The following is a 72,089-nucleotide window of genomic DNA, read 5'->3' on the forward strand; positions in this document are numbered from 1 at the left end:
AATTAGGTGGCTTAAAAGGCTGTGTAGGTGGCTGGCTGCGATGTCTCCTTTGCAGGAGCTGGAGGGATCCAGCTGCACAAGTAGTTTGACTGTTCAGAGGCTGGGGATTTTATTCCTCAGCTCAACTGCAGTTTTTGTATGTGTTCAAAACAAAGCAATTATGTGAGGTTGTATTGCTTGAAAACAATGAAAACACTATAGTCAGCCATGCCACTAGCAGTCCTTCCTTGCCACACCAGTGTGCAGCTCCAGTTTTGCCATCTGATTCATGTATGTAAATATGAGCTAAATGCCTGTCTGCATGCACATGCAGCCAAGACCTACCCAAAAGTCTGAGATTCAGGAATTTCATGGAAATTCCTAGAAAATTTGGCCTTCTCATATGGATGTGTTTTTCCACATCAAGTTATGATAAGCAAAATTTTGTTTTCCTGCTGGCCTGTTCACCTAATAAAGGCTATTTATGTTCTTGGGCAGATCTATATATAATTCATTAGAATATAAAACCCCCCCGCTATTTGTATAAGTGTGTGAAAGTATGAAACTGTGACTGGAAATGCAGTGATGTATGGGTTGTTGATGCCCCAGAGCCAAAGAATATGAACAGAATTAGAACACCTCCTGGAGAAATGGGCCTGCTACTGAGAAAGTTTCGAGTTCATAGACATGGCAAATTTGTACATCCACATTCTCATGGACGAGTGTTCAGGCATTCAGAGAAGGATACAGGTTAGTTAAGACATTTAACTCTGATGGTTGAGCTCCTACTAGTTGTGATGTACAGTTAATTCTTCTTACGTGATAAGAAAAATAAATAAATAGGGAGAGTGTAAGAGAAGCCTTTCAAGCCTTGGAGGTAGGCTGAAGGAATAAAAAAAAAGCCTACCAACTGCAGTTTCTGAATCCTGCTAAGGTTAAAGAAGATCCCAGTGAAGCAAATGAAGATTGTCACAGAAAAACAGGAGATCTGCAAAAGCAGCTGGTAATACATAGATCTGAAACAATCATCAGGAGAACGGGCTTAGCTTGATGCTGTCAAGATGAATAGACCCCTGAGGCAATTAACTTTGTGAGTTCAGAGGTGAGAATGAATCAGGTTTTATAGGAAGAGGTAGTGTCTTTTGCTCGATCAACACATGATATTGCAAACTGGGGATGGAGCCATGAAAGCAAGAGGGAAAAGTAGGAATGAGAGCACAGGAAAGGGGGATGTAATGTCCACTGCAAGAGTGGGGTAACCAGGGCTGGGAAATAACAGCAAGCAGCAAACATGATCTTTACTGAGAACCACTGGGAGCTGAGGGCTGAGGATGCAGTGAGCTGGCAGTGAACCAACAGCTGAGGAAATGGTGGAAGAAGGAAGGGTTGAATTCGTGGAAAATTAGTTTTCTTTCTCTGGGAAAGAGGTTGTTTTGTTTTTGACAGTCTCATTTGAACAGAAAGAGGAATTTGCCATCTGTGGAGACACCACTTCCAGAAAATCTTAACCTTTTCCTGACTGACTGTTGAGCAGCAGCTGCCTCATACACTAACTGTGTGGTAGCCCCAAACAGTCTCATTTTTCACTGCCATCAGTTTGAAACCTCAGGGTTCTTTATAACTTTGTAGTACAGACTTCTTTGGTTCTTCTAACATGACCTTTAATGGCACTATACCACTAAAAGTACAAACCTCCTTTCTTGGCTATAACTCACCTCCATAAATGTTATATGCTGTCACCCAGGAACATAATGCACAGTTGTCACAGCTTTTAATGCAGTGAGGACTGATTGCTATGATCACTGGGAAGCTAATCTTATTACCTCTCCTCTGCACTTTCAAGTAAGAAAGTTACCTTATTTATGTTCTTTCTGTTTGTCAATATTTGGGGTACTCAAATAGCCTAAGTGATGAAGGATGTGAAGTAACTGGAGAGAGAGAGAAATAGGTAAGTGTTATTTGTGCCATAGTATCAGGTGTGCGATACAGCAAACTAATAGTTAAATCTGAATTACAGTAAATCAAGTTAGGGCTGCACAGGAAAATAAAAGCCAGCAAGAAGGGCTAATTCTAAAAATAAAGCAGAAGTTGTTTGTTAGGGTGATCCGGAAAGAAACACAGCAGTAAAATTTGTAGATGTCTTTGTGTAAAACGCTACAGGAATGTGTAACAAACATGAAGAATTCACTGCTTTATTGTGAGGAAAGGAAAATCCTGGCTCAGGAAAAATGAAGTTGTATCAGTGAAGAAAGGCCATATTCCTCAAAGATACTGGGCCTTGGAAGAATAGCTGAAGAGAACTGATACAAAGTTTTGAAATGGAAATTTCCCTTTGGAAAATGATGCTCCACTGGGTGCAAAATGTATTTCACAAAGCGGAGTGTTGAAGACAACTGTCTTTTTGAATGGTCAAATTTCAAAGAAATTAAAAATTGAAATGTGAGATCCCATTTCTCTTTTGTTTTATTTTGATCCTCCTGCATCACTTTTCCTGAATTTTCAGTGTTGGTATTCTTGTTCCAATTCAATTTTATTTTCTTTTTCGTTTATGTGCATGCATGTATGTGCATGCGTGTTTAATCTTTTAACACTATTAATTATTTTTAATAATTGAAATATTTTAGATTTTTCCTGTAGAATTTATCATGTGTATTTTTCATCTCAAACTGGTTGAAAGCAGACTCTGGCGTGCTGGAAATTCCCCTGGTCTAAATGAACTCCATTTCCTGAGGAGCTGTGCTGCCAGCTGACAATTTGGTTGGGGAGCACCTCTCCAACCTTTACATTTCCGGTTTCTTTTTCTGTAGATAATAGTTATTTTCTTGTCCCTGAATTTTCTTTAATTCCCTATTGCTACTTCCCCTTGAAAGTGATGTGAAAATCCTCATAACCTCTTAACTATTCCTCCCTCAACTGAAATATAGTAAGGGTCTATAAACTCACAGCATCATACAAGGTTGGACCTCTGGAGATCATCCAGTGCACCAGCCCACACCACTCAGAGCATGTCAGCTGGAGCAGGTTGCTCAGGCTGTGTTTATGTATCTCCAAGGATGGAGACTCCACAGCCTCTCTGGGCAACCTGTGCTAGTGCATGGTCCCGCTCATAGTGGAAAATTTTTCCTTATATCCAACTGGAATTTCCCGTATTCCGGCATGTGTCTCTCGTCCTGCTCCTGTGCATCTCCAAAGGGAGCCTGGCGCTGTCCTCTCTGCACCCTCCCGTGACACAGCTGCAGCAAACACTCACCAAATGGTTTAGGTGCATCTGTTTTTACTGGACATCTCAACCCGTTAGCAGCACCCAGACTGTATGTTACTGCCTTGCAGCCTGCACAGTAACTAGGGTTCAGGGATGTGCTGACAGGTGTGGAGTGGCAGTTTAGAAATGCAATATTATGATTGCAAACACTTGTCAGATCATGTTGTCAGTTCTGCTGTTATCTCTTACAAGATAATAAAAGATAAACTTTTCTCCACGATTCAAATCCATTGGTTTTTACCTAGTATGAAGGAAGGATTTCAAGTGGTGCTATGTGTTTTGCAAACGCAGTATGTCTGTCCCTACCCAGATAGTACAGTGGTTTACTATCTGAAGTCATTGGGCTTTTGCAAGAACCTAAACATCAGGCAAAAGATATTTTAAACCAGTCAATAGTTATTACTGGGACTCTTCATATTTTTAAACCAGGGGTGTTGGTAGTTCAAGAACAGTGCACTTGACCTGAAAGAAAATGTATGCACTGTAAGGATTCTCACCATGTATTCCTGCCCTGGTGAAAAGGAGCATGCATTATCACAGCTGGCTAATCTTCTGATTTGTCAGTTTATGAAATACTTGGATTAGAAAAGGAGCACGTCAATTTTGTGCTGAGTGGCAAAAGGCCTTGCTAGACTCTCTGAGGCTCATATGGAGCCCTGAAGAAGAGAGATGGTGTGATGGCAACACAGATAGGTGTGGGCTGAACAACAGGCAGGGTGGCTGGCAGGAAGCGCTGTCCCCAGAGCGCTGATTCAGCAGCCAGGAGCTAATTGTGCAAGAGGAATGGCACTTTTAAGGTGTTTACATTCTCTTATCAGACCAGTCAGTGTAAATAATGCCTTTGTCAGCAGTATAGCTGTGACCAAAAAGCTTTGCAAATGCAGTGTGGGGATTGGCTGGACCTCCTGTAGCAAGGTGAATCAGGCTGTTTGAGTCCTTGGAAGTCCTTTGGAAAGGGACAGGAGAGTTATGATTCTGCCGTGGTCAGAAAGTTGCTTCATCCTATTTCAACTAATTTCAACCAGCATGTTTCCCTTAGCTTCAGAGAACCTATGCTGATTTAGGTCTTGTTCAAAGTACCTGGATGCTCTGTGATAAGAAGTGCTGTAGCTATGCGATATACCCTTGTACATAGGCTATACAAGTTATAACCAGTTTCATAAATTGAAAAGCTTTCTTTACTGTGTGACCATTAAAATTATATATATATATATGTATATTTGCCTGATAGACTTAAGATTCTGTCTCTGCCCAATAACAGCCACAGGTTTTGTCTTTAGCTTCTAGGAGCAAACGAAGAAATATCAGTTGGAAAAAAGAGGTGGAGAGGAGATTTGTGATTTGCAGTGTTTTAACTTATGAGGTGAGGAGTTTTCATTCTTCCTGATTCTCACAAAGCAATTTGGAGAAGAAAGCAAAAAGACTACATTTTTTTTCAACCAGAGATGAGTTATCAAACAGAAGGCATCTAAATCTCTGCTTACGGCCTCAAAAATACTTAGAATTATATGCCCCAGTAAGGCAATTAGATTCCCCAAATCAGTCATTAGACTTGAGAAACAAGCTTGAATATCAAGTCCCAGAATCAGTGGCAGGTTACCGAAGTTACAGACAGATTTACATTTACTTTTTTGTCATCTTTTTGCACCTTTCCAAAATGTAATTGAATTAGCGGCTGAAGATACTAAATTGCTTACAGCAGTAAAATTACTCCACTGTATAAATCCATGATACACCTCCACTCTGAATACAGTGTGCTGTTCTCAAAAAGGGTATAGTAACATTACACAAGGTACAGAGAAGGTCAACAAATATCATTGAAGGTATGGAATAGCTTTCGCATCAGGCATACTTAAATAGACCAAAATCCCTGAGCCCAAGGAGAGATAAGCAAAGGAGGATAAACTATCAATCGATAAATGGAGAGGAAGGGAGAAGCTGTGTGTGGGATGAACTGCTCACTGTTTCTTGTGGTACAAGAATTATGGGGCATCAAATGAAAGCATCAGCTGGGAAGTTTAAACAAATAAAAGGAGATGATACTTCACGCAACATGTTGTTAAAATAGAGTTCATTGACATCGAGTATTGTGGATACTAGGGACTTCTATGGTTTCAAAAAGTAATTAAATTTAAGTAGGAAGTTAAGTATCAAGCACATTGAAAGCTCTGGGAGGATGCAGTAAGCCAAAGCAATATTCAGTAGAGAACATTTTAACATTATTTTCAATAGCATGTTTATTCTGTTTTCTCTTTTTTGATATCATCAACTGTATCACCTCGTGTTTTTAAATTTAGTTGCTCAGAGCAGGGACTATCTTGCATGTTTGTTCAACACTTCTGAATTTGTATTCTGTAAAGTGACAAGTATTTTTGTGGCCCTTTCCAAACAATAAGCAATACTGATTGGTGTCCCCGCTAGTGCCTGACTGGTCTGTTCCTGGCTGCTTTTCAGGAGGAAAATATCTTAAGTAATAGAGTCAACAGCAAATCTTAAGGAACAGTCGTGTCATTACTACACTTGTCATCTTTGCGTCTTGGTGCACAGGGAGCCGATTTAAAGAGATGTTACTGTGGCTTGTACAGATGAACAATTATGCTGAATGCAAATAAGTTTCTTTGCAAATTTTGCTCTAATAAAAGCAAGAGGGTGGAGCTCCAAACCTTGTCACGCAAATGTAACTTTCAACAGAACAGTATCAGTTTTACACAAATTAAACTTCCACCTGTGCCACAGAGTCATTCTCAAGGCTAGGTGCAGATTATTGCTGATGAGGTGCCTGTGGCGGTTTGAGTAGAAGACACAGAGCATCTCTTGGATGACACTGACACAAGTAAGTAGCCTGAGAAGCTGCACAAGCCCTCTGCTGTGGCAGCTGCCTGCCTGCCACAGCCATTTTCAGGACCCATCCTTTAAAATACTGTCAATGAGTGGCAGATGAGCTGCACCTCCTCAGAAAAGCTTCTCGAAACAATCACAAAGAAATAAAACGCCTATAACCATACTTGCACACTGGCATGCAGGCGAGCCTGGGGAAACAAGCTATGCAAAAGAAAATGCTCTGAATGAACACCAACAGCTTGATCTCATTTTTGGTAGTTGCACAGAGGGTCTTGTGGCTGTACTGTTGAAGATGATTCAAGCATTTTTTTCACCCCCAAATTAGGTGGTTCTTTGATCAAAAATGGTAGGGAAATACTGTTTCAGTGTTAAGGACCTTCAGCTCCCGTAATCGCTGAGAGCAAGCTGCAGTGTAGGGGTCTGGTTGCCTGTTCTGCAGCAGACAAGGTCTCCACTGCTGTGTTTAGAGGGTCCCTGCCACGGCAGCCAAAATAATGGAGTTTAGGAATTAAAACCTGCTTATGCTAGCGTTACCTGAATGTACTGATGCTGTGCCTAGTTCCTGGAGGGGCCTGTTCATGCTTAAAACACCAACAGAAATCCCCACCCCAAGCAGATAACTCCCCCATATTTTATTTTTAAGTGGTAGCAAATAACTTGTAATTGTCAGTAAATAGAAACATCACCAAGAGATGGTACATTGCTTCCTTGAAGGTAAATAATTTACTGAAATCCTGGCTTTAGGCAGATGACTTTATAAACGGCTGTTGTTGTTTCTTCAGCACAGTATATGCAGATCAGCTGTGGTTCGTAATCTGTGATGGCGTTATTGTTTGCATTACCCACATAAATCTTCCAGCATCTATGTATTTCATAAGGGAACAAACATTTCTGTCTATTACATGAACATGACTATTGTAATAAACTCATGTTATGACAGACTGTAATTACTGCAAGCAGTCTCCCCAAAGCCTACAGCCAGGGTGTTGCGCTTAGACAAAGTATTTCCAGCAGCCTAGAGAGGATTAGCAGATCAGGCTGCACAATAACGCGTATTTTCTGTTGGTCCTGCCTTGCCATGGGGACTGGAGACCAAGAGCACAATACCCCAGGGTTAAATTTGCTGCCTTTTGCCCACTGCCTGTGGAGAGGGTCAGGGAGGAGTTATTTTGCCCGGGGCTGGTGGGGCTGTGGCAGAGGGAGGGGAGGGATGTGCAACGCCCTTGGGTGGCTGCGGCACACACACCCAGCTGGTGTGGGCAGAAACAAGCTCCTGCCAACCAACAAGGACATGAAGCAGTAACTGTTGAAGTTAAACATTTTTAAAATCACTCCCCAGAGCACTACTGAAGTTGGCAGAGTGACTCGCTGAACTGCCGGTGTTAAAGCTCAGCACACAGCGGTGTCTTGCAAAGATCTGCAAAGATCTGTGCTTGTGCTTAAATATTGTAGCAAGTTGAACAGGGAAACTGCTATGATCTCAGGTAAAAGTCTTAGAGGGGCTACTGTGGCATGCAAATACTGAGCAGAAGGGGTAGTTGCATAAATAATGCTCAGCCATGAAGTTTTATGGTAGCTAGATTTCAATTTGATAACAATTTCTCTCCCCACTTCCAAGTTAGAAATTGGGCTAACAGTACTCCTCCTGCCACCCATTAGACTTCTGAACAGCATTTGTCCCAGTGACATTGACTGAAAAAGTACCTGACAGGAAAGCAGTACAATGCATTAAGTGAATTAAAAATTGCTTAATTGATAGCTCTTGAAGCAGGCTTTGTTATTGCAAAGAAGCATTTGCAACAATGGCTTCTTTTGCCTTCAATTTCCGTGAACATCTGACTGTTTCCTGGCCCTGTAGTTTTCTCTCTGGAAACTTCTCGGGCTGTAAATCCATGACTGTTAACGCTGGATCCGTGTATGACTGGATATCCCAGAAGTACATGTTTGATTCAGATCAGGTGTGGCACATGATCGCATTTCTGTGTAATTATCCAAAGCACATTTCTGTTGCCTCTGTGTGATGGCCTGGCTGGTGAAAATCTAGAAGGGATCAGGCAGGCATGGTAATGGGTCAGGCATAAAGCCTGCAGATGCTAGTCAAAATGAATCTATCAGGGTTTTTTTGTACAATCTGAATTGTCAGAGTGAGTTTATACTAGATCGGTGCTTTGCACATGGAGTTCTGGTATTTTTGATCCCAATCAATATGCTTCAAATCCAGATTTACATAGCTTTCACCATACCAGCATTAGCAGCCGTAAGTGCAGAGGCTCTATTTCTCAGCTCCCTGATTGCAGGATGAGGGCAGATACATAGCCTGGTCCTGCCACAGCAGTGTTGTACAAGAACAAACCACCCACCAGCCCAGCCCTGTGTTGCCAGCAGCAACACAATTGCCAGATGCTGTGACTGAAGTATCACAAAGAATGTAGAAAGAAGAAATTTTCCTCTTTGCTCGTTTTTATTAAGTGGGACTACATCTTCGAAATACTGTTTTGTCAGCTCTTTCCTCCTTAACACTCCCAGCACAACAAAGAAGGAAAATAAAACAACATCCCCCCCAAGGCTGTTGATTCTCCTTCAGAGGGAAAGTGACCCTATGTCCTATGTCTGTTTAATGTAAATGATATTCCACTGGTGTTCAGCCAAGAGACACACAAAAGACATGCCACTGACACAGGAATGGGAGTGGGCCAAACAGGAAAGAGGCAGAAGAGGGAAGGAGTGATGGATGGAAGTTAACCTGTCCCTAGTGAAAGCTGGGGACTGGGTTTTGTGCAATGATTTGAGCAGAGGCTGGTTTTGCCCCCTGGATTTCATTTCAAGTTCAGCCTCTCTGCGGTGAAGTGGTACCTGTGACCCCAAATTGGTTCTTGAGGGTGGCTGGAGAGGTTGAAAGAGGACCCAGAATCCCAAGGTGTTCAGAAGCTGGTGCAGGTGCTGAATGGCCTCACGCAGAGGGGCTGGGAGCATGCAGCCGCCTGCACTCATCCACACCCGCCACAGGTGAGGCATCGCTGTGGCAGGGAGCTGGATGGAGTCCAATCCACCCTTTTTTTTCTAATAGTGATATGTCCCACTTCATTATTCTAAAGTGCCACTTATTTCATTGCTATGTGCAATACCAGCTCCTTCATGCCTCTCGTGCTCCAAGGTACTTTTTAAGATCTATCACCAAACTGTGATAAAAAATTCAGTCCCAGCAGAAGAGGAAACTTTATCAAAACAGTGAGGGGTGCTGTTTTTGAACTAAGCAAATAAAACATCTCTAATATTTCTAGGGAGCTAGAGTAAAGGAGCTATCTAAGCCAAGGTGACAGTGATGTTGCACAGATATGAATCCTTAAGCAATAATTCATAGGAAATGTCTGAAGCATAATGAATATTATTAAATATGTAACAAAATGAAGACTATCACAAGTTATTTTTTTCTGGGAGGCATTAGATGGACAGTTCAGCCTTTACAAATGTATTTTCTTTCTTTTGAGGTTGTTGTGGTTGTGCTGACTATGGATTACTGAGAAGCTTTACTGTTGGTGTACATGTATGAAAGACACTTCAAATATTGACATATATTTATGTGCCAAGATGTTCATTATGCAGTTTCATTATGAAATTCAAGTATTAATTATACAATTAATTTTGCAATTAGACAATGACATTTATTCAATATATGGATATATATGCACGCACACACACACACACACACACACATATATATATGTAAGACATTTTTTATATTGCCAAAACGAATATTCTGGACAAAAAGGAAAAATTTCTTTTATGAGGACCTAAGTCAGACCTAGCCATAAACAGTGATGTTAAAGAATGTTCTAGCTGTTTAACGATGGCTTTTTGAGGTCAGAAGAGACATAAAAAACATAACTGAGATTCTCTTGCTGCTGAAATATAATTAAATCCACAACTGCTACTGGCGTCACATCTTCTAAACAAAGTGAAAGACAGATCTGTGTTCTGTCATAGCACACCAAAGTGGAACTGTGAAGAGAACTGAATTTCTTCTGTTTCAAAGGAAAAGCTGAGTCATGTTTGTGTTCACTCAGGAAGGGTACTAGCTGGGAAAGAGCTGAGGCAAATGCAAGCCAGAGAGGTTCCCTACAGCTGAAAGACTTCTCACAGGCAGAGGGGAGATGTGGGTGTTGGGAAGTGACCTTGAGCTGGTGGGAATATAGATGAGCTTTTAGATATTTGCTTTGCTGGCCATCAGCATGTCACCTCCTAGCAGAAACTGTCCCTCATGTGAGGATGCTGCAAGAAACTGGCACTTCAGGTGCATAACAATTTCAGATGTTGAAGTCTCTTGTGGGTAAAACAGCTGCAAAGGAGGCAAAGGAGCACCAGATGCATTGGTGGATCGTCAGGGTGAGTGGCTGCTGGTATCAGCCGTATGCTCCTCTGCAGGCAGGCGTGCGTGAGCTCTGCCTCACCCCAAGCCGAGCAGAGCCAAGGGAGACGCTCTTAGGGCAACACAGGCATGAAGGTGGTAGTGATGCCTGACGGGAAGGAGGCTGGGGATCACCAGCACCTCAGGCTCACTGTTCTGCTGCATGGCTCCTCACCGGCTCCCCAGGCAGGCATCTACATTTCCCTGCAAATGCATGTGGGCACGCTAAGCCATGCTGCCAGCAGCATGCCCTCGGCTTTACTGCAGTGCATAAAGTGCATAGAGGTTTTATGCTTCATCCAGAAATACCTCTTTGTTAGTGCTCTTCCTCTCTCTCTCTAGTCTCTGTGGGGAAAGATTCCCCAGCAGTCATACTGGAGAAAATTTGTAGCAATACGTTAAAGTAAAATTTCTGCCTCTCTGAGGGGCTGGCTATTTCAGTATGTTTAAGGGAACCAAAACATTCCCCTGCACAGCCCTCTAATTTAGGAAGTTACAAAGATTTCACCTATAGATACAACAAAGACTTTTATGTTTCCTTGGGACTATTGTAGTATGTCTATCATACAAAAAGAAAGAAAGGTTTGGATCTGAATGAAGAATCTTGATGGAAATGACAGGGACTGGAGCTGAAAGTTCAGTCATTACAATTTTTTAACTGGATTAAAATTCTGATGCTTTTGTATTGCTGTGAAACCTGATTGGCAAATTGATAAAGCAAGTCATTGAGAAATACGAAGTTTCATAATGGGAACAAACACTCCATGTCAAAGAAGAATGAGTTAGAAAAAAGGCTGTTCACAGCACAATAAGACTTTGATTTATTTTGGTGTGATTTATTACCTGGATATATTTAATGTGTGATATTAAACTCACCTCTCCGCTACACTGTAAACACGGACACAAAACCCTCTTTATTTTGCTTCCTGTAAGCTGTCAATTATATCTGGATTGCCCACATTCATAAAAATTCTTGAATCTGCACTTCAGCTACGTGATCTGCCAGGCCTTTTCCCAGACAGGAGCAGAGACCTTTAACGTGCAGGGAAAGGAAAACAGCACGGATGTGGCAGGTGTTGCTGGGAAGACAAGATGAATGCCCAATTGCATTTTCCCACAACATCCTCATCTGTGTGCATCACGCATTAACAAAAAACTCAGTGAATTCATTCAAATGACTCTTAATAGCACCCTGGTTGACAAAGAAAGTAATGCAATGTTTGCAAATATTCAAATGTTTCTTTTTCCATTCCTTTCAGACTTGCAGTCTACACAAATAGGAAACATCTTATGTTTCACAGTAGGAGAACAGATTGTGGAAGTCGACAGTTAGCCGTGTCACTAATTATCCATACTATACATCTGAGTTTTAAGTTTCTTAGCCCAATTCAGCATTTCAGTTTCTTAGCTAAATTCAATACTTGATGTGGTCTTCTTGGTGTAGAAGGCAAACTAAGGAGAATTTAATTTTCTCCCAGGGCATATGACTGTTACCACCCTCCTTCCTGCCTTCCAGACCTTTACTGCCTTAAGGAAGGGCTTAAAGAAGTGCGTGTAGCCTTTTTCTCTTACACATCCAGCTTTCTGTTGCTCTTTTCTTCCAATCTTCCTCCTCTCTCCAGCTCTCTGATTAATAGGAGGCTAATAGCTCTGGGGGTTTCATTGCGGTCTTTGTTATGTTTGATGTGTTTGTTGCAACCATATTTTCTGGAGATAACTGATTAAGGCAAAATCCCATCTTTATTTTTCTAATACATATCAACCCTAGGGACTCAGAAAATGAGATGGCGAACAGAAAGAACAAAAATGCCATTTTGCTTTGAAATCTTGTGATACTTTGGGGCCTGACTCATGACTGTGATGTGCTGGGATTTGGCAATGGTGTGACCATTTCTTCCTCCCTATTCTCTGTATTGTGCTCCTCAGGAGTATTTCTAGGAAAGAGCTTCCACCTTTCCACGTTTTCTTTGTCAGATCGGCTTTCCCACCTCTTCTGAAATACTCTGCTTTTGGTGGTTGAGGTGGGCCATGCTGTGTGAGAGAGCACTCATTACTGCGTTCATCCTCACAGCACTGCTGGTAGGGGGATGACCACAGCCACTGCAAGTGGAATGGAGGCAGGGGGCCTGTGAGTACTCTGCCCCTTGCAACATGGTCTCCCACACAGTCTAGAGCAAGGGTTCTTTGGTAGCAAAACATCTCACATTCACAGTCATACTCTCACTTGTAGTTGTCCTGAGCTCAGATAGGCCACAAATCCCATCTGCAACTGTGGCAAGAGACATTTCTGTCTCACTCCAGGTGTTCTTGTCCATGTGATGAAGGTCACAGGAATATGTCTGCAAGGACAAATGGGCTAGAGGCTTCATAGAGTCCCAAGGCCTGGTTGCACTGCACAGAAATAAGTGTGCCCTTGAGTGTACTTCAATGCGTTGGGTGCACATAGAGTTTAGCCCCATGAGTACCAACTGGGCTGCCCCAGAACCTGTCCTGAAGGTGCTTCTGCAAACAAGTAAGATGGAGAGGAGGTGAGTCTGGCCTGGAGCGTCGTCTTTGTGACACTGCTGCACCACAGTGGAGATGCACTCCAGAGATTAAGGTCTAGATTAACATTTAGGTTGGTATCTGGCTAGCCTGATGCTTGCATGTTCCTGAGATCATCAGAACCCCCTGAGCAAGGTCTGATTAGCCTGAGAGGCACGTGATGTCCCTTGGTGTTGACGATGACAAAAGTTAAGGCCATACTGCACCTACATTTTTGCTGTGGGCATGCATACAATCCTCCCTCCCCTCCCCAAGGCCTCTGAGCTGCTTATGCCTGCTTACTGTGGGCATTCACAGCTCCAAGTGTCTCTACCTTGCCTGAAATGTGCAAACTGAGAGAGCATGTCTTCTGCATTGCACTTGTCCCGAAGCAGGAGAAGCAGGAATCTCTGCTTCTGCATGCCCCAAAAGCTAAAAAAAACCACCCAAACCCTCAAAACCTTGCACAGAGATGGTAGAAATTAAAATTCTGATTCCTCTGGGTCTAGACCCAGCTCTCCTGTAAAAAGTGCTGAATTAAATAGACCAGAGGATATTCTGCAGTGGATCTCAGCTCTTCCAGTTTGTATAAAGTACCTAAATGTTCACTGGATGAGGACTGGGGTGTTCATCCCAGATCACTGCTCTAACACCAAGGCATGACAGCATGTTTTTTTCTCTGTGGCCAGAGGAGTATTCAAAAATGCTGTGCAAAGCAGGGCAATTGACACTGAGAAGCCAAGGTGGCAGATGGCTTGCATCCACAGCACTTGTTTAGGAGATGGAAGACCTGATACTAAATCCCTGCTCCAAGTCAGGCAGAAGAGAAGGCATCCAAACCTGAATCTTCCACCTCTGGGGAGAGTTCTGTTGCCCCGGGCTACTGGGCGTCGTCTCTCCCACCACTTCCTCCTCCTCCTCTTTCCATGTACAATCGCTGACCTGGTTTAGCTTGCCCCTGATTGGAAGGAGGCATCTCCTTGCAGCCTGGAATCAGGCATTGGTGCTTTAGGAGAAGCCTAGTTTAGTATTCGTCCCTCTCCTGACATTTCCTAGGTCAGGTTGAGCATCTTTGCACCTGTGCTGTATGAGCATGTCATTCTCAAGAAGAGCTTGTGAAATGAAGTGGGTGCCTGCATGCCAAAGGATGAGAATGAAATCTATGTATTGCATATTTATCCCTTAATGATTTGCTTAAGCCACACAGGATGTCTCTGAAAGTGGAGGGAATTGCCAGAAGTTCTTACAGGCCCCATGCTCATGTCTGAACCGGGACCATCTGTCTCTCTTCTCTCTCTCGAGATCCATTTCTATCTTTGATGCTTTCCTCTACCGACATAAGCAGGTCCTCATGCCTGGATTGTGACTCTGTTTCAATTCAGTTTTGTAAGCCTTTGGGCAGGGTTTGGTTCTTCCTTTTTATTCCTTTTCTTTATGGTACTACCAACATAACCTGATTTCAACAGGACCTGATGGACTCTTCTGGGATATGCTGAAGTTCTTGCAGTATAGGGCCTTGGATAATAAGTGTGTGTGGCTACTTACTCACTTGAAGCTGGCTGATTACCAGGCCCATCCTGGAATCTCTTGATCATCCCACATATGTTTATTTGGCAGAACTGGAGCTATAGTTAACCTGTCAATATTGCTCTGCACAATGTCATAAATATGCAATTTTTCGTAAAACTTCAGCATTTTTGCTCCTGAAGACAACCCTTCACAAATGAAAGGGCTACATTTCAGTCTGAGGATTTCTACTGTGGCAGAGAAACCTAATGAGATGTGAGATAAGGTGTATAGGGTAGGGCGTCTCACTGTCTCTTAGGGAGGGGAGGATTAACGTCCCAGTGCCAAAAGCAATGATTTATTAATTGATCCATGGCTGCAGGATCTGTGAATGGTGCGCATCCTTCTCGTATTCATCATACATTTTTTTTTAAGTATTGTTTGTGAAAGACTTCTCAGGCAAAAGGAACTTGGTATTAAAGACACCTAACTTCTGGTGGTATGTAGAGCAGGGGAGAGAGAAAACTCCCCATGGCTTCCTCCTTAGCATCTGTCGTGAAGTCCACCAGTTCAGGAAAGCCGAAGAGCAGTGTTTTGGAGGGTAGCCTTATACTCCAAACACTAAGTAAAATCAGAGTGGAAAGATTGCTTTAGTTAGATTTTCTTTCTCAGGAAGTGACAGATGATGAGTGCTGATACGCAAAATCACTTCATTTTTTGTGTGTGATAACTGGGATTCAAAACACATTGGTTGGCTGGAGATCAAAAGGTAGAGCTTTTTGCCACAGGAAAGACCATAGGGTTGATGATGAAAAATTAAAGCAGATTTTGCAACTAGTTGTGAGGCATAGTTAAAAGTTTTCTCACAAGCTTGAAACAGGTGTGATGAATGTAATTTTTAAGGTCAGTTAACAAAATGCAATGCTGGCCTCTATACTTCCTTTCAAACCTAACTAGCATTTTGGCAAGAAAAAGGAAGGACAAAAAGGATTTATCTTCTCTTTACTGCAATGCTAAATACAGAAATATCAGTTGTCCTTTTTCAGTAGTCAGTGTGTCAGTTTGTGATATTTTGGGAACGTTAGTCCCCTGCCTATACTGGCAGATGACGTAAGCGGAAAGAGGGGTGTTGGCAATTGGCTCTGGATGTGCCACAGGTACTGACAAATATAAAGTGCGTGGAAGTGTATGGAGACAGTGAACAAATGCCAGTGTCTTGTTGACTCAAAACCGGAGTAGGCAGGCAGAAAAAAAGGTGAGAACGTCCTGGAATTTATTGGTGTTGGATTGGCCAGGAAAACAGGTAAGAATTGGGCTATGCGTGAGGAACGGGACTTTTTGATACACATCTTCACACCTAGTAGTGGCCTTCTGAAGTGCACGCAACTAATTAACAAGGTTTTTTTAGTGATACAAAGAGCGAGAAGTATCCCAGTGATGCTGTTTTCCTCCCCATGAAGCTCTCCAGAGGAGGAAGCTAACACACGTTGACTGCCCGGGGTGGAGGAGCCAGCTCAGAGTGGCGCCAGGGCCGGGCTGCTGCAGCCCTGGGAGAGACAGAGGCAGGAGAAAGGGAGGAGCAGGGATGGAAAGGCCCCGGGGAGGCCTGGTGAGCAGGGCCAGGGCTGTTCCCCGGGGAGGAGGGCGGGGAGGGTGCAGGCAGGGATCCTGCGGCGGGGTGGGGTCCCTGCCAGCCCGAGCCAGCAACCTCAGTTCTGGGTTCCACCCTGGCCCTGCCCGCGGCGGCGGCAGAAGGCAGCGTTCCGAATGGCTTTGCAGGCCTCCGCCGCGGGCAGGGCAGGGCAGGCAGGAGGGCTGCTGCTGCACTGCCTGCTGCCCTGGTGTGGCGGTGCCAGGGGTCAGCCCCAAAAGCTGCTGGTGGCACAGAGGAGGCAGTGGGGTTCAATGAACATTTCATTTGGAAGGATGTCAAGAGCGACATTCCTGTCTGCGGATTGGGATGAAACAGTTCCTGTTCCATCAGGAACTAGAGGAGAAGTTAAACATTAAAACCAAACCATCCAGGTAACTTGCATCCAAAAGTTTTAGCAGAGTCGTTCTGAAGAGTGTCTGATTACTCATGGCTGATGTTCAGTGACTCTGAAAGCTCTGGAAGAGCTGGGAATCCAGAATAACTTATGATAGATACAATAAGGCCTATTGTGAATCATGGGAAGAGGAATGAACAGGTGATTAGGACAAAAGAAAAATTAAAGGAGAAAAATATAATTAATGCCAGTCAACATTACTGTATCTGAAATTGATACTGCAAATCTCATTTGCCACCTCTTTTGATGAGATGGCAACTTAGTTGGATAAGGATGATGCAAATGACCAAATTTGACCCAACATCACATGAGACAGCAACTAGGAAAGCCCAACAATATAAAATTAACATGGCAAATGTAACATTGATTGAAAGCTGGCCAGCTGACAGGTCTTGGAATACAAATGGAGAATCATCACAGAATCATTTAGGTTGGAAGGCACCTCTGGAGGTCATGTAGTCCAGCTCCTTGCTTAAAGCAGTACCAGCTTCAAAGGCAGATCAAGTTCCTCAGGGTCTTGTCCAGCCAAGTTTGGGATGTCTCCACAAATGGAGACTGCACAATCTCTTTAGTGTGAAAGTTTCTCTGCCTTAAACAGATTTGTTTTAGCAAAGTTCTTTGAGAAATGGTTCTTCTATCTATGATGTTCAGTACTTTTTCCAAATACATGGGAAAAGGCATAGAACTAGTGCAGCTGAAGTTTGCAGAGCACATTAATACTGAAGAAACTAGCAAATGTCAAAGGGCTAGTGTCAATACTATAATTCAAGTGACCTTGGATTGCTTGTTTTAACATGGTCAAATACAAGGACATTGGAGAGAGAACAAAAATCTTAGGTCATACAGATGGAATGGACAAATCCATGCTGGGGAAGAGTGATATTCAGAGGGACGCAGTAAATAGGATGAATAACTGTCTGAGCATGAGTTGCTGGTGTGGGTCAATGAAAAACAAACTTCTGTGACCCTTGAAGTTAAAAACATGAGGAAATTGGTTAGAGAAGCTTATAGAGTCTATGTCTATAATAATCAGTAATGTGTGTCAGGTTCAGTTCTCTGTCTGTGAGGGCAACTGGGATAGCACAGCTTGCTTCCATATACCGAGACTCCCCCAAACACAGTGGCCTCATCCATACTCTGCTTGAGCAACCTGTCCCATGCGCTCTCTCAAACCATGCTCAGGCATTGTCTGGCAGAGGGCTGGCTCACATATTCATCAAATGGAACTAACCATGACAGTGTGAGTAAATGTGTGCCCGTACTTGCGCCTGAGTTTAGTATTCTCGTGCAGACACTGCTGATCATTTTGTGTTTAGCGCTGGTTTAACAATTACTGGCATTCAGTGTCCAGTCCAGGTATTCACAGGACAAGAAGAATGCTTTCTTGTTGGCAAAGGTGTAAATGAAGTCTGGAGGAATGGCAAAATGTGCCTCATAAATTTCATATTTTACTGGGGAGAAGATAAAGGAGGGAGCTGGTTGTAGTCTGTGAACAGTGCTTTGAGAGTATTGTATTGAATTCCTTAGTGTAGCAGATAAGTAGGAGGCTCTGATGGCTAGAAGTTGAATCAAAACAAGCTTTGACAAGAAGGAATCTCTTAGCTTCATAGTTCTACTCTTATGAGTAGGTGTTTTCCTAGTAGACTTTCTGTAGGTTAAAATGAGATTTGTGCAAGTCCTATGGCCTGTGCTATGTAAGAGAGCAGGTTAGATGATCACAACAGATTCATAATCTTTGGATCTTTGAATTAATTAATGAGATTTTGAGGTATGAATGAAAGTTTGGCACTTGGATTCTGTTTTTCTGCCAAGTAGGGGGACTGATAGAGCTTCAAGGCTTCACCTTTCATCACTACCTTATATGACTATATACCGACTGGGATGATTCCCAGCACAGAATAGAAAGATTTAGTTAACACTTCTGCCTATTGTATACTGCTACTGATAATTTTACCATTGTCATCTCATTATGTGTTATAGAGGCACTGTAGGCTCTATTCATTATAGAAGATTTTTCTTCATAACATACTTTTTAGTCATTGTGCTTTTATTTCTCTATTGATCCCTGTCTTCTGGTTGGTAATAATTACTATGAGCTTCTGTTCTCCTTCACAGGAGATAATGTAATATCTGCCCTCACATTCCCTTCTTAAGGCAACGGATGGTTGCCCTTGGCATTTTGGAGCTGTGGCTTATTGGACATATACTACAGTTTCTCAAGAATTTCCAGTTATCATTCACACATTTTTGTTTAAAATCTTCACCTCACTTGATTTACCTCATAATTATTTTCTACTTAGTGACGTTTGTTCTTTTGAATCAAGCTAAGTAGATTACTGGTTTGAACTTCACTGTCTCGGCATGTAACTCACAGCATATAATCCCTTGTGTCAAAAATACAGTTCTATGATCAAACTACCTTCAATCAAGTCCTTGTATAGATTTATCTTATATCAGATGCAATTAATTTTCAAATTAGGAAATGATTACCTGTACTTTTGCATTTGTTTAGCGGCAGTAGAAGACATCCAGCATGCTTCATTCAGATGGAAGATCTGGGTGATAATGTGGTTTTCTACTCTGGCACCACAGACAGCTGATTATGGATCTAGTCATCTAGCTAATTGATTTGATTTGATAGTCTGCAAAATAGACCACCTGATCACTCATCTTGAACTTCATAAGTGACAATATTACCTCATAAGCTTTCAAGATAATTTTCTTCCTTAGTGCCAGCAACTCGGAGATTAGTTGTAGGGGGTACACGTTCAACAGATCTGCAAAGAGAGCAGCTTGGTTGGAAAGAGCCTGCAGTGGCTGGGTTGAACACACAAACTGAACAGGCAGATCTTTGCCAAGCCTTTTATCTGTAGAGTGATTTCTGAGCTGCACACGTGTAATGCTGTACCTTACATGACGTGCAAGGCCATCTCCCCTGTTCCCTGTGCCTATGCAGATCCTAGCAATTCGCTTTAACATACTCATTATGCCAGCCTCTGTAACACTGTCACGTTGCTTGTAGCCACTCTCATCTATTATCTAGAGCTTGGTGCTGATGATTAGACAATTATATTTTTCTTCTTTTTGTGTCGTTTGGCTTCACGACTAATTTTGTTCTCAATGTCTTGATTTTGATGAGTGTTCTTCGAGTCTCCTTTTTCACTTATTCTTTTTTTATTGGTTTGCCACCTTCCTAACTCATACAGTGAACCTGTCTCCTAAAAAATAAGTTTTTCTGTGGGTGTGGAGGCCAGCTGAATGCCCAGCCCTTTCTCCCTCTGTTCCATAGTTTCAAGCCCATGTATTATTTACCTCTTCAAAAATTAGGGTCCTGTTTGCTGCCTATTGTACTTTGGGCATCAGACATCAAGGATTTCTGAAAATGCAGCCTCTTCTGGTTTGTCCGTCTTTTGTACAACATTCTGAATTGACAGCAGGTCAGTCCCTTTAGGATGGGATAATGAGAATTGCTGGTAATTGCTGCTTGCAAGTATAAACAATCATGCCCGTGTGCTGAAGGGACCTAACTAACGCCAGCCAATTAAAAACAATGAGAGGAAGATCATAGTTCCTAGTCTGGTACAAACACTGGCAGCCAGTAAACACAACTCTTTGCCTGGAAGAACTAAGCTGACTAACTCTGCTTTTGCTAATGTTACATGACCTTTTTTTGGATGCTTTCAGGTTCCAAGGAGTCACAAACGATGTTTTGAGAAACATTACTGGAGAATGATGAACTTCATGGGAGACTTGTCTTTAGCAGGAGAAAACAAATCAAAGAGGTGGCTCAGTCCTTGTAAAGGAAATATTTCTGAAATCCACCCGGATCATAAATCATCAAAGGATTCTCTGTAACAGACACACTTGCCTCTTCACACACAGAAATTACAATAATGTCCCATACATGCTGATAGAGCTCTCTGCTTTCCTGGAAAGGTATTAAAAATCATCTGCACTGCATTAATGAAGTGCCAGTCTGGTTCCTATTAAAGTCAATGGCAGCTCTTCTGTTAGGTTGAGGTATGCAGCAGCTTACAACTTTTGAAGCATTAGGAACCCACAGAGGGAGGTACTTTTTATAGGCTAAACTTTCTGCATGGAAAGCACATGAAACATTGCAGAAGGCTTTCCTTAGTCTTGCTGAAGAAAAAGAAACTTGGGGCAACCCTTAGGCCAGTGTACACTGCTGCTGGCACTAACTACTTTTGAGGATGGCAATCTTAAAAGAAGAATCCTAGAGTGGAACCGCACATGACCATTTTCAGCAAAGCTTTTCGGATGGGTCCTGCACCACTGAAATCAATGGGACATTCACAGGACAGGATGGAGCTTTAGTGATTTGTTGGCTGCGATTCTCTGTTCGCATTTTCTGGGGCTGCCTGAGGTCAGTGCTGTAACTAAGGATAAAGAGCAGCAAACTTCAACTACCTAAATAGCAGACTTAGCTACATTTTACTTCAAAACTTTTTTGTCCTGAAAATTTAGAGAAATTGTGCACTTACTGTAAGTGAACTTTTTGCTCAACAAATTAATTCCTTGAACTGTTGCTAGGTGTGGTCTCAAAACAGTTCTAATTCTACCAATATATCCTCTTAAATAACAATAAAACATGACTCTTCGAGGAATTAGAAATGTGTTTCAACAATGTCCTTTCTGCTGGCATAGCTTTGTTGGTTTGTTTTGTATTAGTGTTGTACATAGATACAAGGCAAATACTCTACTTCTATAAAAACAGTCTCCTATCAGAAAAGCCATTTAATACAAATCGTATCAAATCTCTCCATCCCATACTGTCAATTCTTAGTGTTTTAATAAAATGTCCATCATCTACTATGTGCACGTTTACAAGTCACAGCCTGTATGCATGTGCTTAAGAATAACTTGTTGCACTGAATTGATGAGGCTAATTACAATTTAGAATTGCAAATCATCTGTGGACCATTGGAGTCCTAAATTATACATTCTCATTAATTTAGCTGTGTAAATCTAGAGATTTTACACTACTAAAACAGAGAAAAAAATATAATATATGTCCCTTATCATAATTCCATAAAGAAACTTTCAGAAATTAATAGTTTGCTTTTTAAAAAAAAAAACAACAGAAATAAGGTGAATAAAATAGCTTAACATATTTTATAGAAAAGTTGTTAGGTAAACAATTTTGAATCTAGTACTACATGCGGGCTTTTAAAACATTAGCAAACAGCAAAGGTTATGACTATAAACAAATATTTGCTACCAGAAAGTTTCAATTATTTAATTAATCTTAGGGATGTGTGTGGATGTAGGTCTGAGAGCATTTTGGCACATATTATTCTATTTGGTGATACCAACTGCTATGCTCTTTCTGGATCACAGCTTCATAATTTGAAGGAAAAGAGCATGAGGCAAGATCAGATCAAGGCCTTTCCTAAGCCTGGAATACCAAAAATCAAGGCAGCACTGTTTAAAAATAAATTTAGATTTGGCTTGCAGCGTGGTAGGCAGCTCCCACACTTCCACGGAGCAGGAAGGGATTAATAGTCTCTCCCTGCAGGTGGGAAGGCAAGTTGCCACCTTCCCCTCTCTATCTGCCAACGCAGCCCAGGGAGGAAGGACAGGGGGACAGTTGGATGGATGAAATAAAGTGGAGAGGAGTCAGGGCTGGGACTGGCTCCTGTATGGAGGGATAATGGATGATGTCTAGGACAGAAATTACCTAAGGGGCCAGCCCCAGGTTCCAATCAGAGTTGTTAAAAGGGAACATGAAGAGTGGGCTGGGACTGTTTATTTTTCTGGCAGCAACTGGAGTAGTTTTAACATGATGTTCATTAATCTTTGGGGTTGCTGATTTTGACCATATCTGAATAATTTAGCAGGTGTGCCCACCCCTCCTGTGAATCATTTTAAATCTTTTTTTCTTATACAATCAATTCATTCTAAAAGAGTTTTTAAAAATCTGGCTCTTGTTACTTGTGATTTCCCCAGGGTTTGTGGTGTGTGTGTGTTGTGTGTCCTGCTTTGGATTCTTTGTGTACATTTTATGAACACAAACTGAAATAAAATTTGTTTTTATTATTCCTTGGACAGCTTACCTGTGAAAAATGATGGCATGTTAGCACATCTCAGGGAAGTTTTGGGTCATTTTGGATGTCACGCTGATTTTTTGAAGGATGAAATACATCACTGAAGGGATATGCTTCACAGGCGTCATCTGGGGCAATCTCCACAGAGGAGCTCTTCCCCCGTTATGTAATTTTTCCTGTCTTGAGGGGGTTTCACAATGAACACAACGTGAACAAAAGCAATGTAATCAGGTAAACTGGGCTGCACGAGGTCTAGGATTACAAGGCTGTGATGGCATGGTTACATGGGCAGCTTAGAGCAGCTCGGTTACTCCTGTTTCTTGTGGCAGCTGGGCTGTAGAATGTGCAGAGGTTGAGGAGAAGCGTATGTGTGCAAATGGGTGCAGGAAAATGGCCAGAGATCTGAAGTAACATTTCCAGCCCAGTGCCCCAAAAGTCTTCTGAAAGGTTTTTTATTCTGGACTTCTTTCTGGATTCCACAACATTTCCCCTTCTCCCCTTGAGAGCTGCAGCCCCGTCACTTTATTCCTCCCCAGTGCTATGGCAGGAGGAAAGCACAGCTCCTCCTTTGACAACTGATCTGGAGCCAGCGGGTCAGGAGGATAGATAGATTTTGGGCACCATTTCAGCTCAGCTGTTTTACTCCTGCACTTCCGATTGCATGGTATTAATAAGACTAAAAATTGCTTTCCACCAGCTGCTTGCTCCTGTACATGGTTTCCCTAACAACATTTGACTGTGGCCATTAATTTTGTCTTGGTAATGAAAAGTGTGAGTAGAATCCTTTAAACTAGATTCCTTTTGTTTTTCTGTGAAAATGTTTAAAACAGGTTTACAGTATGTTTTCATAGCTTGTCAACTACTTGTAATCTGTTACTGCTTATAATTCTGTTACAGGTTGGCTTCATATTTTTCTGTCTCTGTCTGGAGATCCTTGTGGTTTTCACTACTCTCTGGGAACAGCAGCATCCTGCCACTGCAGAGAGAGGTGCCTTGAAAAAAGCCAGAGTGACAGCCTGCAAACCCCAAGTTAGGCAGCTGAATAACTATTCTGTATGGTCATGGCCTCATAGAGTCCCTTTGACCTAATGGCTATTGCAGGTACTTAGAGTATCTCCTCTGGAGCTATGCCCCTTGTGTGGGACTCTTCAACTTTCTACTTTTTAGAGGCAAAAACCGAGCACATGCTGCATCCAGCAGAGCAACATGAATACAAATGAAACAAGTATTCAATAACAAACCACATTCTGCAGTAAATCTGGTGAGAAATCGTATTAGCCAACTTGCTGTGAGTAGATTTGACCTACTTGTAGAGGTGCTTCAACTCGGACGCTGCTTTTTTCTACTTATTGAACTTCTTTTTCAGATTTGCGTTCTGTGTGCGTTCATAGCCATGCCCTGGGGTGTTTGCACAAATGATGTTTTAGACATGTAAATCTGACTAATAACACACCCACCCATGGCTTGCAACCGAGTGCTGCAGCCTGACACGGAGGGATGATCTAATCCCGGGAGGTATCTCTGGCCTGAAGGAAAGCAAGGACGGAAGGGTGGCTTCTTCAGTGAGTAAGCCACACTCTGTGGCCCTTAACTTAGGACTTGCTCATCCAGTGAAGCACTGGGAAACATGTGGGCCTTTTAGTAGCCATGTCCAGTTTGTGAAACACCTCCTGTACCATACCTGCCTGCAGTGGTAACAGGTAATGAATATGACCCCTCAATCTGACACTGCTCTTTCTGGATTTCTTCCTTTTACATAAATTAATTCCAGTTTAGGAACGGGCCAGCTTAGAAACTGAAATTTTTTCTTTCCCTAAGATGGCTTTTTCCTGGTGCTCTGCTTATTTGTTCACTGCGGATCACGAATAACCACCTGAAGGGGGAACTGGTAATTTGCTCCAGCAGGCACCTATGCCACTGTAGGAATTGGCCTCAGCATCAACAATAACTGCCAGCTGTGGCAAGGTGGCGTCTGTGGAAAGAAAACTTTGCCAGGAGGTGACCAAGCACATTGTACATGCAAATGAGGAATATGTCCGTGAAAGTCAGCAGAGTTAAAAATCTCAGGCCTCTGTTGAGTCGCATCACCTCATCCACCCCTCCCCAGATCAGCATCCAAACTAATAGGGAAGAAACATAATTTCTGGTTCAGTTTCCTGTTTTCAACTAATATGAATGTAGAAAGATGGGAGAATTTGGAAGAGAGGACTCAAGAGAAAACCAGCTTCTTGGAAAAAGTCCTTCCTTATCTCCATTAGTGATGTCTTGTCCTGTGACATGAGGTGAGTGTACAACCTTCCAGTCTCTTAAGAAGGCTCTTATCTGATGGAATTCTGGATCCCTCACTGTTCAAAGCAGGTCTGAGTCCTTTTAAAAATACTGCCAGGCTTTTGCCTTCATTTAACATTGTAACTGAAGTTGCATTGGAATAAGTAAACGAATACCAAGGCCTGTTTATTTGTTTGTTTATGGGTTGACACTGTGATATCACATGTGATTCCTCCTAGGAAATCGCATAGCTCTGGGAACTTGGTCATGGGTACAGTGAGCTTTACTTTCCTAGCCATTTCCCTTCTCTCCCTATTTTTCCCTTCACACACATTTTTTTTGGGGTTTATCCTCTGAGCAGCAGGCACTGGTGCTGGGTGGGAAGATGGCCTCAGGAATTTGGGAGGGGAGGGCTTGGCTGCAGCCTTTCCCTCCCTCCAGGGCTGCTGCGGGTGCTCCCTCTGGTGCCAATCCCAACCTGCCAGCTGAGGTTTGGTGAGGAGAGGCTTCTGCTACACCCCGTTCCTGGCGGGTGTAGGGCACGGGGTGCCTCTGGCTGTGCTAACAAACCGCCACTTTCCATCAGCAGGCAAACACCAACCTCGGTGCTTTGCCTGTCTCCTTTGCACTAATGCAGAGAAGAAAAGGGCTCCCTGTTTTCTTGCCTCTCTTGTGTCCTTTATAGATGATGTGACACTAAGCCAGACCTTGTTTACATGTAACTCACTGCACTTGTCTCTTTAAATTATAAAGGCACACAACTGTCTATAAAATGGCTTAACAGGTATCTATAGTATATAATTAGCATTGCATGGGCTCCTCATCTGCTTGTTGATGGGCTAGTATAAACAAGCGCAACCTTCCAAATAATGACACCAGGCACGGGCTCTGTCTGAAAAAGAAAGTGTTTGTCTGTTGGAGGCGAAGTGGACAGAAGCAAGTCCTTGTTGTCACCATTGTGGTTAACACAGAGCCCCTACACATACTCTGTGCTCCTGGGGATGCCCTGTTTTCCTTCAAGACATGCTGCAGAGGCAGAGCTTCAGGGTTTTTACACTGGCCCAGGGTTTCCAGCTAGTGGGCAGCTCTACTGAGTGACTGCATGATAAATACTTGCCTGAGCTGCCATAAATCTGGGAATCTGTAATGTTTCTACAGTACATGCACAGGTTAGCTACCCATCATGTGCACAGACAGCCTGAAAGTCCTGGGGATTTCTGACAGTGTCTTTCTGCTTGTGTGAATTGGTAGTGTGGTAAGCCTGAAGCATCCAGGATTGTGGATTTGCCATGCTCACTCATGTTACTCAACTGAGTCAAGCATACATGCCAAGTCAGACATTCCCAAGCTCGCCGATCTACTGAACATCTACAGATTTTTTGTGCAGAGTATGTGCAGTCAGCCTAGACGATTCCTGAAATGTTTGGTTTGTAACACATGGTCTACAGAGCTCATTCACACATATTTCCATCTAGGAAATCCCAGAGAAAGTGTTACGGGAGCCTGACTGTTAAATTAATTTAATTTGCTATCCTTAAGGGCATCTCAACGTGCCAGCAGTCACCGTTTTATCCTCTGAAAATCAATTCTGAAGTTATAATTGGCTAACCCTAATTATTTGGCGATTTAATGTTTGCATCCTCTTGTGACCTGTCTTCAGAGCAACTGATATGAGCCTGCTCTCAGGATTCAGGAGGACCACCAAGCACCCAGAGGTAAATGCTTTTCTGGTTCTGTTCCTCATTCATTTCATATCTACCACTACACTTCCTTTCTTTCTTGAATTTACTGGACTCATTTGCAAGCTGTCTGCCAGTCTAGCAGTGGCCAGAGTTAGGTGGGATGCTGCTACAAGGGGACAGTTGGTGCTGCCCTGAACGGGGAGCCACTTGTGAGGCCAAGCTTGGGTGATGACCTCAAGTGGTGTGGTGCCACCACAAACAACAGCACAGGGAAGCTCACCGCCTCATCACACACACGGGCCTGAGGAAATGTGACTGCTTCCAGTGTTAAATATAACATGGGTGAATTCAAGGGTGCGCATCGTGTCACGCAACACAGACTGTGAATCAGATCATGTAGCAGTGGGAGGAAAAGTCCCTGTGGGTACCCTTGAGAAAAGCCCTTGTGGGTACCCAGGGGACTTGGGTGCAGTTCCAGGCTGGGGTGCATCGTGCAAGGAAATTGGGTTGCCCAAGGGCAAAGTGGGCAGTCCTGGGTCTTCCTAGGTGTGTTGGGCCAGACAGAGCCCGTGCCTGCACGTCTGTGTGTGTGGGCGCGTAGGTGTACATGGGCTGCAATGATTTGGCAGGGGCTGTGTGTGTGCGGTGTGGGCAGGGGTCAGCCCCTGGTGAGTACGGGAGCTGTGCAGTGAGAAAATCCTGGGTGTATCGTGGGAGATCCCTGAGGAAAGTGGGATTTCTCCTTGCCAAAGGAGATGAGTGTTTCTGCTGGAGAGCCCCACAGAGCAGCACCTCACCGTCAGTGTGGGAAGGAAGGGGATGTGGTGGTCAGAGGGGAGGTGACACGTCCTCCCAGCTGTTGAATGGAAGTGGGAGATCTGCCTTCGTTTGCACTGTGTGTTTAGATTTCAGGCTTTGCAGGCAGGCACTGTCCCTTACTGTTTGTACAGTCCTTGGCCCAGTAAATCCAGATCTTTGCCAGTGAACCCAGGCACCTCTGCTGTACTAATGAGCAATAACAGATCCTGCGATATTAACACTTCCCATGCTTTCTACACAACCCCCACCTGCAAGGTCAGGAAGGCTCACAGAAGAAGAACAAGACGAGCACGAGGGTAATTCTGTTTGGATACAAAGGAAGGGATGTGAGTGCCCACTGCTTAGCCACTGCACACAGGAACGGTGGCAGAAATGAGTTTCCCAGAGGCAGCTGAATGAGATTTGACCAGTGACTAAAGTGCAGTATGGACATGTTTGGTAGGACAAGGAGGACATCTGCAAATTGGTTTCTAAGGTTCCATGTAATAGGGAAAGTTTTTAAAACACTAGAGAGTTTATATCTGGAAGTGTGAAAGATAGTGGAAATTTGGCTGAGGAGTGAAAATGGAAGTAAGGAGGTTTAGGAGCCCAGTTGCCCCAACACAGTCCGTGTAGCATCTCTTCCTCTGAGCTATGGTTCTATAAAAACTGCTTGGTTTCATACCTCTGAGATACCAGGTCAATTAGATTCATGATATACTTGAAGGGAGCGTGAACTCTTGGCAGGAGGCATTCCAAGCCTTTACTTGCAATGGCCTTCAAGGGCAAGTAATTACACTTTGCTCAGTTTAGGTGTCAATATTTCACAGAATTAATGAGATACCTCTCTACTGAGGGTGTAGGTGCTCTGCCCTTTATGATTAGCTCAGGGGAGGACTGATTACCTCTCCTGCCAAAAGTTCAAATTTCCCAATACTATCAGAGGGTCTTTATTTCTCTTCCAGCTAAGCCAAAGTGGTATGAATTCAGTGCTTTTTTCAGTCATTGTTCCGATTAGATCAAGTTGCCCTTTCCTTTGAAATGAAAGCAACCCATTTTTATGTGTTTGTTGCACACTCTGTGTTACAAACATGAGAAAATCAATACCAGGGCAGTCAGTCATTTCAGTGTTGTGCTTATTATGGCTAATGCACTGTATTCTCTCACTGAGGGAGTTCAGAGGTGTGGATTCTTGAGATGCTGATGGTTGAAGGCTCTTGAGATAAAAGGTGAAAAGCAAAGGAGCAGAAAGGAAGTAAAGCCGGTTAAAGTCAGGTGCTGGCATTATTTGAAATAGTTTCTAAAAGTAATTTTTTGATCAAGGAGAGCATTTGGGAACTGCTAATTGCATTTATTCTATTCTGTTCTTCATACATACACACATCAGTCCATCCATCCATTCATCTTAAATTCTGTTTTGAATCTGTGTGCACCTCCTTTTTGATCTGTTGTCAGGTTGAAGATGTGCTCATTAAAACCCCTAAAAATCCACTTAGCACTCCATGTAGGACAACAGATATGTTTGATCCACTGGAACTACCTGGAATGCCATTCCCCATCCTGATGTCTCAGAGGAAGCTTTTGGGATGTTTTGTTGTCCTAGTCTTTAGAAATTTATTAGGCAACACGTCGTTTGCTTAGTGGCTTTTTATCTAATACCAAATGTTCCCTATCTGGGCCCTTTTCTTTTTCACCTCACACCCTTGGCGTGGGACATTGTTACTCTCTTGTTACTTGTGATTTCCTCAGGGGTGGTAGGATGTGTGTGTTCTGTGTCCTGCTTTGGATTTTTTGTGTATGTTTTATGAATGCAAACTGAAATATTTTTTTTTTTTAATAGGAGACAGGAGATAGTGGCTGGAATGTCACCCTAGACATGGGGTGAGTCCCAGCTTGACCCAGGTGGGTTGCCCACTTGTCTCCTTTTTTGAAAAAAATCTGTTCACATTTCCCTACGTTATCTGCTCCCCAACAGTGATAACATTTTTGGGTGCTACAGAATGATGTACAACATTGGCTATTCCAGTTAGCTTTGCTGCATAATTGTAAGAGAAAAAAACTCAACCAAACAAAAAGTCTACACCTGAATTCAGAGTTCCTTGGGTGGAGAAGCAGCCTGGAGTTCAAGATTCTTATAAAAGCAATGAAGATGCCACCATGTGTTGCAGTGGTCCTTCTTTACATCACTCCTATTGATCAGCTCTGTATTTTCCTTATTCCTTTTCATACACTCATTGGGCAATCTGATGATTCGCTCTTGTTATCTAGTGCTCTTTGAACCGAATGCACAGTTCAGCTTTTATCTGAAGATGCTAGGTCCTATTTCTGTCACTTTTTTCTCTTCACATCCTTTACTATTCCCTGGTGGTTGCTATTCCTTAATCTTTTTTCTTCCTTTTTTGCTTGTCTCCTGGGATATTTAGTTCATTTTGATGCAGCTAAGAATGTGCACCAAAGTGCTTGGATTTAGATACTTAAGGTAAATCACTTAATACAGACACATGAAGAAGTAGTGTTTATCAGAGGTACATTTGTTTTCAACTGAGAGAAGAAACTTCTGAAAATCAGCATTTTTAATTTTAATAGATCATTCATACTTTCTGGAAAACATTGTTGGGTCTCTTCCTCATGGGCTTGCAACAAGGAAGAAGATGTATGTGAGACAGAAAGAGAGAAGGAGATAAAGTAAAGCTCTCTTCTCTTCTCTTCTCTTCTCTTCTCTTCTCTTCTCTTCTCTTCTCTTCTCTTCTCTTCTCTTCTCTTCTCTTCTCTTCTCTTCTCTTCTCTTCTCTTCTCTTCTCTTCTCTTCTCTTTTATCTTCTCTTCTCTTCTATCTTCTCTTCTCTTCTTTCCCTTCCCTTCCCTTCCCTTCCCTTCCCTTCCCTTCCCTTCCCTTCCCTTCCCTTCCCTTCCCTTCCCTTCCCTTCCCTTCCCTTCCCTTCCCTTCCCTTCCCTTCCCTTCCCTTCCCTTCCCTTCCCTTCCCTTCCCTTCCCTTCCCTTCCCTTCCCTTCCCTTCCCTTCCCTTCCCTTCCCTTCCCTTCCCTTCCCTTCCCTTCCCTTCCCTTCCCTTCCCTTCCCTTCCCTTCCCTTCCCTTCCCTTCCCTTCCCTTCCCTTCCCTTCCCTTCCCTTCCCTTCCCTTCCCTTCCCTTCCCTTCCCTTCCCTTCCCTTCCCTTCCCTTCCCTTCCCTTCCCTTCCCTTCCCTTCCCTTTTTCCTGGACCACCATGACAAAGTGGAGGAAGTAAGGAAAGGGATTACTATGAGACTAGAAAGTCTTGCAGTTTGGGTGAGTATACTTGTTCTTGGCTCAGTTAAAAGTCTTCTTTGTTGGAAGGGCAGTACCTCCTGAAGGGTTTTCAAGAAAAAAAAAATACAGTAATTGCCATCACCTACCCATAGCAGGGGTTTCTTTCAGGAGTAACAGCTGAAATGGAAAGGCAAAAGCTGGCTCTCCTCAACCTATGACATATTCACAGGCCAAAACTATTGCTGTAGAAGGCACTCTGCAAAAGTCAAATTAGTGCAGTGGTAACTTTCTTCTCTTTTGTGCAGAAAAAAAATAGGGTATGAATCAGTTCCTGTCTTGGATTAAAGCAGATGGCCCAAGTTTGAACTGATATATTACTTTTAAAAAAAAAAAAATCACACAGTCACTCCTGTAAGTTTGTTTCTTCTTTCTGGAGCCTGAAAACAGGGTGTGAATTCCAGGGAAAGGGTTAAGTGTATCAGGAGGTTGTCAGCCATTGGTCTGACTTTAAAACAAGGTGCTGGAGGGCATATCTTAACTTGACACGTTGCATTGTTAATTTACAGTTTGGGTGTGGAGGGACCTGCCTTCCCTCCTTGGTAATCTATGCAGGTGTGCACAGGACTTCAAAGCCAGTTGCAGTGGAGCTTGTGTCTGTGAGAAAGCCTCGGCTGAACAAAAATGTGCTGGGAGATATGAACCCCAGCTCCTTTGTGCAACTGCCTGCAAGTCAGTTTGTAAATGTGGATTTCTGCTGGATGTTGTTTATGCGGAGGGGTTTTATCCCTTTTCTGTAGGCCACAAGTCCCCTGCTGCAGATTTTAGGTCCTATGCTACAGTGAGATTTTAGAATTATTTCTAAAAATGTGTCTGAAATCACATAAGCACACTAGTCACTTGTTCTGTTTGGTTTTTTTTTTTTTTTTTTTTTTTTTTTTCCCTCTGTTTCCAGATCACTCCTGAAATACTCTGGACTTCTATGAATGCTTCAATTAGCAGTATTTTGAGTCATCTCAGAGGAGAGAGTTTTAATCCAAAAACCAATCACTGACTTTTCACACTGAGAATTCACTATTGATTATTTGTCATGCCAAACTGGGCAGCTAAAAGATATTTTATTGGTCTGGACTGGTCAGCTAAAGCTCTTTAAACCTGGAGTAACTCAAATGCACAGAAACAGCCCTTAGTGGGTGGTGAAGCACAAGTGCTCGTGCTCTTCCAGACTCTATGTGCAGTTGTTATTTGTGGGAAGCGGAGCTCTAGGTAGGTTTAGCAGGGCAGGGGCCATGTTTTTGCCCACACAGGCACTCACACACAGGTACCTAACCGTTAGCATTTCGCAGTTGAGCAGAGCAGAGATCAGGCTATCCCATTTTTTCTCCTGCAAGCTGGAGGGAAGAGACTTCAGCTCTGTGTTCAGAAGTGCTAAGCTTTTTGGGATTTGTTTTTTGGGTTGGTGGTTGGTTGTTTTTTTTTTTTTTTTTTTTTTCATCTTTGACATTAGTATGGAAAAGTTACAAGGAAACTAAGTGTCAGTAAAATTGGACATCACAAATTTTGCTGATTTATTTAATGGCTCCAGTACTTCATCATTGCTTATTATTGTGATCACAATTATGGAAAGAATAATAGTGATTGATTCCTTATGGCTCTGCTTCATTTAGTGGTTTCTTTCATAGCTTTCTCTGTCCGTCTTACGTTTTCACTTATCAATTTTTTTGGACCTCCCCAAATGAAATTCAATATTGCTATATAGGAAAGGGAACTACAGCTGCAGTTGTGTAGCAGAGAACATTACTCTTTGTCAGCAGTTTTAAGTTTTTTGACATTTGGCTTTGGTCTGATGCAGAATGAGACTTGCAGCTTTAAAACACTTTTGGGGAAACGCACAAGGGTAGCAGTCTTTGATGGCCAGGTAGGCTGGTACATTCTCATGCTCCATGGATAACTGGTGAGGCACAGGGCATCTGAAAATGGCCTGTGAAAAGCTTGCTGGCTCTAGCTGTTGCTAATGCCTGGCTGCAAACACAGCTGGGAGCTGGCAGGAATTGCCAGTATTTTTAATTATAATGTTTGTAGCTGTAACAGTAAAATTGTGAGTTTGTAAAACAATTCTTTCATATAACTTTATATTTATACCCTCTTTCTGCAATTCCCCATATCTCCTAACCATCAAAGACTAATGGAATACAGAACGGACCTGGGATTTTTGCTTTGCTTGTTTTGCAGAGGTCATGAAGCCCTTGTAAAAAAGCTATGCTAGTGGTCACAGTCCTCTTCTGGGACAGAATAGGTCCAGGCTGAACTTCTGGCTTTACCACATTCAAATACATGGGCTTTCCCTTGTCCAGAGAAGGAGCTAAAGCCTGTGATATATGTACTTCAGGTGAATATTCAAGGTACCAAGCTATTAAGTCTCTCCCACAGGAGCAGTACCATTCTGAATCAAATATTCATTAGGCCAGAAAGAGAGAGGAGTTACTCTTTCACCAGCATTCAACCATAAAATGTCCCTGAAGCTTCCGCTGTTAATATTCACCCCATTACTTGTGAATGGAACTGATGAACAGGTTCCTTGATCCACCCACTATGCGTTATTCTTGTAAAAATGGTGTTCTTACTGCCTTTGAATCTTTGGGGAGTTTACAGGCATTGCATCATGCTAAATAGATTTAAGAATGTGATTTCTGTGAGTGGGAGCTTAAATCACTGACCAGCGTCTTGTGGCATTTTAGGGAAGCCTTGAAGGTGGTCAGGAGCAGAGTTTTAAGTGAAAACTTGGCATGGAAAACAGAGCCCGTGCAGATGAAATGACAGCCTTAAAGGATGCAGCTGACATCACTGAGCTGGTTGGGACAAGAGAAGACTGCCTAGAAAGATGGATAAAATAAAAATAAACTGTGGATTAGGCTCCATAGCTTGGTCTTTTGGAGGACTCCTGTTTATCACAAAACCCTACATTAAAGGGTGCAGATGTCCTAAGCAGGAGAGATGGCAGCTTGTGGCCAAGGATGGGTGTGCACAGCCTGCCTGGGAGGGTGCCCAGGCTCCAATTGTGCATGTTCTTATCTGTTGCTTTCTGCTGCCCGTGTCAGATGAACACAAGTTGTCCCTTTTTAAAGGAACAGTCCAATGTGAACAACCGTGTGACCTTTACAAAGGAAAATACTTGCAAGTCCCTGAATTTTTTTTAAGCTTCAGAAAAATTAATCTAGAACAAAACGTAAAAAGATAACAAGGGGAATTAAGAGGAAGATATAGAGGGAAATAAATGTGGAGAGAGAAACCAAGGGAGAAAAGAACAAAAAGGAAATTAATTTTAGCAACTACAGCAGGTTATTTGCTCCCAAAATGTTACCCATTTATGCCAGAGCTGTAAAGCTAGTAGTTTTTTTGTGGAAACAGGTTGCATATTCTCCTGTCCGATGGCTGCTAATTGACTTCTAAGTATGAAGACTAGGCAGAATATCGAGCTACAGTTAAAAATGACAATAAAGTTAAGCTTGCCAATTACAACACTGAATACCCCCATAGCAAGCAGAGACATTAACATTATTTTCTTGTGCCTGCAGTTGAGATGAAGAAAAAAGCATGTGTCTTTCTCTCTTATCCTGCACTCAGAGATGGCCAGGAGAGAAACGATCCTAGCTGAGGCAGCAGAGAGCAGGAAGAGAAATAGTAAAGCCTGCAAGGAAAGGTAACAAGGCAGCTTGTGGAGTGAGACAAGAAGCCCTTTTTGAACGGAATCCTGGACTGAAGAGAGAGGCAATATTCTGCGACATGGACATGGCAGCAGAACTTTTCTGTGCCTGTGAAGAAGGGTATTCATACACATACCAGGAAACACAGAGTGTTTTGATTTAGGAGGGAATTTCGGCAGGGAAGTTGAGAGGAGACAAAGATGCAGATGGAGAGCATTGGCAGAGGTAGAGTCAATGTGATAGAGTACAGGGGATGGACTACAGGTGTGGGTGGATCGGTCCTGGAGGATCTGCACTTTAGCTCGTTTCCTCTCTATATCAAGGCGTGCCCAGCAGCATGACAGGCCCCGCTGGTCTCAGCAGCTCCAAGCACACCGAGCACATGTGGCCATGGCTAATTAGGGTATCTCAGAAGATGAGCACCTTCCACAGGCTGCATTATTTATTCCTTTGCTCACCAGCAGTTGCACACGGATCAAAGACTCTGAAAAATCCATCTCCCCCTGGAGAAGCCCCCATCTTTCTTTTCAAGTCCCTGGGGTAAGTTGCAGTTTGGGGTTACCTGCCTGCTTGCTGCCCTCTGCCAGCAGCCCCTCCTGGCTCTGCCTGTCTAGGCCACTTCTGAGAAACCCGTCATCTAGGATCAGCCCAGGCACGTCTTGTATTCAAAAATAATTTAGAAATGTTTGTGCCCCATGAGATTTTCTGAAAGGTTTTGCAGACAAAAATCAACAGCGGATGATGCCAATACATGGAATAATATTATAGACACAGTTTCCCTCTGGGAAGCGTGCAAGATGATACACTTTTAAAAATTTAACAAGACATTGTCCTCTCTGCTGTGACTAGCCTATCTGTGGAACGCATTTTCACAAGGTGCAGAGCTATGTTAGACTGGAAACTTATTTTAATATTCAATTTCCTTTGTGTGACCCTTTGACCATCTGGGAACTGGCCACGTGTGAAGATAGGAAATGCAAAATGAAGTGCATTAGGGGAGCAGCCAAACTTGAGACCTCCTGTCCTCCAGGCTTCCCTCGTGGCTGCGGGTAATGCAAGACCCAGGGGTCGGGAGCTGCAGTGCTCAGTTTTGCTTTTGTTCATTGGCTCATGGTGGCAGAATGTGGGATATTTTGATTCTGAGTGAGAATGTCTTGATGGGGGGACAAAATCATTCATCAGGGGCAACTAAGTTTTAGAAAAAAATCCCCCAAATGAAAACAAATAATAGGATTTTTTATCCAAAGCTAATTTTCCATTGTGGAAAATAAAACAGAAATCTTTTGAGCAATTTTGAGCACCATAAGTCAAAATGAACAGAACATTTAGACCTGTAATTTTCAGGAAATAGGCTTGAATTAGGAGCCTAAAATCAGAATTAGGGACCTTACTGTTCAGTCTGATGTGAATCTATAAACATAAACCCATAAACAGACAATCGCAGAGGCTGTCTTGATTCTAAGCTAGGGAGACTTGTTTTTATCTCTACTGACTTTGCTGGTCTTACTGGGCTTCAAGCATCCTGTGAAAATGGCATGGTCAAACTGAAGCACTTTCAGAGGGTACACAGCTGTCTCGACCGCCATTGTCTCACCACAGCCCTGGTCCCCACTGTCTGATTGAGCTCAATCTAATTCTAAGTCTTGTTTAGTAATAACCCCTGATTTATTGTATTTGATTCCCATGGGCCTGATATCTCCACTGACTTGCACGCTGTGAGATCCTCCCAGTATGCTTGCAGTTTTCGCCCAGCTGTAGCTGGTGGCATGCTTACAGAGCTGGGAGAATTAATCTGGTGCTTAGTTACTGGCTCTGCCTTCTAATTCCCTTCTGCGAACTGGTCCCTGGCTTGAATTCAGGCCACAGCTCGGCACGAATGGGAATGAAAAATACTAGATTACTCTTAAGAATATGCTACCTTTCAACATAACAAACAGGCTTCTTAACTCCCTCTGCATCCAACACTTTATCATTTAAGTGGAAATTGGGACTTGCCTTCTAGTTCCAGCTCTTGGGAGATTTTCTTTTTAAAGGTTTTTTGATGAGTAGTATTATTGTTCTCTAGCTTTCCTTCCATGCCTTCTCTGGTTATCTCGGAGCTCTGTGTTGCTAGTAACTGTGAAGTCATGGTTACTCCAAAATGTGACTTTTTTTGGCTTCCGTTTGTACCATGTTGGAAAACTCGGTGAAAGCTGCCTTGTCTCACAACAAGGGACTGACCAGGCTCCTTGGGATCTCTGCAAGGTGCCCCCTTCGCCAGCATATGCGCAGGCATGCGCTCACCTCCTAAGGAGACTGGGCTGCAGCTTCCTCCAGCTGGGACTGTGCAGCCAAGGAGAAGGTGGCCTGGTCATGGGTGTGTAGACCTTAGAGGAAGCTTAGGGAAAACACTGGACTATTGCAGTTTAAGTACCTTTCTACCAGCTCTAAATACCTGTCAGAACTAGCCAGCAAAAACCCACTTTCAAAAGAGTTTTTTCTCGTGGAATTCTGCACCCTGAAGATGATAACATATGCGATATCAGCAAGAAAAAATTCAGGCCACAGCAACAACAAATAAAACTTATTTAAATGAAATAAAAAATAAAAGCAATGCTGCATGGTTATTCAAAAATGCAGCAAACAGAAAGGCATATGTATTTTTTATTGTCCTAATGTTTCATTAAGTAAAAGAAAAAAAGTCTGCACGATGCTACTGCCTGGTTTTATTCTCCTGCTACCAAGTCAAGATTTGATGTTCCCTGCAAGACTTTGATTAATAATATTTCATGCTTTCCAGGTGAAGGTGTTGCATGCCATGCAGTGGTTCAGTCTCCAGGAAGGTGGAAGTCCCAGACGTATGTGAGTATCATAGAGCAGTGCTGACTGTTTGCTTGCCTGGGGAAGCTCCTGAATGGTAAACTCTGTGTCAGGGATCTTTTCTTTGTTTAAATTCCACTAAACAAAAAACTAAAACAAAACAAAACACTTTTTTTCCCCTTTTAAATGTGGGAAAAAAACTTTAGTCAAAAAGCATTAAGGAAGAGGAAGAGGAGGAAAAATGCAGCCAGGATACATGTAACAGTCTGTAATGCATCATTACACTAGAAATACATCGCCCTGACAGCAGAGCAACAGCTCCTTTACCTGCAAGTGGAAAACCCCATCAGCTGTGTTACAGAAACAACTGGCAAGGAGAAAGGAAACAGGGTGAAGGTATATTACTACAATGTCTTGTTCCAGCGCTACTACAGTTACCACCAAGAGAGGGTGATTAATTGAACCGGGCACTAGCAGCTTGTACGGGCGGCAGCAAGGCTTTGGCAGTCTCAAGGGCAGCCTCCCAGAGTCCCAAAAAGCTATTCAAGGGGAAAAAAAATGACTTTGCCCTTTTGTGCCTGGAACCCGGATGTCTGGCAGAGGGGGCAGGGGCGGAAGGGAGTTGCAGCTCTGCATTGTCCTTCGCTGCTCGCACTGCTGACACACCCCAATATCCTTCTGCTGTGCAGATCCCTTTCAGCTGCCTGGCCTTAGCACCTTTGGCTATAGGAAGTGCTGAATGCTTTCCCACTTAGTGCCCTGGCAGTCCTCTCCCCACTGTTGCAACCGAAGAAATCTCATCTTTACAGCACTTTCTAAAACATATAGGTGTGATATTAATCTTGATTTTGAGGGTCTCCCTGGTTTAGACTTTTTCCTAACTTGCTTTACTTGGGCACTCTCACCTTTGCACATCCCCATTGCATACTGCCACAGCCTCCTGAGTGGTTTTGCTGTTACAGGTGCTGTACAAGAGCTGCTCACCCACCACCCACTCATGCTTTCTCCCTCCCTTCATCCCCAGGAGCCGTGTCCTGCATAACCCTGATGGACTGCAGCATCTGCTCTCCTTTGCAGCCCTCCCTGCTCCACCAGGCCCATTATTTGGGGGCTTCTGGGCAGGGGTTGCAAGCTAGGGAGGCCCTGAAGGACATTTTAGTTTTGTGTGTACCTCAAGTCAGGGAGAAAACCCCTGTGCCCATGGGTGAGTTTTGCATGAGAAGACAGCCGGGGTCAGGGTTTTGCAGCTCCAGTGGCAGCACCTCACTGCTGATCAAATTGAAACATATTTTTGTACACAAGTGATGGGAGCATATAGCAACGCTGCTGGAAATGAGCTGATGTAGGTTTAGTTTTAAGCCATATTTTATTCAGGCTTTCTAAGGAGTGGTTGCAAATATAATTCTTTGCCCTCGGCTGTGGAAGGGCTTATGAATTGCACTAACCACTGCTTACAATCACATTTTTCCCTTGCTGAGCAAGGGGGAGTTTGCTAAAAAGGCACCATCAAAGTGAAAACACAATCACTCATTTTCAGTCAAAAGAAAAGCAGTGCTGCTCATGGCCCCTCCAAGGCAGGCTGTCATTCTGCAGCTGGCTGCTGCTGCTTACTCGAGGTGGGTATCCCAGCACCGGCCAATGCAAGCTTCCTGCTGCTACATGCTGCAGGCAGACACACCAAATCCCCATGCTGAGCATGAGATGAGCATTTTTTTGATCCCATCTCATACCCTCTCCCCCCTGCTTGCTTGCATCTCATACATTTGTGTTACAGTGACACCACCCTCATCCCACCCAGCCATCTGCTGGAACCTGCTGGGGTCATTTGGGATCAGACCCACGTTTAAGATGGAAGTTGGTCTGCAGAGAGCAGTGATGGGGACACAGGAAACAGTATAACACTTGCTCCAGAATGCATCCAGTCATTTAAATGAGTCTGCTCCTCTGTTTTCTAGGTTGCTGGTTTTCCTTTTCATTCGCTCTCTGTTACAGCATTAATCTGCAAAATTTCACATCTCTCTTCACATCCTCACATTTTTTTGGCCATTCATTACAGTAGTGAGCAGTGTTGGCCTGTGGTTTTAAAGTCTCTATGTGGTAAAAGTAGTCAGTAAATGTCTTTTTTTTTGGTCTGTGATCTGTAGTGCCATGACGGTATTTCTGTATGGAGCAGTTTCAATGGCCATCTCCCTTTAATAGTTGTTATTTATAGAAGTCCTGCCATGAGACATACTCTTTTACCCCTATTTTTTACATTTCCTTTCTCACTTTTTTAATAAGTTTTCAGGACATTCTTTTTCAGCAAACCAAACACATATGGTACATAAATGAAAGGTGACCTTTATGCACAAGGAAGGAGTTCTTATGAATTGCAGGAAGTAATAGACTATATGGGAAAATCACCTCCTGCTCTTTTTTTTTTTTTCTGTCCAGCATTTCCCCCAAACTCCATGACTGTAAAACAGAGCCTTAATTACCAGCCAGAAGCAGACTCCTGAGCATTTCATATTATTCAGCTTTACACAGTTCCCTGCCTTTGTCCTTAGACAAAAGGCTGCAGTCTATTAAATTTGTCTGCTCAATTTGAAATGAAGTCCATATTAAATAGACTTCATTTTGCATTTCTATAGATAGAAAATGCTTTGGGGTCATCAGAATGCCTGTTGCAGCCATCTACCACTATTTGGTATAAGTAAATGCCTATTTAACCAGGCTTTGAAACGGGATATAATTGATAGAGTACTCAGCACTGGTGAGGCTGCACCTCGAACGCTGTGTGCAGTTTTGGGCCCCTCACTACAAGAAGGACATTGAGGTGCTGGAGCGTGTCCAGAGAAGGGAAACGAAGCTGATGAATGGTCTGGAGAACAGGTCTTACGAGGAGCAGCTGAGGGAACTGGGGTTTATCATGGAGAAAAAGAGGCTGAGGGGAGACCTTATCGTTCTCTGCAACTACCTGAAAGGAGGTTGTAGTGGGGTGGGGGTTGGTCTCTTCTCCCAAGTAAGAAGTGATAGGATGAGAGGAAACGGCCTCAAGTCATGCCAGGGGAGGTTTAGGTTGGACATTAGGAAAAATTTCCTCACCGAAAGGGTTGTCAAACATTGGAACAGGCTGCCCAAGGCAGTGGTTCAGTCACCATCCCTGGAGGTGTTCAAAAAACATGTGGATACCTTCTAGACATGGTTTAGCGGGCATGCTGGTATTAGGTTGATCGTTGGACTTGACGATCTTAGAGGTTTATTCCAACCTAATGATTCTATGATTACTCTTTCCATATCCCCATTTACCTTATTTCACCTATTCACAGTGTTTTTCTAAAAGCCTTAAAGTCCAAACTCCAGATTCCAAGATATACTCCCCAGGCCTGCTCTTCTTCCCCACCTTCTCCAACACCTTCCTGATTTCCTTTGCTCACATGCTCCCACATCTCAATAATCAGACTCTTACCTTATGACAGCTCTACATTACAGACATTAATTTACTTCCAGTTGTGCTGTTTTTCTTCATCCTGTGATTGTTGCCTCGGTGTCTGGCTAAACCAGCCAAAACTTTATGCCAAGCATATCCTCCTCTTTCAGATAAAACTGCAAAAGTGCTCCCGCCCTCTCCCAGGCCGGCAGGAGGGGACTCTCATCTATTCCTCCCCGCAAGTGCTGGATACCAGGAATCGTCTGCTTAGTGCCTCTCTCTCTGCTGCTGGTAAAATGTGTTTCATCTCCTTTTCCACTCTCCTAAGAGAAAAATAACGTTTGAGGAAACCCTTCTCTTACCCTTTTCCCTGTATCTGTATTGTCATGGGTAGAGCTACCTCTGGGAAACTAGTATTTTTGGGTAGGTTAAACCTTCTTTTCTGACCTAGTCCTCCAATTTGTTATTCATGGTGTGAGCTGAGAGAGAGACATAAGAACAGGCTTCATAATGGGGGATATTCACCATAGAGTCACTTACGCTGCTTGTGTATTGGAAGCGTGTATTGTTTATCTAAGGCCTAGAATGTTTGATCCTTGATAAGACGCTGTGCTTTCTACTGAGAATGAAATTTTCAGATGAGAATCACATTCACAAATAACCAAGCCCAAAAAATGGAACAGTGAAAAATGAGGAATAAATAATGTGCTTCTAGTACGAAATTTGAAGGCATGCTTTTACTATCCAGCCAACACACACTTATATGTAAGCAACAGCAAGGACAAAAGCAGTGAGGCATATTTGTGAAGAGAGCACAAACAGCAGCTCACACCTTCCAGAGGCGCTATACCATCATAATGTGCTACATCATTTCCAAAATTTTTCTTCCTTGACCCTCAGCAATTGGCATCCTGACCCACGTACACCTGTACCCAGGTCAGGTCTGTGAGAACCACACATACCACTGGTCACCGATTTAAGTAAGTTTTCTTCATTCTTAGTGTCTAATTTCCTGATGTACTAACATGAGGAAACTGAGAGAAAGCAGTAGTTGGTCTTGGTAGATCAGATTTTCTAAAACATTTTCGAATCATCTTCTCAGTGTATATGCATAATAACCACACTTTCCTGGGCTAATTTTTCATGGCTGCATGCTCAAAAACTACCACTTCTAAATGTGAACTGCTCAGTGTCATAAAACCCGAGTAACAGAGCAGGGAATCAAGCTCAGTGGGACAATAGAAAATCAAGATCAGATTTATTCCTTTCATCACACTCACTTTCAAAAAAAAAAAATCCCACAAAAACTGACGCAAACCAAGGGCATATTAAACAATTTCTGAAAAAAGTCGTATGACATAAAATGTTAAAAAAATTACTTCATTATTATGTGCTAATCACATTGAACTGTGTAAACATTGCTGGAAAAGATAAAAAGTTGGAATTGTGTTGTAGGGATGATTTCTTCTATTTTTTACTAATACTCCCATTAACTCAAATGACGATTACTTTCTTTGAGTGTATTGATTCCTATACAATTTACTTGATGAAGGTGTACAAAACCCACTGTCGTCCTGATTCAGTGAAGGGACTGGTTCCTCGTGGATAAGAAGTATGGGCATGAGGCCCAGCAGATAGAATATTTTTGCATATGTTGTGTGAAAACACACACCCGATGCATTTAGGATGGTACACTAAGTTGTAATTTCTTTGTTTGGGGTTTTTTTCCTCCAGAATGGCTCTTTCCATCTTGATGTTGTGTGGACTCATTATTATGCTTTTTTCCCTCCTGTTCAGCTTTAGAAAATTTGAACTTTATTTTTATTCAACTTATGAATTATTACTATGTATTTAATTACTTTTTTTCTGTTTTCTTTTAACTTTCTTCTGCATTTATGGTCAAGGCAGTTGGATACCAAGAAGCATCTGCTAGAAAGAGAGATTGCAGAAGGTAACAGAATAATTGTAAAATCCAGCTCCTGTCTTTATTCTGTGGTAAATCTTACTATGTTCAAAGTAAGATGACCTCTTAGTATAATACTCCTAGCAGAATACAACTCTTAATGTGCATATTTATGTATCTGAAAATGTAGGAATTAATCCTGCTCTTATTTACAAATGTTAGTTTAACACTAACATCTCCAATGTTTTTCCTGCCTGTGATTTACATTGTTATCTGTGAAATCAGAATCAGGTCCATAGGGATTGATTCATCCTTTCAAGATACTGCTGGTTTCCATTACAGCTGTGAAAGACAGTTTCAGAAAAGGTTGACATTATTACAAGTCATATCATTTCAGCCCTAAATTCAGTGTTATGAGAATTACTTTGAGTTGTTCAATTCACTTCAGGCTAGAATAATAAGACAGGAGTTGTAATGCTCAGCATACTGAAAACAAAAACAATCACTGAACGCCTCTGAATCAGAACATCTAAGAGGTGCTCTCACAGAAGTCTTTTCCTGTGGAGTGAAATGGAAGGAGAGAGAGAAAACACAAGGTCATCCAAAGCTATTTTTTTCAGGCTTTTAATGATTATGTTCCCAAACTTTCCTGTTTCACTCTGTGTAGCTTCAACTCTATGTGGCTGAATGAGATAAGGCAGGACTTCATGAAACTGAAGAAACAAACTCTGTTTAAATGGAGAGAGCTGCTGTAGCAACAATGAGACAGTTCACAAATCCATGGAAATTTTGCAGAATGGTTTGCGTAGTACAGAAGTGTTTAATAAAGTAGTTTGTTAAATACTAAATTGTGACTTTGATTTATTCAGTACTTTTGGTTCATTATTATTTTATTTCAGAATTACCTTTAGCAGTATATTAACAGTATTTAATACATTCAAAATGTTTGAGGTAGTCAGACTCAAGCTGAAATATTTTCATTAGCCAAAAACATTTTGTCATAACAAAGCATCCTACCTGACTTTCAGTGGTTGATTGTATTCTTAATTTGCCAGAACTTAAAATAGCTTTTTCAAACTTACATGATCTTTTAGAAGTCACAAATGAGAGAAAAGTTCTTTGCTTGATTCAATTCTACAGAAGGATGTTTTGTGAAATGATAGGCTCCTGGGGCTGGCTTTGGCAGTGAGATGCCCATGATTTTGGGACCTGGGAAATTTACTGTTCAAGCGGATGCTTGGTCTTACTGAAGTTCCTGAATCATAGAATCATAGAACCATTAAGTTGGAATAGATCTCTGAGATCATCAAGTCCAACCGTTGACCTAATATCAACATGCCTACTAAACCATGTCCCAAAGTGCCATATCTACATGTTTTTTGAACACCTCCAGGAATGGTGACTTCACCACCTCCCTGGGCAGCCTGTTCCAATGTTTGACAACCCTTTCGGTGAAGAAATTTTTCCTAATGTCCAATCTAAACCTCCCCTGGCATGACTTGAGGCCGTTTCCTCCCATCCTATCACTTGTTACTTGGGAGAAGAGACCAACTCCCACCCCACTACAACCTCCTTTCAGGTAGTTGCAGAGAACGATAAGGTCTCCCCTCAGCCTCTTTTTCTCCATAATAAACAACCCCAGTTCCCTCAGCTGTTCCTCACAAGACCTGCTCTCCAGACTGTTCATCAGCTTCGTTTCCCTTCTCTGGACACGCTCCAGCACTTCAATGTCCTTCTTGTAGTGAGTGGCCCAAAACTGCACACTGTATTCGAGGTGAGGCCTCACCAGTGCCGAGTAGAGGGCCACCTCCCTACTCCTGCTGGCCACACTACTTCTGATACAGGCCAGGATGCTGTTGGCCTTCTTGGCCACCTGGGCATACTGCTGGCTCATGTTCAGCCGGCTGTTGACCAGCACCCCCAGGTCCTTTTCCGCTGGGTAGCTCTCCAGCCACTCTTCCCCAAGCCTGTGGTGTTTCATGGGGTTGTTGTGACCAAAGTACAGGACCCAGCACTTGGCCTTGTTAAACCTCATAGCATTGGCCTCAGCCCATTGATCCAGCCTGTCCAGGTCCCTCTGCAGAGCCTTCCAACACTCCCACCCAATTTAGTGTCATCTGCTTTTTTTTTTTTTTTGTGGGAGGGGGAGATACCATAATTGGTGGGATTGGTCAGGACAACATATACAAGAAATTGAAAATTAGCTTTGCAAAGGCAGTCAATATGACTGATTGTTGGATTTGCTCACAGATAATGAAAGCGTAGATGGGATTCTCTTGGAAGGTTATTCCCTTAGGCTGGCCAGCATTATGTTTAGGGTTTCAAAATAAAGGGATCAGGTGGGTTATGAATGACAGGCTGTGTAATACACTGGGTGACCAAATAATCATAAATCCAACTCTGAATCTAACATCCTCATCCGTTATATCAACCCTTATATTTTCCGAATTTAACACAGGGTGTAAGGCCACTCAAACACCCTGTGAGACCAGAAACCTGTGGAATGCTGGGATGAGTACACTGTGTACAAAAAAGCAACAGCAAAGGGAATATTTGGGAATGATAGAATTATAGCAATGGAAAATTTTATATTTCTCTTGTGGAGAAAGAGAACAGTTGCCTTTGGAGCCTGGCCTGAATCTTACTGGATATGTGGAGATAAAGCATATAAATGAGTTTCCGCAGGCTGATGTGTCTCCTATCACATGGGAGTGTTAGCCCTACCTTTTCAAGTCTTGAGGACTTTCCAGAGATAGATACAAAGGATCGCCCAGTCATTAGAGAGGGAGATGGTTTCTTTTATATGATGTGCCCCACATGTGCTGCAGGAAAATGTGGAACATGCATAAACAAATGAAGTACCCTGATAGAATAATTAGACAATGCTACGATCAAGGTACTGAATAGCACCTCATTTGAATTATTACAGGTCATGATGATAGCCCTGCAAAACACAATGACCTTAGATATCATATTAGCAAGCCAAGGAGGTACCTGTGCTATAATTGGAACAGAGTGTTGCACATCCATTGAAGATGGGTTTAAAATCCAACAATAAGGAATAACATCAATTGAAAGAGCTGACCTAGAGTGGGAGAAGGCCAAAGGTTCATCTTGGTGGGATTGGCTTACCTCCTGGTTACCCAATTTGAAATGGCTTAAAGAATTGTTCATGGTTGTCATAGCCATAGTCGCAATATACGTTTTGTGTTGTCTTAGGATTCAGTGCCTCCCAGTAATTACTCAATGTGTAATTGGAATGACAGGGGGCCTCAGACAAGATAAGAATTATTATTACTATAAGAAAGTTTGAGTGAGACTCCCAAAGAATTAGCTTTGGAAGTCTCAAAGGGGGGAATTGTTGTAAGGAGCCTCAGGCAGGAATACATTCAAGGACCTTTTGCCATCTAGACTGGCACATCCTGGGGGAATGCAGATAAACTACCAAGATAAGAAAACTGAGGAATCTGCAAAAAGGGCCATGAGATGAGATAAGCCCATATATGGAAGAAAGACTCAGATCTTATGAAAATGACACTAAAAGACACCTCTTCAAGGGCCACCAGAGACCAGCAAACACCCCCTGGAAGCCTGTTGGCCCCAGGCCTCATGAGTACTAACAATGCAACTGTTATAATTAGTTCCAGAAATAGGATGAATATGCATAAACTTTCCGGGAAATCTAAATGCTGATGTCTGTAACAGGGGGATAAAATGTTTGGTGTCTAGCAGACACCAGCGCAGGTGTAAACTACTTGCTTCAGACTAAACTGGAGTTTAGCATTGGTGACATCCTGATCCAGTCAAGAGTTGCAGAATTCTGTTGCAGATCTGCCTGAAACATATGAAACGTATGTCTGTATGTTCAGCACCTGCGGTGCAGACGCAACACCAGTGCACCAGAGTAACTCCCTGTTATTCCCCTACTGAATTTGGGCTCTGCCCAAGAAGGAAACATTCTCTTCACTGGGGCTACCGTGTGTGAAGTCCTTTGCTACTAGTTCCCGTCTAGAGCAGTGTGGGGAGGTGCACCTTTGGACCCAACTGGTGGAAGGCCACCAATGTCAGTGGAAGGGCAGGGATGTACTCTTGCACAGAGACCAGGTGAAGGCATCCCATATGGCAGGGACCAGAAGCACAGTGCTGGCAATCGTCCTGCCTCTTGCCCAACCTGCGCCTCCCCTGTGGCTCATTTCTGCAGGTGACACATACCCATACTGAACCTTAGAATAAGTGAGCTATCACCCCTGCACACTGCTTTGCGTAGAGACAGAATTAAACATGATTTTAACATTTTATTCCCATCCCATAACTACTGGCTATGTTTGTATCACTTGGCCAGGATGCTTCTCACACGCCTGTTCATCCTTGCCTCTCAGTCCCTGCTCAAGATGTCAGCCAGCACTGCAGCCATCAGGACACATACAGTGCATGGCATATTAGTTTTGTAGCTGCAGATTCAGAGTGAGAGAAAAATCAACAGGAAAGCTACAGTGGCTCACCATGCCGTTAATGCCCTTGGGTTATAGTACAGCTGATCTTTCATACGGTAAAAGATCCAGATCGGGCCACAGAGACAGTTTAAAACACATAGACTTTATGGCACTCTGGGGTACTTATCCTTAGAAGAAGGAATGGTGCATCTTAGTGCATTTGCAGTGCATCTCAGAGCAATCTGCAGATGTAAGGGAGAACTGCGGGCACACATAGGGCTCAATTTCAGTCTCACGTTGCAAGGCAAAGCAGCTCTTTTTGGGGGGTGACTACCCAGACACCCAGTGTTTCGTTTCAGCAGAGCTGTGTACTTCTGTGCTTCACAAGGTCTTTAAGAGTTGCCTATGGATTTGTTGCAAAATAATATAATAAAAAACTAGCGTAGCATGTGCAGCTCTTGTCCTGTCCATATCTGTCTTCAGTGTGTCTCTTGCTCTTCTACCTAAAATCTCCACTGGCCAAACAAGTTGACAGCTTTTGGTTTAATGGGACTAGTATTGCGGTTGGAAGGATTTCTACTTATCTAAATTTCCTCTAGCACCTGCAAAGTTACAGAAAAGACAAAGTCTCCAAAAGGGCAAGGTCACTCTTCACACTGCCTCCTTTCCCTGGAGAAGAATGGGATGCAGCCCTCACCTTGGTTTTTTTCTCGACTTGGGACTACTTTGCAGAGACCTCTGTCTATTGTTTCCTTCTCCTTGTCTGGACTTTCTCCTTTTCTGTCACAACTGTGGTGTAAACAGGTGGATATAATAATGAGAAATATCCACCCTTTTGGAAACACAACCTTGTAACCCCAGATTGTCATAAGCACTATCATGCTGGCATCCTGCACTCCTTCCTCCTCTCTAACCATCCTGTGAAAGGCTTGTAAGCTCGGGGAGCAAAGGGTACATGAGGATGTAGCTGTCGAGAACAATTAATTTGATCAAGTGCAGAGCCATGAGCACGCAGCCATAAAAGAGGAACATATCTTAACATGACCAAATGGTGTGGAAGCTCCTCTGATAGTTAAATGCCTCAGAGAAAACTGTTTTAATTTATTGTAGGTTTTATACTGATAAATTGTGGTTTCTTTGCACAGGGTCCTCCCTCTTCAATCCCTATTATCTTTTCTGCTGAAAAATGTGACTAGAGTTTGACTTGATAAAGACAGGACATTCTTCAATAGAGTAAAATGCCCAGTGTCAGACATTGGAACCAGACAATAGGAAAGATGACAATTCTACTGAAGTTAATTAAATATGTCTTTTAACCAGCTGTTAATATATATTCTGTGCAGAACACTTTTAATACATTTACTTGGAATAAAAAAGAGCTGAAACAAATCTCTACTTGTACCAAAAGCTAAAAAATGGACTAAATACATAAACTTTTTTGAGAAAGAAAAAGATGTATCTTTAGACTTCTGGCAGACCATTAAATCCACAGAAAAGGAAGAAATATAGCCTTATACTTTGTTTAGAAAGCTGGAAACACACTGCTTGGTAGTACAAGTTTTTTTTCCAAGAGAGCATAGTTAATTCTTCAGATGGTTGGATTCTGAGCTTTGTAAATAAAACTCACAATACAAAAATCACAAGAAGGTTCACAAGTCTAGTCTTCTTTTTCTTTTTCTCCACAACTTTTTGGGTGGTCTTAGAAATTATGACCTTGAGTTTTTCCACCCATAGCAGATGGAACAGGGTGTTGAATCTTTAAGAAACAATTGTTTCCCTTAAAAATGTTTGCTGGGTATTTAAGTTGAACAAGCAATCTAAGAAACAAATGACTGGTTAAAAAGCAAAACATATTCAGTTGCATTGATTAAAAATTGCAAAGATTGTTGTCACATCTTTGAGAAACAACCTCAAATCTCTCATAGATGATTGTGGGTTCGATTTGTAAAGTGGAAAGTATGTTAGGATACAGAAAGTCTACAAAGAGGGAATAAAATTAAGTCTTTCAGTCCTTTGATGTAAGAACAATAAAGGAGTACAAAACCTGAGGATAGTCACAGAAGTAAAACGCTTCTGCTTTTTGAACCTAATAAAAAATGGATTTTTTTTTCAAATCTGTGTAGTAAGACTAAAATACAGACCTGATTTGACTGGGAAAGTTGTACTGAATTCAGTGAACAGGCTTAAGAAATATTTTAAAAATTATTAAAACCACTCTTACTTTTCAAAATTTTGGACCTTCTTAAAGGAAGCCATTGAAGGTTGCATTTAGTTACACTATTACATTTATTTTTCAAATTATTAATGAATGAAATAAAAGACAATATTTGACACCCCCCCCCCCCCCGGTGTTTTTTTTACTTTTTAGCCCCTCCCTGGATTTTCCTCTCATAGTATTGCACATCAGTTACTGATTAATCACATAACTCCAGTCACATCTGGGATTCTTTGCTCCCTACTTAAAGAAGAGAAAATAATTTTCTTCTGGGAGTGGGAAGGTGCAGGAATGTAAGCTCCCCTTCTGAGACCAACAGTGTCATCTCAGATTTATTTGAGTATAAAGGAAAGCAGGGTTTATCTTGTGCTGTTGTTCTATTCGTATGAGAGTGGTATAAAAAAAAAGCTTTCTTGTGTATGCCAGCTGGAAAGGGAGTTTTAGTGTGAACCACAAGCATGTCACTGCTGTATTTAGTAGTGCTGTGTAGATGGTGGGACAAGAGAGCTCCCTAGTGTGCCCAAGGGATCTGCTGAGCCACCCATGACATCCCTCTGGCCCCTGCACCCACTCCAGCCAACACTCACCCCACACACATCCTTTCTGTAGTGGACATGTACCCACTTGTCATCTGCTGCTTGGTGGGGAACAACCAAGGTGTGAATTCCTGAACATCTTCCACATTTTCTGATGCTCATAACTGAGCAGACCTGATTTGGCATGGCCAATCCGATGCTTAGAGCTTATTCCATTTTCTTTCTGCTTGTGCAGAGCAGTTGGAGGAGAAAAATTTTTCTGTGTTCAAAAGTCGGTGTTGACTAGCCTGTAAAACAAACAACATATCCACACTAGGTAGACCAATAGGCAGGCTCACATATGCATATTTTTGCTACAGGAAGTACTTGTGACTATGTAAAGAGAGACACCTTAAGTAAGACACCACCTAAAGCAGTGCCATGCACTTTCTCTGACACAAGTTTTTATTGAGAAGAATTAAAAAAAATGGTACTTCTACAGTGTTTGGAAGATTGGCTTAAGCTTGCACAGTGCTAATGCACCCTCTGACCTATGTTAAGGCCAGGAAGTTCCTGACATGGTATGGGTGCTCAAGCAGGGAACAGAGCTCAAAAACATGTCTCCAGCTGTTGCTGGTTGAACACAAGGTGAGTCCTATCGCTGATGGAGCACAAAGACTAGACACCTGGGAAGGAACACAAAGGGAGTGGTTGGAAAGGGATGGATCACAGTGCCTCCAAAGGCAGTACAGCTTTGCTACTCTCTAGTTTATCATGACATGTCCCTGTGCCTACACTAGGTCTGTACACAGCTGCACAACCCCAAGAAAAAGTCTGTATGTCACGATATACCGCCAGTCTGCAGAGCTTGTCAGTTTGTGTAGGAAAGCTCTTGCACACTTTCCAGTCCTTCCTGCCTATTGCTGGTTTTCCATTATCCTGCTTCTGGATGGCCCCGAAAAACCCGCAAGAACTTCCTTTCTTGTACTGTTTCATCACTTTGGCCTCAAAATGAAACTAACCAAAATGAAAAACAGCCAGATCAAAAACAAATCTGGTAAACAAACAAACAAACAAAACCAAACCTTCAGAAACTCAGTCAATTTTAATTCTGTATCTGGTTTTGGCCAAACTGTGCATTAATTTTTAGTTCTTTTCTTCCCTGTCAGTTCATATATTCTTTGCAAGTTCCTTCCAGTGCCCTACCAGTCTCTGAGCTGTACGTCTGTTTCACTGCCGTTCAGCAATTGCTTTGCTGCTATGCTACTGCTTATGTCATTATCACTGGTGATTTATGACTTAAACTCCAAGTTTTTGGTCAGCACCTAGTAAAGAATTATGACTTGTTTCTTTTCATTTAGGATCTGGAATACTTTTGTCACTTAGGTTGATGCTAGCACGAAGAGGTTTTTCCTAAATCCACTGAAAAGCTTTGTGACTCTACTGCCCCATTAACCGAAGTTTGTATTTTAAGGCAGGTAAAAAGGTCAGTCCTAAAACTTCGCTTGAACTGAGGTGAATACAATCAATCAATAATTAACACTGTTCACCTCCGATAAGTCCAAATTCCTGCATACAGAACACTTCTCTTGGCACGTCAGGCTTGTCTGCTCCATTTTCAGTTTGACTTGCCAGCAAGTGATAGCAATAAAATTATAGAAGATATTCTGCATTTTTTTGTATCCTGGATGTCGTTTGTTCACATTACTAATTTTGTAAAGCAAGGACACCACAGGAGATAATGCAGAGAAGGCAGGAGTTTTAGAGCAGGATTGCTCAGAAGGGCCTCTGGATAATTACTTTTAATACAGATTATTCAAAAATAAGCTGTTCTGTGCCAAAGGAAAGGTATTTGGGGGCATGAAAGAGGAGGCAAATGACTGTGTGTATGTAAAGGACAAGTGACTGGAGGCTGGGGAGTCAACGTGGCTTTATTCAAAGGGAAGGGAAGGTGCAGCCTGACAAGTTTTTCCCACACCGTTCACCCCCGTTAATGCCAGCCTGACATGAAAGAACCACCATTTCAGATCTCCTCCCTGCGGGACCTCTCCTGAAGGGAGAAGTGAGACACAGCCAAGGCGAGCCCGTGCGTGGGGTGGCTTTGTGGGTGGATGCCCGCCAGGAGAGGCCCCGGCTGGACCTTTCAAGCCCCGCTCAGGCAGGACCTCAGGAGGGACTTTAACCCCAGCCCCAACGCGACGGCAGAGCGCACTATCCTCCTGACCGCGCTGTTCCTAGTCTCTCACTACTTTATGTTTTTAGCTTCTTTGTTTTCCTTGTCCTGCTGCCAGCGGGGCAGACAGTGCAGGCAGTCAAGGAGCAGCTGCCTGCTGGAGCTCTGAGGTTCATGTCATGCAGGCAGGACTGCTAGGGGAGAGCGAGCGAGGGGGTGAGATTAGGTGAAACATTAGCCACGTCCTCTTGGCTTCCCTCCAGAGCCTTTCAATTATTTCTTTATGTGCTCTTGGTGCTTGTGCTTGTTTGGCATTTAAAAGGTATGCTCTGAGAGGATTTCACAACGAGCTGCCATTTTACAGTTCAAAACAGATGCGAGCTTATCACCCATGGAAATTTATGTCTCCAAGAACCCCTTCCTCTCCCCTCCCCTCCCTCGAGGCTTACAGCAAAGCCACTAGAGGCAGATCAATCATGAGGACTGTGTAATAGGCTAAAAATAACGCGAGTTATAAAAGTCTGGAAGCTGTTGCTCATTTTGGGATTTGAAGATTCAAATGTCGGTCAATACTAACGACTCTAGTAGCTAGACAATAGCAGATAAGGGCCAAATAGTCTTCTAAGATGATTGACGTGACTTGGAATCCACTTACCTCAATGCCAGTTGCCAAACTATGTCTCCTTAGTTTCCCAGGATGCAGGGAACAGGCAAATATTCATGACAGTTCATTAAGAGCAGCATTTCAGCCTAGATGCAGGTTGGAAGGCAGAATGACCTGTGCCTATACCCTCCTGACAGACACCTGCCTAACCAGTTTTTAAAGGCTTGATGGAGACTCCACCAGTGCCCCAGGCAACCTGTTCCAGTGCTTCCTTATCCTCCCCATTGGAAAGCTTCTCTTTGTCCAGATTGGAGCATGGGCTAGATTCTTTATCTGCCTGTCCAGCCACATAAAGGTGGAGTGACGTGTTGCAACACTACTGGTGACTTGCAGAGTGTCCTAAAGACAGTATTTCCTTCAGGTCAGGGTGGGGATGGTGAGCAATAGTCCGATAAAGCCTGGGGTGCAAATTCAGATGGCTGAAATAGATGAACAACAGAGATGTCAGAGAAGTAAGTAAATGCAGACGTGAGTTTTCACAACTTCTGCAAGCATAGTAGGATTGTATCTTGATTTTGTGCTGGGATTTGTAAGATTATTGTCAAAGGAAGCTAATGCTATTCTTTAAAGGAATAGGAGATTTGAGTGTTCAGGGATCACATGTTTTATGTTTAATCTGGACTGGTTCTTTGACAAATTTTGTCGGCCAAAATATCAGGCTAGTGCTGTGTTAACACTATAAAAATGAGCAGGGGATTTTTTGGAATTTGTAAGGAATAGGTAATATTCTGATTAACTTACAGGCAATTAGCACTGCTTTTGAGCTGATTTCGCTTTTGCATCTCCTGCCAGACATCGTGCAGAGTAGCTTGAGAAGAAGGACACACCTGCAATTTGACACACATGTAGCTTGCCAAGAGAGATCACTGTGGCATCCTCAGTGGATACATTCGCAAAGGCATGAGACAACACACTCAGAAGGGTAGTCCGAGGGGGCCACTACCTGCCTCGTAGAGTTTGGATCTCACACAGGACTCTAAACCCCAGAAGTGAAGAAAAGTCAGCACTCTTCTAATCGTGGGGATGACCTTAATATCATGAGGTATTTCAAAAAAGGCTATGTTCCTTTTTTTTTTCTTGTGTGTGTAAGAGAGATAAGCAGGTAGTGAGTGTTGCCAGTTCTTTTAGATTGACAGAGAGTGATACCCTCTTCTGTAAGAGCTCTCTCTGGCCTTCCAAGAGTAGGAAGTGTCCAGCTGGTCATCAGACTTTTAATTTCTAATGAATTTATTCTAAATCCTACCAGCCCACCTCTGCTTTTTTCTCTTGCTCAACAGTCAGTTATGCAACCCAAGGAAAAAATGCTATTAATTCCTGAATTTCCAAGCTCAGTTCTTGCACCTAAGACTTCTTGCACATCTCTCTCTCCCCCTCCTGTTGTTTCTGGGTTCTCCATCCCAGAGTGGAGGAAGGCAACTCTGGAGATGCTTCATTTCACTGCCACTGCTCATAGAACTGGTGCTGAGGGGTGGAGGGTGAAGGGGAAACATAGAGCCACTTTTCATTGACCAATATCCAGAACGAATCATCTCACATGGCCTTCTGTATAATATGGTCCAAAGGGCTTCCCTGCATTCATTTCTTTTTGAACTATTCCTTTTCTTTGAGTAAAACAGCCAACTTTAATTAAACTATGCCCAGTGATGAAGAATCTGCCCTCTGTTCCATCTAAGTTGTTTCAGCAGCTAATTTCTCTGCTGAAACCACATGCTCTATTTCTAAGGCAGATTGTCTAGACAGATGTGTGTGAGAGCCCACTTCCAAGTTTTGCTCAAAATACAGGTATTCCTAAATTATACCTGTATGAGCCCTTCCCTTTGCTCTAGTGAAGAGCTTCAGCTTTTGGAAACTCCTGCTGTAAGACATAATTTCCTGTCCTCAGTCATTCAGTGGACTCCTTTCTGAAACCTCTTAATCTATTAACATTCTTCTTGAATTGTACACATAAGGCCAGAACACTTTTAAACTGAGACCAGTTACAGACTTTGCCCACATCATCCAGAGTTCCCAGGTTCATACACACAAAGATTTCTCTAGCCCTTTTGTTGAAGCAAACATTTCTTCCTGTTGGGTTATGTGCCTTGGCCCCGCTGCAGGCTCACTGCTTCTAAGGGCTCCATTAACCTTTGAGGATATCCTGCAAGATTTGTTCTCTGATGACTTTACTTTTGACTGTGCTGAAGTTCATATGAGAAATTGGTTGCTCGTGTACAGCTTGCCAAGCATGTCACATTTCTCCTTCTCAGGGATCTGGTTTCTTCATTATTAACCACTCCATAATTTCATGCGACTTTGGGTCTGTCCCTACTCACAGAGCTATCTGTGCATTTCACATCAATAAAATACATAAGAGGAATAAGACAGAGACCCTCCTGTCCCACTTGCGCTCCTGAATCACAAGGCTGAATCACATTTCTTAGACTGACTTTAATTTTGGCTGCCTAATAGAGATAACAGAGCTGTGGAGGAGGACCTCTAGCTCATCTCTCCTAGTTAATGAGCAAGCATCAAATTTGCCAGGTCTGCCTAGCCACACCAGTGGCCTGTATTCTAATGTCAGACCAGGTGACATCATCATCTCTCTCATTGTTCCTGGAAGAGATGGGGTGGTATTACTAGAGCTGTTCCTGTAGGGAGCCTTTCTAAATTACCACATGAAACCTCCTCATCCCATACAGCTGTGGGCATGAAGTAGGTACTGAGAGCTCAGCATGTGTGAGATGGTGGTGAGTCTGGGCTGTACGGAAGCCCAGAAATGCTAAGGTCTGATAGTGAGGTACAACATGAGTTTGGGAAACGTCAGGCTTGGTCCAAGTGTATCAAGCAGCTTAAGCGGCGTGTGTGACCCCCCCCCTTTTTTTCTCTCCTTAGACACCTGGATCTACCCATGCTGATTTTGACTGCAGACCCCATGTATTATTTCCACCCACACTGGGTCTCTACTTGCACAGTTCTGACACTGTCCATTCCTTTTCAGCCACTTTCCATCACTGCAACATTTTCCCTGAGAGGGGTCTTACTATTTGAGATCTTTGCCAAAATTTAACTGGTCATAAACACAATGAGCCAAGTTCTAATCACATTTACTTTTGCGACCTTAATGGAGTTCCTCTGGACTTGTACCGATGCACATGGGAACAGATCCTCTCCCATTTAATTTGCCCTACTCTATATTTGCTAAGTGCTAACTGCGTAGTTGGCTCAGTACAGAACGCAGAGGACAAAAAGACTGATGCATAATAGAGAGCTGTTACCTCCCAGATGCTGCCGCCTGGGCCGTTCAGACAGAGCGCTGTAGTTGCAGCAGTGGCTCCTCCCACAGTGCTCTTACACCAGCTCTGAAATTACTGAGATAATTTTTTCTTTAAACACTCTGCTAACCTCTAGGTGTCTTGCTGAGTTGCGTGCAATCACATTTAAATATCAACACAATGTTAATATTTAATAATTATCACCAGGAGCTTGTCAAACCTCTTCCTTAGAAGACAGAAAGAAGCCCAACGCCTACCTGTTCCTAGAGCCCTATCATCAATTTGAAGCAGATTCAGGCGATATGTTGGACCTTTATCAGTCGTTATCGCCTGCAGTAGCCCCTGGCACAGGATTGCCCTAAAACATGCTTTCCCTGGGCGCCTTCCAGATTTTTCCAATTGCAATCTTCTCATGAGCCAGAAAGAGCTTGTATTGTGCAAAACAAGAAATATGAAAACAAAACCTGAGAGGATAGAAAATAGCCCTAACGATTTAATTTCTGTTTTAATTCCAAAAATACATGAGGCCCCTGACATTTCCCATATACAACTCCTTTCTCTGCAGCACAAAGAGGATATATTTTAAACAGTACTGTTAATGGAATGATATGTTGCTACTGGATAATGGTCTGCTGTGGAGAGATAATTATTGAGGCAAAGCTGAGGTATTTATTGAAGATAAACATTGAGGCAAAGCCAAGATGTTTATTTTCTAAGCACTAGACCGTAATGTAGGCAAAACATACAATATCGTTAGCATTATTACTAATGCATTGGAAGCCTGAACATGCCCCATCAAAAACTCCTGTTAACTCAGTGGCAGCAGATCTGGGCTCCAAATAAGAAATGCACCCCGGCTGATCCAAATGCTGATGCCAGAGGGCAGCTCTGTTGACCGTATCATGGGCAATTCCCAAGTGTTGCCCCTCTTGGCTGATGTCTGCCCTTCTGTAGCCCAGGGAGGTGAAAGAAGTGCTACCTGGAGACCTGACCGCTCACAGGTGAAGCATCAGGAAGAACAGATTTCTTCAGTGGTTCAATGAGAAACTAAAACAAAACATTTGCTGATTCTTCAGGTTTGTTTGAGGTAAAGAAACCATGGGAGATATGACCAGCCTATCATCAGACCCTTATTTTACAGTTTTCAAATTTTACAGACACCTGTGAATAATTCATATACATGTTTAACTCTGAGCATTGGTGAAGTACAGGTCCATACAAGCACATGAGCAGCTTCAAGCAGAAGCAGGGCCTGGTACCGTGTGGAAATGGAGAAGGATGGGCTCTGTGTTACACCTGGGCCGTGCGTGCAGCTGCTCTTGCGTGTTTGGGTGTGGCGGGGCTCCTCTAGGCACATGCTGGTGCAGGTTTTCTTTTGTATATGTCCTGTGGCGGCTGAGAGCTGTGGCTTGTAGGAGGGAATCCCAGCAGGTGTTGGGTACCCTTTTGTCCTAGCTGTATCCACCCTGCACCTCACAGCAGTGCTGAGCATGATCCCAGCCTTGCTGTTCACAGCAGTCACTGGTTTTGCCATTGTCCTTGATAGATGTAGAAAGGTGAACTGGCTCTTTTCCACCATTCTGCCCAGGGATGGGTGCAGGTCCCAGGTGTGTGAAGATACATAAACATCTAGATCCTATGGATTACATTGGTCATCAGGAACCCAAATATACCCATGGGCTTGGGCATAACTCCCTAAACCCATTCGAAGAGGGCAGCAACATCCCTGAGTATTGCATGAGGTGAAAAGATTGTTTTCAGATTGGTTGTAAAGCAAGTATGTGCACCTACAGAAGATACCACGTGCCACTCTATTATACAGAGTGGAAAGACAATACAAACTTCTCACACTTATTCCACTATTCAAGGCTATAATTCAGACCCTTTTTTAAAAATATAACTGAAAATTAGGCCCTAAAGTACCTATCTTATGTCCATGACCCGATTTTCAAAAGTACTGAGCATCCAAGGTTGTGTATCAGCATCAGCTGAAGGAATAAAAACTTCTGGGGTCTCCATCCCTTTAGAGAAACTGGACTACTTCCAATCAATCCAGCCTTTTCATATACATGCTGATGTATTAAAAAGAAATCAAAAAAACACCCTAAAAAAAAACCCCAAACCAAACCACCATAAAAAAGAACAACTAAAGAAAATAAGCATGTAGTTCTTGTTTATTTGGACCATGATGGATGCCTCCATTATAACTCTGTCATCAAGACTTTCCTTGCTTAACCCAAATCATAACATTGTCCTGAGAACTGCTGATTTGGTTCTTCCTGCTCCTGTGGAATTATCTGCTGTGTATTTCACTACAGACTGGCTGTGCTCTGCAGTGACTTGCTGCATCTCCTTTTCTGACTGTTTTGTGGGTTTCCACCAGTAAACCAGGCACTGAGGGAGATGTGACCCCCAGGGCTTGCCCACCGTCAGGATGCAGCCAAGTCACCCTGCAGGCCTGACACAGAGGTGTTTGCCATGGTGCAGACCTGCCCTGTGGGGTATAGCCAATATTACTGGGAGCTATGAATTCATCCTAATTGTTTGCAAGGCTCTTTACAACGTTTGCATATAAAAAGTTGGCAACCACAGAAATGCCAAGGGAACATAATGTGATTCATGCTTTTATAACAAGTGCTATGAGGTAAGTTGACCTGATTACAGAATAGTGTATTTCTATCTTTTCCTTCAGTTTTGGCAAACTCCCACAAGAGTTATAATTTTTATTTTAGTTCTTCACTGAAGAGTCCATATCTGACAGGTAGATATTAATTATTATTATGTGTATTTTTATAATGTTAAAAGTCTCCAGCAAGATCAACAACACTCACCATATACTCGTATGCATACAACCACGTTTGTCCCAGGCTAGCTACAATTGTCAAAGAAAACTGGGTGGAATGATACGATGTGCAAGCAGAAAAAACATTGAGAGCTTACAAGTGTCAGGTTGTTCTCATGATTTTGTCATTAAACTACTTCTGTAACTATTCATGTATTGAAAGAACAAATTCACAAGAAAATAAAGCATAAAAATAAAAGTTGTATGGGAATTTCTGGTAGTTACCAGAGTTTCAGACCTTATGACTGCTTGTACTATGTTATCTCCTAAATCATCTGTGCCTGTCATGTATTTGACAATACATGTTTTGTCAAGTCAAACAGGCTTCCTTCGAAAGAAAGAGATGATATTATTATTGCCCAAGTAGCATTCTGTGTGTTTAATGCCGAGGTAGTCAAAGCTCTTTCAGGATCTTACAAAATACAATTCACATGATGTTTTTCAGAAATTATCTTTAACTTGTTTATATGAGTAAAATGCATTTACAAATAAAGACATAAAGGCAAGTTGGTTTGCTTTTGAGAAATCTCAGGATTGTTTTAATGCCGACTACATCAATGAACTCCAGTAGATTTGAGAAGGAAAACTGTAATTACTGGATTACTTGGTGCTATAATATTCAATATTATGGTAATGAGGGATGAATTAAACATGCTATTGGATTGAGGAACCCCTGCCTTCTAGACTCAACTTCACAGAGCCTTTAATTGGGTATTTAGCAGAAGGCAGCTGGATACATATTAGGACACTTACGTAAGTACTCTGACAATATTTTTCTAACCCTTTCTGCTTCCATACCACAAAAAGTTGATGTGAGTCTTGCCCTCTACTCCCGAACTGCGTGGATAAGAGTAAAACCCATTGTCATTTTGGTGTGACCAATGCACTATAATATAAATCTGTCAGTGTTTCAGAAACGATGTTTCAGGCAGGGCAAATGTGGAGACAATTTTTTCAGTCCTTCCTCAGACAACATTGATTTCTCTCGTGGATAGCTGAAGATGGCGAACAGCAGAAATAGCATGCTGGCTGGAAGTCTGTAGCAGGGGCAGCACTGCACTTTTCTGTTTCAAAGCTTTTAGCAGTTTAAAGGGTATTTGTGTACTCGTTGGCCCTTTCACAGTATTTGCTGTTTGCAGATGCGCCTTGATATTCCCGTAGTTGATATGGGCAGTGTACTTGGTGCTACACAGCCTCCACAACCATGGGTATGATAACTATGCTTTGCAGCGGTGGTGGGCATGCATGCAGTGATGCACCCTGTCAGCCACCCCTTGGGGGTGAGCCTTCTGCAGCAGTCTGTTTTAGTGGGATATCAGGCAGCACATTTCTTTTTATTATTGTTAGAAAGAAAAGGTCAAATACAGTTGGAGCAGGAAGTTCTGTGGTTTGTGGTGGTCCTTAGCTCCTTGGAAAGTTCATTCTGCAGATTCAGAGGTCTAAAAAAGTTCTAACTTCTGTCCCAAAGAGTATTTTCTTACCATAGTGATTTCTGTAACTCAATGGATTGTGTCTGAGAGCGCCAAAGCTGAGCACAGTCTTCATTCTGCAACTCTTTGTGGCCTTCCGTAGTGGCCATGAAGGGTCTCAAAGATAAAGAGCCTCAACTGTGCTTGAAATGCCATGGATGGCCAGGGCAGAGAGTAGGGGACAAGTCAGATTAATTCATAGCAACCCTTGTTCTGCTACAACCTTCTGTATTATCTGGAGTTTGGTATCAAGATGTGCAGGGTGAAGAAGATCACCTCCCCATATCCCAGTCATGGAAGGTGTCAGGTGGAGTTTTCTCACTAGGGAGGGAGTCTGGCAAACGATCCCTGCAGAAGCTGCTCTGTGGGATTATTGTCAGTCAGGAGTTCAGAGCTACTACCAGATGACAGACTGACTTAGCCAATAGTGGGCTCGTACTGCTAGCTGCACAGTGGCTACAAACTCTTCAAAAAAATATTTTCCTCTGTTTATCAGAATCTTCTCCTTTACCGCAAGTTAGCTTCAGACATCTGTTCTCATACACACAGAGGCTGCTGATCACAGCTAAGGTCCACAGGCATTTTGGTGTTGATTTTAATAAGTGCATGTTTGAGTACCCTTTGCATATGCTATTGTGCTTTTTCTTCATCAAGGCACGAATACAATGCTTGCTGGTTTTGTAAAAAGTGTATTAATTATGTGAAACACTGAGCCCAGCCCAAACATCAAAAGGACTTGTAGGTGCTCACCTTCCCACTGGAGGTTTGCTTGATGAACCCAGTAATCTGCGCTATACTATGCATGACCATATTCTTCGTCCTTAACTTCTGCTGGTTTGCATATATATAATAGATCTGAAATCTTTACAATTCCCATAATTCTTCCACACATTCCTAATGGCAAAATTCATGCTTCAGTTAAAAAAACTCAGTTCATACTAGAGATATTTCCATTATTTTTATGTGTTTCTCTAGTGGTCATAGAATAAGGAAGATGTTGAACCTTCAAAGAGAGAAAATTGAAAGAAGGATGGATTAGAGGTGGCAAGAGGTGAAGGAAAAGAAAGCACTTTTATGTCTTTGTCTTCAAGCAGAAGGTGGTTCCTTAGCATTTATGATTTTAATTGAAGTTTCACAATCTTGACAAAGCAGTATTTAACAAGCGGACAGTCCCCATTTCTATCAAAATGAAGTCTACTGACAGTAGCGACTGCATTTCTCACTTGGCTGTTGTGAAAATTTTGGGCACAAAACTTACTGCTCTGTGTCTCCTAGGAGTTTGACAAATCACTGAATTAAACAAATAACAAAAGTGACTATCCAAGTGACTCTGAGGTGTGGAAAAATCTCAAGTCTCCCCTCCACCTCATGTTTGAGCCCATTCTCCCGAGTTGCTGCTCGAGCTCAGAAGGGAAAAGGAGACTGAAATGAAGGGAATACCACCCTATAGAAGATGCAACTTTTTGAAAATACTGCTTTGCATTGTTGAGTCTCTTTTAAGCACTAGCAAGGGACAAGGATTTGGACCCATTTGTCTCTTTTCAAATGAAATTATTGGTAGGATTGTGCCAGTATTAGCTGGTGAATTCTTCTAAGCAACATCAATTGGTGGCAGTGACAACATTCCAGAAAGCTTATTTAAAATATAGAGTGTATTGTGTAATTCTTTTTATTTGTCTGTTGCACAATCTATTTGCTGATACTTGTTTCTTTCCCTCCCTCTCTCTCCCCTAGGCCATCAAACAAAGCTGCCCAACCTTACAGTCATCCATCAACCTTGAGTTATTAAGAGAATAACTGCAGAACATTTACAAGTGGATGGGATGGAGTGCTGGCTGCTTTTCAAGAACACAGAGTCAGTGCTACAAAAACTTTGCAAGATGGCAAATTTTCTCATGCTGCCTGTTCCTTGCTTTGCTAGGACCTGCTAAAAAGAATGGTTTCTTGAATTTAGGGAAACTAGTCTAGGTTGATGCCAAAACTGTTAATCATATCGTATCTAGTACCAGATCATAATTTTATCTGAGTAAAATATATTTTTTTTTCCTAACTGTTTCTCACAAAGGCTTTGGGATATATTGGAAAGAAGGAAGGGATCAGGATAAGTTCAGACATCTGAGGGCTTGTGTTACATGACTTTCTCAAGGATAGGCTTAAAAAAAGTCTATCCATGAAAGCAGAGGTTAAGAGATTGTAAGTGTCTCATACCAGAAGTGTAAGAAAATGAAAGTAAACCAGATCATCATAAAGGACTTTTTCTCACTGATTAAAAGACAGAGGTTGTGATGGAATGGAGTTGCCATGCAATAATCCAAGAATCTGATCAGCAATTTAGGGAGTGCAAAAAGGCATCTAAGATGGTGCGGTACAATTTCATTGAAGAGTTGGGAAACAGTGCAGAGTCTCCACGCAAGCCAGCGCTGAACCAGATGCTATATAGCCCTCAGTGCTGTGCCAGCTGAACATGATTATACTGCCTCTCAGTCCCACTTGGCATACCTGCACGGTACTTTGCTGTGCTGCGTGGACTTGCCAGATCAGCTCGGTGCTAGCTGAGATCCCTAGGATCTCTGCATCATGTTTTCTGCAATGTAAATGTACCCTTGGAAATTAAGCTAATCTGTTTGACTTCTGAGGGGTAGGAGAATGCTTCCTGGCTAGATCATTGCTCTAATTGTGGGACTGTGAGAAGAACAAAACGTGTCAGTCTGTACAGTGACTTTCCAGACAAAAATATGCCGGCAGGCACAGAAAAGCTGATCCCTTTGAGCATCCTATATTCAGTTCACTGGAAAGTTTCAGGCTCTACTTTGCTGTCTTAGATGCTGATCTAGAGATCAGCAAACAGTTAAGAAGTTGTTCCCAAGAGGGAGCAGTCAGCTGTCAGGAGCTGCCACTGGGCATAGGATGATGCAGGGAGAGGCTCTGGAGTACAGAGAAGCAGCCATCACAGTCAGCCTCTGTGGGAGGCATGCAGACAAACTCTTATAGATAACTGTTTTGTTGTGGGTCCATTTTCTCTGCCTTGCCTTTGTTCTAAGTAGATCAGGCTCTGCTTTAGCAAGGCTGTTTGGTGATGGACATCACTCTGATCCTGGAGGCAGAAGAACTGAAGATGAGTCAGGACCATGAGGTCATCCTGGCTGACCACAGGGAACTGGAGCCTGGGAGAGTCATGGGGCTTTGTGGCAGGAGATGTGGAAGCTGGGGGCCTGGCACCGGGAGAGGAGGCATCTAATGAGATCAGGAATGTAATTTACACCGTTATAATGACAGAATTTATGAACTTGCATTTTTAAATTTTTATTTTCTGTGTCAGTTCAGGAATTGGCCACAAACTTCTGTTTGTAGTCCCCAGTAAATTTGGCATGTCAGAAGGCATTTAATATGAGGAAAACTAGTGTAGTTACACTACTAAAATGACTAATTTTCAGCAACTCCCACTGTCTGTGTGTTGTCCACTCAATAACAACACCGCTTGGTGACTCCACCCTGCCTGCACAGCAATTAGATGGCTTTTACCACTCTACTTCATGTTGTGAAGGTCCTTGGCAATGGCAGCAAAGAGAGCCATGTTAGGGAGCATTTACCAAAGTTCTTGTTTGTGAAAAATTATCACAAATTGAGCCACAATTACATGGAATGTGGAGGGTAGATTCCTGTGATAGGTTCTCAGGAGGGAAGCTGAATGAAAACCAATGGTTCCTCCCCCTCTAACTGCCCTCTTCTCCATTTTGTCGGTTCATTTCATGTCATCCCTCTGACTTTTCTTCCTGTTGTGTGTTGCTGTGATGTATGTCTAATACCACCCAGCCTTAGCACTCCCCTGCCTTGCCTTCTGGCTTTCCTCCCCAGCTCACTCTCAGTGACTTGTCTGGAGACCCTATCTCATTAATTAGGCTTCCTTCTGCTTCCTCTCCCTCCTGATGTGGCCTTCGACTCTGGCTAGACACTTTTAACAAAATCCCTGGTTATCAACCTGACATTCATTAAGCACATTTCCCTTCCTCTTCTTTAGGTCTCCTTCAGCACTGTCCTTATCCTTTGCTTTATTAGTTGGTTCTTCCATTAATCCCAGGCCATGAATTACCTCAAAGCCTTCTTTGCTGTTGATCTACCTCTTCAACACTTCTCTTTGAGCTTCTGTGTTGCACTGACACCCTGAGTATTTGCTATAACCACAATCATGGTCTGAGGAACAATTTTGCCACTGAATGTTCATAGAAGTTAACCCTGATTTTAGGGACAATTTCCAGTCTCCTGCTGGCACATCTAGTTCAGAGAAAAATCAAGTACCAGATGTCTACTTTCAAAACTTCCTTCTACATGTTGTTTCAGGTCTATCCCTAAGCAAAACATTCCTGCCTTTTTCCTTACAATACTTAGCAAGCACACCAATTACATTGATTCGTCTGCTCACTCTTTGATTCCTAGGGCAAACGATCTGCCCAAGTAGTCCAAGAGAATTCCCCCCCATTTAACTCTCCTAGGTTAGCACCAACCCAGGGACCAGCTTCTTAGACCTCATTTCTTTGCACCCTTCCCTTGTCAGCTTCTTTGACAATGAGCTTCATGCTATCATCTCCCATGCTGCAGCCAGGGGCAAGCTCCCTGTTAAAGTTTATAAAACTGCTCTTTTACAAATTACTCCCTGTGCTTCTCCCTTTGTTGCCATTGCCTCAAAAGTAGTCCCATGTACCAGTGCCTAGAAAGGCAGAGAAACATTCTTTTTGGGACAAGCCATGACAGGCCAGAAGAGAGCAGCACATTTTGTTTTGACCTTTGAAATTCTTAGTGTATCAAAAGGAACATATACTGATGCTATTTTCTGTTTATTTGTATTTCTGCTCTGCCCATAGTTTTTCCCATCTTCCTCTTCCCTATGAGATCCAGAGACATTATCATTACATCCCAGGTGGGCCAAATAATGCAAATAGCCAGGAGGTGTGGTGAAGGCTAATCTGGGTCACACAACTTTCACTCTGTATCTAGGCCATTCAGTCCTGAGTTATTTCAAGTAATGAGTTCAAGATAAACCTCCAAGCCATTAAGACAATGATATCAGTTGCTGCTGTGTTGTTTTCTCTGTGAACAGAATTGCTAGGAGCATTGATTTCCAAGATGATATGAGTGGGTTTGTTTTTTTTTTTCATTGTCTCATAGACTAGAGCAGTCACTTTCCATGCCAAACCAGGGATGGTTGCAAAGATTTCCTACAGAAGGACCGTTCACATAAAATAAATGCATCAGGCATCTGTAAGAAACAGAGTAGACCATTCTTGAAAGCAAAAACTCTCAGCTGACATCTTGGCTGGAATTAAAAATCCTGTTGTGTGATGCTGAAAAACTTCAACAACCTTCTGCTGAAAGTTGTTTAGGAGAAAACAAAGTTCTAATTCTCTTTCTCCCTCCCTCATTTTTAAGGTGAATTTAACTGTGTTAGAGGTAGTAAAACTGAGAACATGAAGAGAATGCCCCAGTGCTTTTTCTGAGAGTGCAAAACCATGTTGTTGTCTATCGTTGGTGGGCACAATCCATCCTCAAACAGCTGGTCACCATTGGCGCCGCAAGCTCACCATGACTTACCATCACTATCAAACTAAGTGCATTAGAATCATGAAACACTTGAACATGAAAACATAAATCTTGATTTGCCATCATCAGTCCCCTGAAGTGCCTGGCACTGGCAGAACAGCTCTTTTAAAACTGTAGACCAGCTGCTCAGCTAGTGTAAATCTGCATAGGACATTGTAAAGTGGAAAAGCATTGGTACTGCTCAAAGGTTCTTTTAAAGAGATCAGGGAGTAACTAAATGTTCAACATGCCCACTGGGAAGTGTATAAAACAAGAGTCTAATTTGCAGAAAAGAAGATTTAAATTGTATATGAAAAAAAAAATTAAAAATCTAGTGACTAAGCACCAGGCAGGCTGTGTTGCAAATCTCCTTTACTGGAGGTTTGTAAGAACTGATTAGACCAACATCTGTCACACATGGATGGTTTCTGTTCTGGTGGAAGGGCTGAACTTGATGGGCTCTGGAGATCTCTTCAGTGCTTGCACAGCACGAAGAAATGGACCTCGATGTTGAAACAGTTATGGGTTTAGCAAAACACCTTTTCCTCCTTGCTTCCTGCTCAAGACAGGCCAGAAGATTTGCACATCGGTTCAGTCCTATGTGTTAACCTCTGAGTTATTCAGCCAAAGTTTCTCAGCCTGCACTTGATTTCTGAGCACAGCTAGGAGAGGAGACAGGCAGTGCGCTTAAATCATTCTAGAAAATTTGCTAGCAAATGCTAAATTATTCCAGTAAAATTTTAATATTACTTTTCCTGCTAAAATGAGCTATAACAGCTATTTAACTTTGTAGTTAACTATAATATGTAAGTATCTAGTTATTACTGTATAACTATATAAAATATAATTATAAAACTGTACACTGTAGTTATCTATTAAGTAGCTGTAACAGCTATGTGTGGTGCTTTTTCAGAAGGCATTTTACAGAGTTAAAGCGATGGAAAAACTTCCATTTTCTTCAACAGAAAAATGTGTCAGAATTAAAGGGAGAATATTAGTGTATTTTGACATAAATTAGTTTCGAGAGTAAGTTGCAGGCACAGCAGAGACTTAATGGTATCACATAACTGGAATTCACAGTGTACGCTCTTCCACTGGATTTTGCCAAGCATGTTACAGTAAAAAAAGATATTCTTCCATCTTAGTCTGTCCTTTGACGTTTGTTCTAAGGAGTTGTAAGTATTTTAGCAGTGCATGAGGCAGATTTTAGTGGATCTTTTATCAGATAGCCTCTCTTTTGTGGAATTCTCTATGCAGGCTTGCCCAGTCTCCTGCTTTGTGTGCAGTTTAAGGATCAGTATGAGAAGAAGGACAGGACAACTTACTTTGAGAAGAGCATTGTAGTTTCTCCAGACCCCTGTGTTGTCCAGGCCACTTGAATGGAATTGTTTTGAGGTAGGACAATGCTTTACTATGTAGTGCAGTTAGGACTGAGACCAAGCTGGCGCAAGGACGTTTCTCAAATTATGCCTGCAGGATGGGTTGTGCAGGCACCTGCAGTCTCAGGAGCACTTCTCAAGGCTAAGCCCCATGGCCTGGCACTGGAGGGATGGGGAGACCACAGTGTTAGTGGACAAGGAAAAGAACAGCCCAGACTCCTTGTGAAGTCTAGAGGGAAGCGTCCTACTAATCCACTAAGTGATCAAGGCCAGGTATGAGTACCAACACACACATTACACCAATGTGTCTTGTGCTGTATGACAGCTGGAGGAAGTCCAACGACTGGAGAAAAGCGCCCATCATAATCAACCAGAAAAGATAATGTAGATTCCTGGGTTTACAGGAAGGCACTTGAGCCTGTGTTTTTTGAGGTTTTTAGAAGGATCCCATTGGTAGTTGACCCTGACAATTTTCTGCTAGATGGTTATACCACCAATTGTACAACATGAATTGCCAGGCCAGTTAACATTCAATTATCTGCTGGTGTTTTAGGGGACTATTCTACTGGATGGCAGAGCCAGCTGGGGACCAGCTGCCCTTATTTGTTTAGGAGGAATGTCACCCAGGCTCAGCTCTGTTGCTTGCAGAGCTGGCTCTACTCTGTCAGTGCTTTCACTGCAGTTGTGTCGCAGAGTCTGAGGACAAAATTAAGCAGCAGAGCTTAAACAGAGTTCATCAGCTTTAAATGAGGCAATCCCATTCCTCCCTCCTTCCTCCTCCCTCACTCTCCCATTCTCCCCCATTCTCTTCTTTTTCAACCTGGTAATAATAAAGCCTTTACCTTAAGGAGCCATGCTGGACTCCAGCTGACTACGTGCGGAGCCACCTCGGGTCCCTCTGTTGCTTTCCCAGTACCAGGACTGCAGAGCATGCACACTCATGTCTGGCATCACTGGCATTAAGCCCAAGACGGTAAATCCAGCCATATCGCTGAGCGCTGAAGAGAAGAGCATGCTTCAGAAAAACTTAACTTGCTCTGTAGTGGGATAAGTAGGCTTGTTATCTCTGGCCACGTGCCAGTGTTGTTAGTGCTGTGTTGTCTCTGAGTAACGCTATCTGGATGTCCCTGTGTCACCTTCTCTGGTAACTGTGTTATATGGTTCCTGCCATTGTCTGGGGTGTTCCAGCTCTTCTATTTCATCCTGCAATTTCTTGGAATTGTGACAATTCTAAATGTATACTGTGCATTTCAAAGGAGAAAAAACCCAGTTTTTACTCTGTCCTTGTAACTTCTAGTTGGAGTCTCACAGGGCAGAATACAGTAGATTGTCATCTCCTAGCCTTCAGTGGTAAAAGATTTTTGTACCATGTACATTTTGTACCATGAAGAGTTTGTCACCGGGAAAGAACAGGAGATTCAGGATATTTTAAAAAACGGGACATTGAAAGAGGAAACTGTGAAGTAGGAGTCTGTGTGTGAGAAAAGACTAGAGCTGATTTTCATTTAAATAGATTTTTTTTGAAATTTGATTTTTTTTAAGTCAAAATATGTCCGAAGTCGTATCAGTTTTGTCAAAAGTGGCAGACAAAGTAATTGAAGAAGTAGGCACACTCATGCTCTGTGACGAGGTGACTAGGTAATTTCCTAGACTAAGATCCTGACTTGTTCCCTGCTTTTATGTAATCCACGTGTTCAAGGATGGAAGGATTTGTGAGTGAGCAGCACAAAAGAAACATGGAGGGAGGATGTTGGAAGACCAATGCTCTACTCCCAACCCACTTGTGCCTTCTGAAGTGGGAAAGTAAGAGGCTTAGCCTGCAAATGTATGTCTTAGTACACTTTTGACAGAAGAGTTATTTGAAAAGCTTTATTTTCATCTCTGAAGATCAAAAGCAAAAATCAGATTTCAATACTTAAATGTGGTCACAAACAACTTAAGTGGCACTTTTGGTCCATGCCAGTCTTGACATGAGATTTCAGTAATGCTCTATGGAACAAGTCTGGAGACAGTAAAAAAAGAAGTGATAGCAAATGGTGTGTATGGCAGAAGGCAAACGCTAAGCTGGTAGAGAAAGTCTGGGGCCAGAAGATGGTGGAATTAGAGGAGATTGGGGTTTTGCTCTGTCTAGATCTGAAGTTCTTTCTATTAGTTTGAGGGATCTATCAGCTCCTTGGGGTCGCTCTGAAGCAATCTGTGGATCTCATGGGCTACTTTAGCAATTGAGGTGCCAGGAGAGCCTCTGAGTGTGTCTGGGAATTACCAGTCCTGCCATGCACATGTAGATCAGCTCTGCTGGGGAGCTGTATGGAGACAAAATGCCCACTGAAAAAAGTGCATGGACAGCCTGGGCAGAAGGGTACCATCGCAGGATAGAAAGGACAATAGGAGGGTGGGTTTAACAGGAGAGGGAAGAAATGAGATACAGAGAGTTTGAGATGGCCTCTTGATGCCCAAAAGTGTTTCAAGCAGAGCACTGGATGTGGGCATGAAAGGCCAAAGAAGCTGTAGGTGTGTAAACAGGCTGTGTCACGGGGCTTGAGGTTCAGAAAGGCATGTCGGGCGGGCACCTGTCTCCGAAGCAGTAATCCAAGAAGACTGTGCAGCTGCTCCCAAAGCTTGGCTGCCTGTGCTCACCAGGGAGGCCCTGGCATGCCCTGGGCATTTCCAGCTCTGCTTCGCTGCTCAGCCAGCAGCGCTGCAGCCCGCATGGCTCCATGTTTGGGTGCCAGCAAGGGCGGGATGCAGGAAGCTGGCAGCTCCTGGTCCCGCTCCCTCGGGGCTCATCCCACCTCCTGTTCCCAGAGCACACCTAACACCCACGGACAGCGTTCAGCTGCCTGCAGAGCTCAGCAGTGGCCAAGCTCTTTGAAAACATGGCTTGGTTATGATGGAGGAGGTAAGGGGGATGGTACTACCATTTGGGATTTTTTTTAAGTTAATGGCACAGTGGTTAGTGTGCCTGCCCAGGGAAACCTCAATATTAGGTCTTCCTCAGCCTGGAGAAGCTCAAGTGCACGTTTCCCAAGAGAGCAGCCTAATAAGCAAGCCAGCTGTGGGAGGGGAAGAAACTCAGAAGTTGTTGCTGAAGCTGGGTCTTGGTAGAATAAATTAGACATTACTCAAAGGGCCAGGAAGGGAGCAACCAGGGGCAGCGTGACTGCAGTCTGGGGTCTACAGCAGAGCTGGGAAGGGAATAAATCTTGGTATATCCCCAGCTCTGTGGTTGTTTCTCTGTCTGAGCCCATGAAAGACAGTCCAACACCAGATGTGAAGGTTGCCTTTCTTAGAAGGAGGGACTAATGTTTCACCACAGGGCTGGGTTCTTTTGAGTCCCTCAGCCTTTCTTCAGAATCCTTATTTCTTGGTGGCTGCAATATGTGTGTTTGAAGCTGCTTGGGTTAAGGATGCACTAAGGATAGCTATTCCTTGGGCAAGTGCTTTAGCCAGCAGGATATCGTATAGGACTTGAGTACTGGCATCACCACTGTCCTGAGTTCTAAAAGAAACTGCAATCCTTGCTTTTTCCTTTTTGAATAAATGATTACAGGACTTTTCTTCGTGAGAGACTGTTGGAGATAGGTTCCAAGTAAATGAATATTCCTAACTGCATTTCTCTGTGAGCAGCCCAGACACTGGAGAGGGGTTCACAGAAACATAGGATAATGTAGGTCAGAAGAGACTGCTGAGTGTCACCCAATCCAATCTCTTGCTCAAATTATGGTCAAGTATAGCAGGCTGCTCAGGGTCATGTCAAGCTGAGCTTTGGATACCTGCAAGAATTGAGACTCCACAACCTTTCTGGGCAACCTCTTACAGTGTTTGATTAGCCTCACTGTGAACATTTTTGTCCTTGTATCTAGTCAGAATTTCCTTTGCTGTAACTTGTGATAACTGCCATTGTCCTTTCACCATGCACTTCTGAGGAAAGCCTGGAACTGCTCTACCTTACGCAGCTGATGGCAGGAATCAGGTGCCCTGTTGCCAGGGTTTTGCACTGGTGCAGCTCCCTGCTCAGCATTACCATTCGAGAGGTGCTTAATTCTCCTCGCACACTGCAGTTCAGCAGCAAGCACAGTATCCTGCTGTAGGTCTGGGGGAATAACCCTGTAAGTCTGTGTCAGATTTGGCACTGTGCTGAGCTAATTATATCTGAATTTTCATCTATAGTCTCTGTTCCCTTGCAGTTTCCCCAGTTCCTGTTTAAATTTGTAACGTTGCCTGGGTAAAGAATCATATGGAGAGTGTCCAGATACTATTTTTTATTGAAATAAGCAGATGTTTTAAAGCAGGTAGTGTTGAACAATTACAAACCATCCTCAACACCATAAATGTTACAAAACATAAGCAGATACTCAGGAATGAATGTACAGGGGAAAAGAATCTGTTTATTATGTTATCACTTTGCACAGCTAAACCATTTACTGCTTTGTTTGCACTGAGATATGTGTCCTTTGTAGGTAGCAGCTGTACACCAGCTGTGTGTGTAGTTCCCTCTATAAAGATTATAGAGGGAAAACACAGGCTGCAATGTGGAAAAGGAGTTTCTCCTATTGAGTACAGATGTGAAAGATGTGCTGGACATTGTCCTTCTATGATCCATGCAGAGGTTCCTCATCAAATATGATGTAAACGGGACCAGTCAGCTCCATTGCGTCTAAATGGGTTATCTGTTTATTTGGTAAATGGACCGTGGTTTCAGGAGTGCCTGAATTGGCTGCATGTAGGGCTGGAGCAGGTCCAGAAAGATCTTGACTGAGCTTGAGCTAATGAGCCCCAGTAAACTCGTGTCTACTCTTTGTGGACACAAAAGTGGTGTTATGCAGTGGCAGCTTAGATCTGTTGAGGGCCGACTGTACCACCCAGAAACAGCCATGTTAGGGTGCCTCAGCCTCCAGCTCCTGGGCTAGGGAGACCTGCAGCCATTTGGCTCCCTTCGAACCTGTCAGCTCACATGTTTGCACACTGTTATGTTTGAGCTAAAAATCCCATTTCGTTAAAGTAATTTAATAATTTTCCATTAAACTTCCCATTTAAAGTAATTAATAATTATTCATCCCTGTGACCAGAATAGTGGAAAGTTGACTGCATGGGTTTTTCCTCGTGGTCTTCTAAGCTTTATCCTTTCAAGTAAACT

The sequence above is a fragment of the Leptosomus discolor genome, chromosome 4 (assembly GCF_034619465.1).
Source record: "Leptosomus discolor isolate bLepDis1 chromosome 4, bLepDis1.hap2, whole genome shotgun sequence".
Lineage (NCBI taxonomy): Eukaryota > Metazoa > Chordata > Aves > Leptosomiformes > Leptosomidae > Leptosomus > Leptosomus discolor.